At 47.9% G+C, this 71,905-nt stretch overlaps 3 protein-coding genes and 3 pseudogenes across 3 annotated transcripts; 1 reads left to right on the forward strand and 5 right to left on the reverse strand.

Annotated features, from left to right (window-relative positions):
* Positions 1-17,560: 17,560 nt before the first annotated feature.
* Positions 17,561-19,262, reverse strand: LOC125506627 (EP1-like glycoprotein 4). Its single transcript, XM_048671414.2, has 2 exons — positions 18,086-19,262; positions 17,561-18,036 (listed from the first exon to the last, which is right to left on the reverse strand). The coding sequence occupies exons 1-2, from the start codon at positions 19,260-19,262 to the stop codon at positions 17,561-17,563; spliced, it is 1,653 nt and encodes a 550-aa protein (XP_048527371.2).
* Positions 19,263-20,816: 1,554 nt separating this feature from the next.
* On the reverse strand, positions 20,817-21,452 carry LOC147967488 (uncharacterized; annotated as a pseudogene).
* A 1,812-nt stretch (positions 21,453-23,264) lies between these two features.
* On the reverse strand, positions 23,265-24,381 carry LOC147967489 (uncharacterized; annotated as a pseudogene).
* Positions 24,382-29,460: 5,079 nt separating this feature from the next.
* On the reverse strand, positions 29,461-30,246 carry LOC125529461 (auxin-responsive protein SAUR36 pseudogene; annotated as a pseudogene).
* A 9,696-nt stretch (positions 30,247-39,942) lies between these two features.
* Positions 39,943-40,614, reverse strand: LOC147967490 (uncharacterized). Its single transcript, XM_087523160.1, has one exon. The coding sequence runs from the start codon at positions 40,612-40,614 to the stop codon at positions 39,943-39,945; it is 672 nt and encodes a 223-aa protein (XP_087379286.1).
* Positions 40,615-52,640: 12,026 nt separating this feature from the next.
* On the forward strand, positions 52,641-54,141 carry LOC125513948 (uncharacterized). Its single transcript, XM_048679219.2, has one exon. The coding sequence runs from the start codon at positions 52,717-52,719 to the stop codon at positions 53,851-53,853; it is 1,137 nt and encodes a 378-aa protein (XP_048535176.2). The 5' UTR covers positions 52,641-52,716; the 3' UTR covers positions 53,854-54,141.
* Positions 54,142-71,905: the final 17,764 nt, after the last annotated feature.

Consider the following 71,905-nt stretch of genomic DNA (forward strand, 5'->3'; position numbering starts at 1 on the left):
TGGATTCGGACGACGAGGATGCCGACGGGGGCGGAGAGGATCCAGGGGGTTCACCGACGTCGCCTACTCCATCGGATTTGATTTTAGATTTATTGTTGGAAATATGCCCTAGAGGCAATAATAAATTAGTTATTATTATATTTCATTGTTCATGATAATCGTTTATTATCCATGCTAGAATTGTATTGATAGGAAACTCAGATACATGTGTGGATACATAGACAACACCATGTCCCTAGTAAGTCTCTAGTTGACTAGCTCGTTGATCAATAGATGGTTACAGTTTCCTGACCATGGACATTGGATGTCGCTGATAACGGGATCACATCATTAGGAGAATGATGTGATGGACAAGACCAATCCTAAGCCTAGCACAAGATCGTGTAGTTCGTATGCTAAAGCTTTTCTAATGTCAAGTATCATTTCCTTAGACCATGAGATTGTGCAACTCCCGGATACCGTAGGAGTGCTTTGGGTGTACCAAACGTCACAACGTAACTGGGTGGCTATAAAGGTGCACTACGGGTATCCCCGAAAGTGTCTGTTGGGTTGGCACGAATCGAGACTGGGATTTGTCACTCCGTGTAAACAGAGAGGTATCTCTGGGCCCATTCGGTAGGACATCATCATAATGTGCACAATGTGACCAAGGAGTTGATCACGGGATGATGTGTTACGGAACGAGTAAAGAGACTTGCCGGTAACGAGATTGAACAAGGTATCGGGATACCGACGATCGAATCTCGGGCAAGTATCGTACCGCTAGACAAAGGGAATTGTATACGGGATTGATTGAATCCTTGACATCGTGGTTCATCCGATGAGATCATCGTGGAGCATGTGGGAGCCAACATGGGTATCCAGATCCTGCTGTTGGTTATTGACCAGAGAGTTGTCTCAGCCATGTCTGCATGACTCCCGAACCCGTAGGGTCTACACACTCAAGGTTCGATGACGCTAGGGTTATAGGGAAAGTATGTACGCAGTTACCGAATGTTGTTCAGAGTCCCGGATGTGATCCCGGACGTCACAAGGAGTTCTGGAATAGTCCGGAGGTAAAGATTGATATATAGGAAGTATTGTTTTGGCCACCGGAAGTGTTCCGGGCATCACCGGTAGTGTACCGGGACCACCGGAGGGGTCCGGGGGGTCCACCGGGAGGGGCCACGGGCCCCGGAGGCCTACATGGGCCAATAGTGGGAAGGGACCAGCCCCTAGGTGGGCTGGGGCGCCTCCCACCTAGGCCCAGGCGCCTCCTAGAGGGGAGGGGGGCAAACCCTAGGGCAGATGGGCCCTAAGGCCCACCCCAGGTGCGCCTCCCCTTCTCCCCCCGTTAGCCGCAACCCTAGATGGGTTTTGGGGCTGCCGCCACCCATAGGGAGGGAACCCTAGATGGGGGCGCAGCCCCTCCCCTTCCCCTATATATACTTGAGGTATTGGGGCTGCAATAGACACGATCCGATCTCCCTCTTGGCGCAGCCCTACCTCTCTCCCTCCTCGTCTCTCGTAGTGCTTGGCGAAGCCCTGCTGGAGTTCCGCGCTCCTCCACCACCACCACGCCGTCGTGATGCTGTTGGACGGAGTCTTCCCCAACCTCTCCTTCTCTCCTTGCTGGATCAAGGCGTAGGAGACGTCACCGGGCTGCATGTGTGTTGAACGCAGAGGCCCCGTGGTTCAGCGCTTAGATCGGAATCAACCGCGATCTGAATCGCTATGAGTACGACTCCTTCATCCGCGTTCTTGCAACGCTTCCGCTTAGCGATCTACAAGGGTATGTAGATCCACTCCCCTTCCCCTCGTTGCTAGATTACTCCATAGATTGATCTTGGTGATGCGTAGAAAATTTTAAATTTCTGCTACGATCCCCTACAGTGGTATCAGAGCTAGGTCTATGCGTAGTTTCTATGCACGAGTAGAACACAAGTTGTTGTGGGCGTCGATTTTGTCAATTTACTTGCCGTTACTAGTCTTATCTTGATTTGGCGGCATCATGGGATGAAGCGGCCCGGACCGACCTTACACGTACTCTTACGTGAGACAGGTTCCACCGACTGACATGCACTAGTTGCATAAGGTGGCTAGTGGGTGTCTGTCTCTCCCACTTTAGTCGGATCGGATTTGATGAAAAGGGTCCTTATGAAGGGTAAATAGAAATTGGCATATCACGTTGTGGTTTTGGCGTAGGTAAGAAATGTTCTTGCTAGAAACCTATAGCAGCCACGTAAAAACTTGCAACAACAATTAGAGGACGTCTAACTTGTTTTTGCAGCATGTGCCGTGTGATGTGATATGGCCAAAAGGATGTGATGAATGATATATGTGATGTATGAGATTGATCATGTTCTTGTAATAGGAATCACGACTTGCATGTCGATGAGTATGACAACCGGCAGGAGCCATAGGAGTTGTCTTAATTTATTTAAGACATGCGTGTCAACATAAACGTCATGTAATTACTTTACTTTATTGCTAAAGCGTTAGCCATAGTAGTAGAAGTAATAGATGATGAGACAACTTCAAGAAGACACGATGATGGAGATCATGATGATGGAGATCATGGTGTCATGCCGGTGACGATGATGATCATGGAGCCCCGAAGATGGAGATCAAAAGGAGCAAAATGATATTGGCCATATCATGTCACTATTTGATTGCATGTGATGTTTATCATGTTTTACATATTATTTTCTTAGAACGACGGTAGCTTAAATAAGATGATCCCTCGTAATAATTTCAAGAAAGTGTTCCCCCTAACTGTGCACCGTTGCGAAGGTTCGTTGTTTCGAAGCACCACGTGATGATCGGGTGTGATAGATTCTAACGTTCGAATACAACGGGTGTAAGCCAGATTTACACACGCAATACACTTAGGTTGACTTGACGAGCCTAGCATGTACAGACATGGCCTCGGAACACAGAAGACCGAAAGGTCGAGCATGAGTCGTATAGAAGATACGATCAACATGAAGATGTTCACCGATGTTGACTAGTCCGTCTCACGTGATGATCGGACACGGCCTAGTTGACTCGGATCATGTTTCACTTAGATGACTAGAGGGATGTCTATCTGAGTGGGAGTTCATTAAATAATTTGATTATATGAATTTAATTATCATGAACATAGTCTAAATTATCTTTGCAAATATGTTGTAGATAAATAGCTCACGTTGTAGCTCCCTGTTTCAATACGTTCCTAGAGAAAGACCAAGTTGAAAGATATTGTGAGCAATGATGCGGACTGGGTCCGTAGTCCGAGGAGTGTCCTCACTGCTACACAGAAGGTTTACGTCTTTGATGCACCGCTCGATGTGCAAACCCTTACAACGTCGTCTGTGGATGTTGTGAACACCTGACAGACACATCCTGATGACTACTTGATAGTTTAGTGCACCATACTTCACGGCTTAGAATCGGGATTCCAATGACATTTTGAACGCCATAAGACATATGAGATGTTCCAAGAGTTGAAATTGGGATTTCAGGCTCATGCCCGTGTTGAGAGGTATGAGACCTCTGACAAGTTCTTTTTCCAACAAGATGGAGGAGAATAGCTCAACTAGTGAGCATGTGCTCAGAATGTCTGGGTGCTACAATCACTTAAATCAAGTGGGAGTTAAAATTCCAGATAAGATAGTGATTGATAGAGTTCTCTAGCCACTATCACTAAGCTACTAGATCTTCATGATGAACTATGACATGCTAGGGATGGAGTTGATCCCGGAGCTGTTCGCGGTGCTTAAGACCGCAAAAGGTAGAGATCAAGAAGGAGCATCAAGTGTTGATGGTTTAACAAGACCACTGGTTTCAAGAAGGGCAAGGGCTAGAAGGGAAACTTCATGGATGGCAAACCAGTTGCCGCTCCAGTGAAGGAACCCAAGGTTGAACCCACCCGAGACTAAGTGCTTCTATTGTAAGGGGAACGATCACTGGTAGCAGAATTACCCCAAATGCATGGTAGATAAGAAGGCTGGCAACTTCAACAAAGTATATACGTGTTATTAATGTGTACCTCACTAGTACTCCTGGTAGCACCTGGGTATTGGATACCGGTTCAGTTGCTATTATTGGTGACTTGAAGCAAAAGCTACTGACTAAATGGAGACTGGCTGAGGGCGAGGTGATGATGTGTGTTGGAAGTGTTTCCAAAGTTGATGAGATCACCATCGCACGCTCCATCTGCCTTCGGGATTAGTATTGAACCTAGATAAATGTTATCAGGTGTCTACATTGAGCATGAATATGATTAGATCATGTTCATTGCAATACGGTCATTCATTTAAGTTAGAGAATAATGGTTATTCTATTTACATGAATGATACCTTTCATGGTCATGCACCCTATGTGAATGGTTCATTGAATCTCGGTCGTGGTGATACACATGTTCACGCCAAAAGATGTAGAGTTAATAATGATAGTACCACTTTCTTGTGGCACTGCCGCTTAGGTCATATTGGCGTAAGATGCATGAAGAAACTCCATATCGATGGATGTTTGGAGTCACTTGATTTTGAATCGCTTGACACATGCGAGCCATGCCTCATGGGCAGGATGACTAAGACCCCGTTTTCAGGTACAATGAAACGGGAAAGTGACTTGTTGGAAATCATACATGCAGATGTGTGTGATCCAATGAGAATTGGAGCGTGCGGTGGATATCGCTATTTTCTCATCTTCACTGACGATTTGAGTAGATATAGGTATATTTACTTAATGAAGCACAAGTCTGAAACGTTTGAAAAGTTCAAGCGATTTCAGAGTGAAGTTAAGAATTATCATAACAAGAAGATCAAATTCCTATGATCTGATCAATGAGAATTTCTGAGTTATGAGTTTGGCAAACACTTAAGACATTGTGGAATTGTTTCACAGTTGAAGCCACCTGGAACACCACAAGGTAATGGTGTGTCCGGACGTCATAATTGAACCCTATGAGATATGGTGCGATCTATGATGTCTCTTACCAATCTATCGTTTTCATTTTGAGGTTATGCGTTAGAGACAACTACATTCACTTCAGATAGGACACCATTTAAGTAACATTGGTTTGGCAAGAAACCAAAGTTGTCACTTCTTAATGTTTGGGGCTGCGATGTTTAAGGCTTCAGCCGGAGAAGCTCGAACCCAAAGTGGACAAACACATCTTCATAGGATACCCAAAGGTGACAGTTGGGTACACCTTCTATCTCAGATCCAAGGGCAAATTGTTTGTCGCCAAGAACGGGTCCTTTCTCGAGAAGGAGTTTCTCTTGAAAGAATTGAGTGGGAGGAAGATAGAACTTGATGAGGTTGTCGAACCTTTATTTCAACCAGAGAGTGATGCAACACAGAAAGATGTTTTCTGTGGCGCCTACGTCTATTGAATAGGAAGTTAATGATAGTGATCATGAAGCTTCAGATCAAGTTGCTATCGAACCTCGTAGGTCGACAAGGATATGTACTACTCCTGAGTGGTACGGTAATCCTGTCTTAGATATCATGTTGTTAGACAACAATGAACCTACGAGCTATGGAGAAGCGATGGTGGGCCCGTATTTCGACAAATGGTTAGAGCCATGAAATCCGAGATAGGATCCATGTATCAGAACAAAGTATGGACTTTGGTGGACTTGCCCGATGATCAGCGAGCCATTGAGATAAATGGATCTTTAAGAAGAAGACGGATGTGGGCGGTAATGTTACCGTCTATGAAGCTCGACTTATGGGAAAGAGTCTTTTCACAAGTTCAAGGAGTTGACTACGATGAGAATTTCTCACCCGTAGCGATGCTTAAGTCCGTCGGAATCATGTTAGCATTAGCTGTATTTTTCGATTATGAAATCTGAAAGATGGATGTCAAAACAAGTTTTCTTACCAGTTTTCGTAAGAAAGAGTTGTATGTGATACAATCAAAGTTTTGTCGATCCTAAGGATGCTAAAAGGTATGCTGGCTCCAGCGATCCTTCTATGGACTAGAGCAAGCATCTCGGAGTCAGAATATATGCTTTGATGGAGTGATCAAAGCTTTTAGGTTTATACAATGTTTTCTAGAAACTTGTATTTACAAGAAAGTGAGTGGGAGCACTACAACATTTCTGATAAGTATATGTGGATGACATATTGTTGATTCGAAATGATGTAGAATTTCTGGAAAGCATAAACGGTTGTTTTAAGAGTGATTTTCAAAGGAAGACCTGGATAAAGCTGCTTACATATTGGGCATCAGGATCTATAGAAATAGATCAAGACGCCTGATGATACTTTCAAAGAACGCACACCTTGACATGTTTTTGAAGGAGTTCAAAATAGATCAGTCAAAGAAGGGGTTATTACCTGAGTTGTAAGGTGTGAAGTTGAGTAAGACTCAAAGATTGACCACGGCAGAAGAAAGAGGAAGGACGAAGGTCGTCCCCTATGCTTTTGTCATAGGCTCTATACGGTATGCCATGCTGAATACTGCACCTGATGTGTGCCTTGCCACATGTCTGGCAACAGGGTACAAAGGTGATCTAGGAGTAGATCACCAGATAGCGGTCAAAATTGTCCTTAGAGGAATAAGGAAATGTTTCTTGGTTATGGAGGTGATAAAGAGTTCGACGTAAAGAGTTATGTCGATGCAAGGTTAACACCTATCCGGATAGCTCTGAGTAGAGATACCGGATACATATAATGGAGCAACAATTTTGAATAGCTCCAAGTGGAACGTGGTAGCAGCATCTACGATATGACATAAAGTTTTGCGAAATACATAGGGATCTGAATATGGCAAGACCCGTTGACTACAACCTCTCTCACAAGCATAACATGATCAAACCCAGAACTCATTCAGTGTTAATCACATAGTGATGTGAACTAGATTATTGAGTCTAGTAAACTCTTTGGATGTTGGTCACATGGCGATGTGACCTGTAAGTGTTAATCACATGGCGATGTGAACTAGATTATTGACTCTAGTGCAAGTCGGAGACTGTTGGAAATATGCCCTAGAGGCGAAAATAAATTAGTTATTATTATATTTCATTGTTCATGATAATCGTTTATTATCCATGCTAGAATTGTATTGATAGGAAACTCAGATACATGTGTGGATACATAGACAACACCATGTCCCTAGTAAGCCTCTAGTTGACTAGCTCGTTGATCAATAGATGGTTATAGTTTCCTGACCATGGACATTGAATGTCGTTGATAACGGGATCACATCATTAGGAGAATGATGTGATGGGCAAGACCAATCCTAAGCCTAGCACAAGATCGTGTAGTTCGTATGCTAAAGCTTTTCTAATGTCAAGTATCATTTCCTTAGACCATGAGATTGTGCAACTCCCGGATACCGTAGGAGTGCTTTGGGTGTACCAAACGTCACAACATAACTGGGTGGCTATAAAGGTGCACTATGGGTATCTCCAAAAGTGTCTGTTGGGTTGGCACGAATCAAGACTGGGATTTGTCACTCCGTGTAAACGGAGAGGTATCTCTGGGCCCACTCGGTAGGACATCATCATAATGTGCACAATGTGACCAAGGAGTTGATCACGAGATGATGTGTTACGGAACGAGTAAAGAGACTTGCCGGTAACGAGATTGAACAAGGTATCGGGATACCGACGATCGAATCTCGGGCAAGTATCGACCGCTAGACAAAGGGAATTGTATACGGGATTGATTGAATCCTTGACATCGTGGTTCATCCGATGAGATCATCGTGGAGCATGTGGGAGCCAACATGGGTATCCAGATCCCGCTGTTGGTTATTGACCGGAGAGTTGTCTCGGCCATGTCTGCATGACTCCTGAACCCGTAGGGTCTACACACTTAAGGTTCGATGACGCTAGGTTTATAGGGAAAGTATGTACGCGGTTACCGAATGTTGTACGGAGTCCCGTATGAGATCCCGGACGTCATGAGGAGTTCCGGAATAGTCCGGAGGTAAAGATTGATATATAGGAAGTATGGTTTTGGCCACCGGAAGTGTTCCGGGCATCACCGGTAGTGTACCGGGACCACCGGAGGGGTCCGGGGGGTCCACCGGGAGGGGCCACAGCCCCCGGAGGCCTACATGGGCCAATAGTGGGAAGGGACCAGCCCCTAGGTGGGATGGGGCACCTCCCACCTAGGCCCAAGGCGCCTCCTAGAGGGGAGGGGGGCAAACCCTAGGGCTGATGGGCCCTAAGGCCCACCCCAGGTGTGCCTCCCCTTCTCCCCCCCTTGGCCGCAACCCTAGATGGGTTTTGGGGCTGCCGCCACCCCTAGGGAGGGAACCCTAGATGGGGGCGCATCCCCTCCCCTTCCCCTATATATACTTGAGGTATTGGGGCTGCAATAGACACGATTCGATTTCCCTCTTGGTGCAACCCTACCTCTCTCCCTCCTCGTCTCTCGTAGTGCTTGGCGAAGCCCTGCTAGAGTTCCGCGCTCCTCCACCACCACCATGCCGTCGTGCTGCTGCTGGAGGGAGTCTTCCCCAACCTCTCCTTCTCTCCTTGCTGGATCAAGGCGTAGGAGGCGTCACTGGGCTGCATGTGTGTTGAACGCGGAGGCGCCATGGTTCGGCATTTAGATCGGAATCAACCACGATCTGAATCGCTATGAGTACGACTCCTTCATCCGCATTCTTGCAACGCTTCCGCTTAGCGATCTACAAGGGTATGTAGATCCACTCCCCTTCCCCTCGTTGCTATATTACTCCATAGATTGATCTTGGTGATGCGTAGAAAATTTTAAATTTCTGCTACGATCCCCTACATTTATTTCACGCAGGTTACGACAAAGATGATGTGGCCACAACCGTAGACTTGGTATTGCCGGTGGAGGATCCGGCGCGGATCGGGCTACATCCGGACGAGAGGAAGGAGATGGTGCCGCGTGTCGTTCACCGGAGAACGGTGGCGACGGCGGTCAGGCCTTGGAAGGGCCCTATACCTAAGGTACAACTTCCAAACCTCACGATTTTGACTTGATTCATCCGGATTCGTGGACGGTGGTGAAGAAGAAGAGTCCGGTGCGCCGGTTGAGGGCCGGATCGCCCCGCCGGCGGAGGCTGCTGTGCCTTCGCGAACGTCGGTCGGGATCAGCGCCGCTCGTCGCGATCGTTTGAACCACCTGCTGGGCCGAGTTGGGCCGGCTGCGTCGGTTTCTCACGCGCGCCTACATGGGCCGGAAATAGCTGGGTATGAGGCCCAGGCTATACCGGGCACCACATGTATTGATGCGGTAGCTGCATGCACGGGTGAGATCGAGAATCGCCGTGCGAACGTGATCGTGCTGCGTCCTAGGGTTTGCCAGAACGGGACGCCCGTGGTTCCTCCGTGCGGCCCTGGCCGAGCTCGTCGGATCCCTCCCCTTGGTGCTATGACGGGCAGAGGGACGGGAGGGCCGCCGCCGCCAGCGTCGAAGCCCCAGGCGGCAATAGCCAGAGACAGGGCCGGAGCGGTCGTGCCGCCGCCGGGGGGTGCTGGACGGGGGGCCGCTGGCGTTGGGCCTGGCGCGGCAGGTGCTGCAGCCGGTGCCGGGCGTGGCGCCGCCGTTTCTGCTATGGGGCGGCCAGGCGGCAACCTCGGGCCACGGCCGCCTGTGCCTGCGGCGGCCAGGCCGCCCGCGCGGCCGACGGGAAGAGGTGGCCCTGCTGGGGGCGTCGTTGCAGCTGGCACCGGCCGTGGTGCACCGACCAACGTGGCCAACGACTACAGTAGCTCCTGCTACGGGTCGGGGCGACGGGTCTAGCCCGACTACTGTGGTGCTGGTTCCTGTTAGTGGTCCGCCTCGGGGCGCTCCTCCGCCGCACTCTGTAGCGAGACCGGCTCAGAACCGTTCGGGACCATCGCAGACGAGGCATACTTCGACAGCTAGAGATTCCTTCGAGCCGCTCCGAGGTCAGTGGGGGGATGATGGTGTTGATGCGTATGGAGACGGGAAGCACCATGGTTCCTCGTCTACGGGTGGCGGTCGAGGCTACGCCCGGCAGGGTGACGGGTCGACTGAGCGACCTTTTCTCGGGCCTCCTGGTGGCTTTGTCGAGGGGACATCCGGTCCGGATCACCGCCAGAGAGGTGGTTACCGTGGACATCGAGGTGGTCGGGGTGGTGGCCGTGGGAGGTTTCGTAGACAGCCTCCGCCCCTAGCTGCTGTTGACCATGCGGCGACAGCTGTTGAGACAGATAACGCTTAGTCTACTGATCTTACTAGTCAGGCGATGGATGTGGTAACGGCCCTGGCTTATGTTGAGGTTCCTGTGCCTGGGGCTGTGGCTGAGGCGTCTGACATGTCTGATTCTGAGAGGGCGGCCAAGTGGGCGCGTAAGAAGGAAAGGATGCTCTGTTACCGGTGTGGTGAGAAGGGCCATTTTATTGCAGAGTGCGTGGCAGAGCTGTGTGACTCGTGTGGCAAGCCAGCACATGCTTCGGGAGAGTGCCCGTTATTGCGTGACCAGGCTCCTGCTCTGACTATGTATGGACTATATTGTGCGGAGCTTTTATTCTTCGAGTCCCCGGTCGCGAGGGAGATTCCAGAGGAGACACAAGGCTTGACTACCGGGATTGTGAAAGCAACCCAGGGCGAGGTGACCGAGGCTCAGATTATCCGGAGGCTTCAGGAGTTGGCACCGGGTGACTTCCAGTGGGAGCTGGTCAGCCTTAAAGCTAATGTCTTCAAGGTGGATTTCCCTTCTGTGGAGGATTTGCAGAAACTGCTGAGCTTTGGCTTGTGTAGAGTTCCTGGTACTAAGTGTATTCTGGAGTTTTACGAGTGGACGAAGGTGGAGCCTAAAGGAAAGCTGCTTACACAGGTATGGTTGAGGTTTTCTGGGGCCCCATCTAAGCCTTTGCAGGATGTTCGAGTTGTGGCCAGTATGGGTATCATGGTTGGGAAGACGGAGAGAGTGGATATGGCTTTCACTCGTGCTCATGGAGTGGCACGGATCTTGGTGAGTGTTCTGAATGTTGATTTCGTGCCTGATGTGGTCCACTGGACATATAGGGGAGAGGTATTCCCGCTCGACATAGAGTCCGAGGACACTGAGATGTTTGCTGAGGAGGTTAATGGGGATGATGTTGATATGCACGAGAGTGACGGCGGTGCAGGAGCCAAGGGGGCACTGGCCGAGTCCGCTCGAGAGGGGTCGACCGGGTCTCGCCCAGATGCTCAGTTGCCTGGGGAGGGGACCAGGGTTGAGCCGGCACCCTCACCTTTGGTGCCTATGACGTCGCTGCGATTTGGGTCTTTTGAGCCTGCTTCTGCGCCTCCCAGACTTTGGAGTGATCGGGTGGAGACTGATGATATGTTTGAACACACGCTTCCTTTGTTGGACTTTGAGGGGGCTGCAGTTCAGGAAGGGGAGCCGGAGGTCGCTTCTATTTCCCTTGCTTCACCGGTGGTCGTGGCTCCGGTGATGTCTTCTACGTTCGAGGTGGGCCTTGGGGGAGGGGGGTCAGGGCAGGTGGCCTTGACCTCTCCATTCCCTGTACCGACGCCGGTGACGCCGCTCGCGTCGGGGTCGCCCAGCGCTGGGAGAGGGAGACCGAGGCACGCGGCCTCGGCTCTTCCTCCTCAGGTCTTGGCGGTGGCACCCGCATCTCCTGAGGCGCTGGGAGAGGGGGGGTTGGGCCAGGTGGCCCTAGTCCTCCCTTCCTCCTCTACGGTCAGGAGGATTGCGCCTCCTGCGACTTCGACGCTTCGCTCTGAGCCGGTGGGTGGGGCAGGGGGAGGGAGCGGGCAGGTGGCCCTAGCTGTCCCGTCTCTTGTCCTACCCGCGGGGAACTTGTCCGAGGGCCCTGGGAGCCCGCAGCCGCCTCCTCTGTTCACTAGAGAGGAGGTTGTTGCCTTTGGCGGGATCCCGGACCTGGTCTCGACGGGGAGACGGATGAGTGCTCGCGTTCAGGACCTTCCGGAGGTGGATGATATGCATCAACGGTGCGCTATGAGGGCGGCTAAGCTTCACGATGCTGCGATATCTTCTGGTATGTCCGTCAACATATCTAATTCTTTATTGCATTTTTCTCATGAGGACATTATTAATAATGCAAACCAATTAGGAGTTTCACTAGGTGCTACTGATAATGAGATATCTAATTCGGTGAATGATATGTTAGATTTGGAGGCGGAGCGTGCCTTAGAGACTATTCGTAATCTTGCAGCGGTTAAACCCATGAATGATGAGGAGATTGATGCGTTAGGGGTTAGAGTGCTAGATAATCTGTGTGCGGATCTAGCACCTTCTAATCAGGAGTCTGAGGACGATGATGTGCCTTTAGATGTTCCAGCTGTTAGTTCCGTTCAGCCCGGTTATGAGGACCGGGCGACAGAGCCCACTAAGCCAAAGCGTAAGTGGAAACGGAAGATTTATCCCTATTCTGCAGTTCGTAGGAGTGCTAGGATACGGACTACTAAAAAATTCCATGATGAACTATGAAAGGAATCTTTTGGAATAGCAGTGGTCTGAAAGACTTGGCTAAAAGAAGGTTTCTTGCTGAGGCTTCTCTGGAACATCGGTTAGATTTTATTGCTCTATCGGAAACTGGTCGAGATAATTTTGCGCCGCAGTTTCTATCCTCTCTTGTGGGTGGTATTGATTTCGATTGGCATTGCCTCCCTCCGCGAGGAAGATCGGGAGGTATCTTACTGGGTGTGAGATGCGACTCCCTTGAAGTCCGGAGTGTAGTAATGGGCGACTTCGCGGTAAAGTTTCGAGTTAGGTCTAAAGTTGATGGGTTCAACTGGGCTTTGGTGGCGGTTTATGGTGCCGCACATCCCGAACTTAAACCGGAGTTTCTGGCGGACCTGGTTCGGATCTGTGGATCCGAGCAGCTTCTGATGTTGGTCGGGGGTGATTTCAATATCATTAGGAGGAGAGAGGAGAAAAATAATGATAATTTCGACGGCAGGTGGTCGTTTATGTTCAATACCATTATTGAAAGTTTGGATATAAGGGAGATAGAGCTTTCTGGTAGAAAGTTTACCTGGGCTAATGCTCTGCCAAACCCGACATATGAAAAGCTTGATCGAGTTCTCGCGAGCGTGGAGTGGGAACAGAAGTTCCCTCTTGTTATGGTGCAAGATCTCACGCGGAGAATTTCCGATCACACACCATTGTTCGTCGACTCAGGCGAGCCGAACCATTTAGGAAACAAAAACACCTTTTCATTTGAGATGGCCTGGTTCGAACGCGAGGGGTTCTTCGACCTCATAGCCAGGGAATGGGCTAAGGGGGTAGGAGGAAGGACGGCGGTCGAGCGTTGGCAGAATAAGATTAGGCATTTGAGAAGTTTCTTACGGGGTTGGGCTAAGCACCTCAGTGGGGTGTATAAGATCGAGAAGGATAGGCTCCTTTCTCTTGTACAGGCCCTGGACATAAAAGCCGAATCCGCGATTTTGCTGCCTCCTGAGCTCCTGGTCAAAAATGAGGCGGAGAAGAGGCTGAAAGAACTTCTCCGCGAAGAAGAATTGAAGTTGGCTTCGCGAGCTAAGGTCCGCAAAGTGGTCCAAGGGGACGCGAATACTCAATTCTTTCACCTCATTGCTAATGGTAAGCACAGAAAGAAGCGGGTCTTTCAGCTTGAACAGGATGAGGGTACGATTTTAGGTCAAGATAATCTCAAAACCTATATTACCGAGTATTATAGACAGTTAGTTGGACCTCCGGAGGATAATTGTGTGTCCCTCGATGAGTCTAGGACTGAGGATGTGCCTCAATTGTCTGCTGCTGATAATGATATCATGGTTGCCCCGTTCTCAGAGAAGGAGGTGTTTGATGCTATTGCACAAATGAAAAACAATAAGGCTCCTGGAACGGATGGGTTCCCGGCCGAGTTCTATAAAAAGTGCTGGCACATTATTAAGGGGGATTTACTACCTATGTTTCATGATCTATTCTCTGGACAACTTCAATTATTTCACCTGAATTTTGGAACTATCACATTGCTCCCTAAGAAAACGGATGCTGTGAGAATTGAGCAGTTCAGACCGATCTGCCTCCTCAATGTTAGTTTCAAAATCTTCACCAAGGTCGGGACAAATAGGCTCACACAGATTGCACATTCTGTGGTGTAACAATCCCAAACTGCTTTCATGCCGGACAGGAACATCCTTGAAGGGGTGGTTGTTCTTCATGAAACGCTCAATGAAATCCATTCCAAAAAATTAGATGGAGTAATTTTTAAGGTGGATTTCGAAAAAGCATACGATAAGGTCAAATGGCCATTCCTCCAACAGGCATTGCGTATGAAGGGTTTTGATGAAGCCTGGCGCCGACAGGTCGAATCCTTTACGCAAAAAGAGAGTGTGGGAATTAAAGTGAATGACGATATAGGTCATTACTTCCAGACACATAAAGGCCTCAGACAAGGAGATCCGATGTCCCCTATCTTGTTTAACATTGTGGTGGATATGTTAGCAATTTTGATAGGGAGGGCTAAGGAGAATGGTCAAGTGGGTGGTTTGGTACCTCATCTTGTTGATGGAGGTGCTTCCATCCTTCAATACGCAGATGATACAATCATCTTTATGGAGCATGATTTGGCCAAGGCGAGAAATATGAAGCTGGTGTTATGCCTTTTTGAACAATTGACCGGGTTAAAGATTAACTTTCATAAGAGCGAGTTGTTCTGCTTTGGTAGAGCCAAAGACGACCAGGAGTCTTATAGGCAATTGTTTGGGTGCGAGTTGGGGAGTTTATCTTTCTCATACCTTGGTATTCCGATACACCATCGTAGGCTGACAAACAGAGAATGGAAGTGCATCGAGGATCGATTTGAGAAAAAAACTGAGCCGCTGGAAGGGTAAGCTCATGTCATACGGAGGCCGTTTGATATTGATTAATTCGGTGCTCACGAGTATGCCTATGTTCCTCTTATTGTTTTTTGAGGTCCCAGTTGGTGTTAGGAAAAGACTGGACTTCTATCGGTCGCGTTTCTTCTGGCAGGGTGATGATCTTAAAAGAAAATACCGGCTTGCTAAATGGGACATCATCTGTCGACCGAAAGACCAATGGGGTCTTGGTATTGAAAATCTTGAAGTTAAGAACAGATGCCTTCTTAGTAAGTGGTTGTGGAAGCTTTCTTCCGGGACTGAGGCCATGTGGGCGCAGATCCTCCGCAACAAGTACCTCCAGACTAAAACATTGTCCCAGGTCGCAGACAGACCGACTGATTCGCCTTTCTGGAAAGGACTAATGAAAGTCAAACAATCAATGTTCAATAGGACAAGATTTGTTATTGGAAACGGTGCAAGTACACGTTTCTGGGAGGATACTTGGCTTGGCGACTCACCTTTAGCCATTCAATATCCGTCTTTATATCGGATTGCTCAATGACGTGAGGTATTTGTGGCAACGGTATTTCAATATATCCCCCTTAATATTCAGTTTAGACGGTCGCTAGCGGGCAATCGTTGGGAAGAATGGCTCCATCTAGTTAGGAGACTGGTGGAGGTTCAACTTTCTCACCAACCCGATGGATTACGCTGGAAGTTGACTAGGTCTGGAGTATTTACAGTTAAATCAATGTATATTTATGTTATTAATTCGAACTCCATTCCAACTTCCAAGTATGTTTGGGCTGTCAAACTTCCTTTAAAAATTAAAGTGTTTATGTGGTTTGTCCATAAACAAGTTATTTTAACAAAGGACAACTTGATAAAGCATAATTGGACAGGACCTACTAGGTGTAGTTTCTGTGATCGGGATGAGACGATTAAGCATTTATTCTTTGATTGCCCGTTGGCCAAAGTCCTTTGGCGGACGGTCCATATTGCTTTTAATATTACTCCACCGACTTCTGTCAATGCATTATTTGGGACATGGCTTAATGAGGTTGAGCCTGACTTAGCAAGACATATTCGGGTTAGTTTGCGCTTTGTTGTGGACTATCTGGAATTGCAGAAATGATTTGGTTTTTAACAGAACATCACAGATTCATTTTTTGCAGGTTATTTTTCGAGCTACGGCAGTGATCCGTTCGTGGTCGCTACTCACTCCGATGGAGGCCAGGGAGCATTTGGTTACTGGATCTATCCGTTGGGAGATGGTAGCTCGGGATATCTTCAACCGGTTTGGATGACGGTCATGTAATAGGATAGGCAATTAGTTTATCTATCTATTTTTAGCCAGCCGGTTGTGGCATCTTTTCCTGGTTAGTTTGTGTATCTAGCCTTTTTAAGCTATGTGTGAGCTGCATTTTCCTTTTATCAACTGGAGACTTTGAAACCTTGTTGACACTTTTTGTTTTTTAGTTAATAAGATGGCCATATGCATCACTCTAATGCAGAGGCCGGGGAGCCCCCTTTTCGAAAAAAAAAGTTGGTGCGAGGAGTAGGGTTTGGTCAGGCCGCGTGGCAGGCAACCACGGTGGGGAATTTGACCGGCAACCGACCTCTCTCAGATGCCAATGCTCCCGGTGATCTTTAGTTCGGCCCAAAATTGCATCAAACCTAACGGCCTTAATGCACTGCACACAGACAGAACACACCCTGCCTAAAATGCTATCGATTCGCCATGCTTGGCTCCCCCTGATATGACGACAGAGCAGACAAGGTATTGTTCCTTTTCGGTGTAAACATAAGGGTCTGGATAGCAAGATTGGAATTATAAATTGTTTGTCAGTCGTCACAGAGACAATATACTCTAGATCTCCGAGTCAGGCTTTCAGTGGCCATTGTGTAAGCGTGCGTGTGCGTGTATCCATGAGTTATAGTATATATCGTGTTTCTTAGAGATATATTCTAGAGGAACTGCAAAACAGTGAATGAATTTTCAATACGACTATATGGTTCTCCATGGTTTAGAAGAGAGAATGGCAGCCTCATTCATGACTGACTTAGACAAACTCATAAACACAAATTTGTTTATTAGTCACATCTTGAAAAGTTCACCATTCACCAATTAGAACATGTATACTGTCATTTATTCATTGATTTGAACTATTAAATCTTTTAGTATGCATTAACGGTCAGAAAGTCGTCACCTCAGTCTTCAGCACATAATAATTATGTAAAGGAAATAAAAAATATGTTCTATTGTTGAAAGAAGAGTAGGGTAAGACTACAGGCCATCAATTTGGGCCCAAGACATTACCAGGCTCAACACCATGTTGCTGCCCCCCACCCCTCAGTGTTGTGCACTGAGGATTGAGGAGGAGGTGAGAAGTAAACAGCACCACATCGGAGGAACATTCCGAGCCCAGGCTAGTAGAGTAGGTGAGCCAGCCTAGGATGTAGGGAGTGATAGAAGGCCATGTGTTCTGAAAACAACCAAAAGCATTGATGAAAATATTTTTTGCATACTTTACTCATACAAGTTCTCCAAAAGCATTGTCATACTTTTTGCATACCCATGGGTAGTTTGTGCGTTGGAAACAAATTAGGGCTCAATATACCTTTATTTACTGATGAAAATATTTGAAGGTTTCTCTGCTCAATACATCACTGACATGATGAAGAATTTCGTACATTGATCTCTGTTACCTTTTTGTGGTACGGTGTTGCTATACTTGAAACATTTAAGTATATATATGCCCATTCAAAATAATTAGTTTAGATAACAGAAACAGAAGATGACACAGATAAATTATGGTATGACAGGTTTCTCTGTCTGATTTCACCTGGGGGCAGAGAGCACTGATGCATTTGGCAGGGCGGAGAAGTTGGGTTGACCAACTGGCACAACGATTGCAGGGCTTAGATCGAAGAAGTTGTAGTTCAAGTCGGATTCCACATTTCTTTCTCCTTCCATGACCTTCACCACCACTGACATGATGTGAAGCCTTCTGTTGCTGTCACTCTGCAAGCACCACATTGCAAGCTTCATGATCTCAATCACTTCCTCCTTGTTGCATGATCGTATATCTTGGTTGTTCCTGTCGATCATATCTTCCAGTTGAGAATTCATTGCCTTTTCTCGTAGTACCATAATGAGCTGAGCACCCTCATCAGGCTGAGAGTAGTCGATGTCCTTTCTTCCACTTAAGATTTCCATGACCACGATACCAAAACTGTAAACATCGACCTTCTCAGTGATTTTCGATGTCAGCCATTCGGGTGCCATGTATCCAGGTGTTCCTCTCATTCGTGTCACTTTTGTCTCATTTATTTCTCGTTATTATCTAACAAGATCCACCGGAACCATTCTGGAAAGTATGAAATGCGGCCTTGCAAGAGCAATTGCTCAAGCAGGCTTGCTTGCAATTCTCTTCGTCATTTGGTATTGCAGCATCGGGATCATTGTAATTGAAGTAGGAAACATTGGGGAGAGCTACTAGCTGGTTATCTTTCGCAGCTGCAACAGACTGGCAAGAAGAAATTGGATCTACTGCAATGCAGCCAAGGTTATGATTCCAGGTATCAGCCTGCCTGAAGTACGAGGTATCATTTGCAGAAATTGGGCAGAAGCACTGCCCATTCCTGCAGATCCCGTACTTTCCACAGACAGTTGGGTAGTTGCAGCAATCTAGCTGGAAGATGTCATACACGAATAACCACCGGGTGTTATTTTGATCCCACTCATACAGCCTGAGATATCCGTCAGACTCGAACCTCATGTGCCGGAACGAGCGCGCATGAGGCAGGTCGATCCTAACATTTGTGATCGAGTCTGAAGGTGGAGAGGAGGCAGCGAAGATGGACAGGCTCCCATTGACGAGCGCGATGTATGTGGGTTCATCATACGCGTCGCCTGCATAGTATACCGAGCTTTGGTAGTAGATCTGGTGTGTTGACCCTTCAGATGCTTGCAGGCTAGCATGATGAGCTGCTAGATAGAACTGATTGCTGGCAGCGAAGCTGGCATTGTCGATGCTGGGCGTCAGCTTCATCCCTTCCATTAATGGCTGCCGGGGAAGCATAGCGTCAGTTGGGTGATCGAACGACTGCCAGACTGGCAAGTTCTTTTGGTTGAAGAGAACCAGATTGCCGGATTCGGTGATGTTCATTCCGATGACAGATTGGCCGGAGGTGTTGCTGGACCAGACAAGGCTGCCATCAGAATCCCGAAGAACCAAGTCCCCGTCGGCGGTGAAGTTGAGGGTGGAACCACACTGGAGTGGGCGGTCACGGTTGGCCGACCAAACGACCACATCATTGACACATATTGCAAAGAAGTACTCCTGGAAGTAGGAGTAGAATGTTGCAGAAAAGAAGTACTCCTGGCCGGAACGGAAGAGCATATACGAACCGTCGGTGCTCCAAACAGTGGACAATTCCGCGGTCGCGTTGGAGGCTTGACAAGATGGATGTGCGGCGAAGATTAGGAGCAAGAGCAGCGATGCAAAACAGCTCCTGAAGCATGGAAGGAAGGCGCCCATATTCATGCAGCAACAAAGTGGCAAGCAAGTGATAACTAACAAAGCAGGGAGCTGGCCGGACTAGTAGTTGCTGCTTATCAGCAAAACTAGCAGAAGAGTCCGTGCGTTGCAACAGGGGAGAAAACATAACACATGCTCTTAACTCAACAACCATCACTCAAGACCACAATAGGTCCGTCTCCTTTATTTTTGTGAGGCATCATATTTGTGTTGCCGCTTATCCTCCTTCTCACCCTCGCCGGCGATGATTTCGGTATTCACACAAAACAACAAAAAACGTGTGTTGAATATGGTTAATCCTAAGCCGTCTCTCTCTCTCTCTCTCTCTCCCCTCTCCCTCTCTCTCTCCCTCTCTCTCTCTCGCTCGCTTTCTCTCACTCTCTCGATGAGAAATCTGTTGTTTTCCCCTGCGACATTTTTCAAAGGTATGCATGTGTAGTTATCGATATTTTCTTTTCCGTATATGGTTATAGTAGGGTGTTTATTTGCAATCCGGATCGCCGCCGGTATGAAAAAAAAAACGAATCTTGCGCTATAAATTATAAGTTTGCTTCCATAACAATATTTTCGCGTCGGCGGCGTACTCGGGGAGGGCGAGCTGGGCGTCAGTGAGGGAGGCGCGCACGACGTCGACCTCGTCGGCGAAGTAGCCCGGTTTCGCCACGGCGTCGGGCAACGGGGGAATGGGCACTCCCCCATTGCTGAGTCGATCTCCACCTCGTTGGCCCGGCGCGCATGTCCGGCGGCGCCGGGATGTTCGCCTGGAACAGGAGCCAAGACTCCTGTTCACGGAGCGATCAGCGGCCGAAGCCGTTGGCCGCGGCCTCATCGCCGGGGAATCGCTTGGCCATCGGGAGAGGGAGGGAGGGAGAGGGAGGGCTCGGCGGCGGCGCTCGGGAGAGGTAGAGGGCGGGCTAGGGCTGGTATGGCTGGTGTAGCCAGAGGCGAGGGAGGCCACCGGCTTATATAGCGGCGCCGCTCCGTGTGTACGCGTGCGAGGGAGGGGAGGCATGGGCGCGCCGCCCCGTGAACGCGCCGCCCGTGAGGAATCACTGGTAAGGCTGACCGGCGGCAGCCTTGCCACTGATTCCCCGCGGGAAACCGAGGTGTTCGGGGAAGAAGACGCGCGGTGTCGCTGACGCGGCGGGCCCGCGGCTCTTTCGCGCCAAAACCGCTCGCCCCAGTGCCCCCGAGCGCCCCCCAGCGCGCCGAGTTCGGCCTGGGTCCGCCGACGCTAAATTCGGCCCAGGCCAGTGAAAATCGGGCTCCTGGAGGCGCGACTGGGCCGATTTTTTTAGTGCCGACGCTATTTTCTGTTTGAGCTAGTGGTGCATGTTTTTGTTCAGTTAGATGTCAGTTGTCAGGGCAATAGGAAATGCAACAAAGATACCTGTTTTCTCATCTTAGCAGACCAGTGTGAATTTTCTGAAAATGTCAGCCTCCTGTGATTATTTTTTCGAGAAAACGCAAAAGAGCTTGCGTTTCATTATATTGAAAAGACGGGGTTTAATAGTTACAATCCTCCTGGGAGGTGGTTACAGCTCGGGATGAAAGTCAATGGACGTCCCAGGTTTGCGGGATAATGTCTCTTAGCCCTAACGCGCCGGCGGCAGCCCAAAGGGCGGCCTCCTCCTTGATTTTTACGAGCAGGTCGGCAAGCAGGGGGCGGCCACAGTTGAAGACGCAGTCATTGCGGTGCTTCCAAAGCATCCAAGGGACTAGCAGGACCACGGAAGCCAGGCCTTTACGCATGGGCTTGGGCGCGAGCTGCCTAGCGGATTGCCACCAGTCATTGAGAGATGGCTCATGATCGGGCATGGGGCATGGGACTCGGAGCCAACTGAACACCTCGTGCCAGGCCTGCCGGGCGAAGGGGCAGACAAGGAGGAGGTGGTTCATGGTCTCGGGCGCCTGGTCGCAATGTGGGCAGCGCGCGGCGCGGGGTGCGGCAAGCCACGGCGGGCAAGGCGGTCAGCGGTCCAGCAGCGGTCTAGGTGAGCTAGCCAGTGGAAGAACCTGACACGCGGTGGCGCCCAACACTTCCAGGTGAGCTTCCATGCGTCACAGGTGATGGAGCCGTGGAATGTGGCGAGGTAGGCAGATCTGGCGGAGTAGGTGCCGTTCGTGCTCCACTTCCAGGTTAGGCGGTCTGGCTCCGCGGAGAGGGTAGTATGCGTGATCTTGTGCCATAGCTGTAGGTACTGCCCAATCTCCTAGATTCCCATGACGCCCTGGATATCCTGCGCCCACCGGTTGGCAAGGAGACCGTCCGCCACGGTTCGGAGCTTACAGCGGCGTTTGGGGATGCACACGTGGAGGTGAGGCGCAATCTCGCGGACGGAGCGGCCATCAATCCATCGGTCCTCCCAAAAAAGGGCTTGTGTGCCGTTCCCAATAGACATGGTGGTGCAGGCGAAGAAGAACACACGCTCGTCGGCACTGAACTGCAGGTCTAGCCCAGCCCAGGCCCTGCCCTGGTCAGTGCGGCTGAACCACAGCCACCGTGTGCGGAGCACGAGGCATGTACGCGCCAGGTCGCGGACGCCCAGCCCGCCAAGAGAGTTCGGCCTGGCGACGCGCTACCAGTTGACGTGGCAATTGCCGCCGTTAGCCTCCGTGTGCCCAGCCCAAAGAAAGCCTCGCTGGATCTTCTCAAGTGCCTTCAGGGTCTTCTTAGGGGGGCAAGCACGAGCAGCTGATGGATAGGGATCGCTGCCAGGATCGCCTTGACAAACGCGAGGCGTCCTGCCTTGTTCATGAGGCGCGCCTTCCAGTAAGGTAGCATGCCAGCGGCCTTGTCGACGACGGGCTGGATCTGGGCGGCAGTGGGTCGCCGCAGCGTGAGCGGGATGCCCAAGTATGTGATCGGCATCGCGACAATCGGGCATCCCAACAGGTCAAGGGCTGGCGCGGCCTCTGCATCGCCTCGGATCAGGGTGGCGGAGCTCTTCGAGAAGTTGACGTGAAGGCCGGAGGCGCGCCCAAAGAGCTGCAGAATGCTTCTGACTGCAGATGTGTCAACCACCGTGGGATGACAAAACATGACCACATCGTCCGCGTACAGCGAGACAGATGGGATCGCACATCGGGGGTGGAGCTGTTGCATGATGCACAACTCGGTGGCGTGACGGAGCAGGCGGCCTAGTGTGTCCACCGCGAGAACGAAGAGCTAGGGCGACATGGGGTCGCCTTGCCGCAGTCCTTGGCGGTGCCAAATGGGCGGGCCTGGTTCGCCGTTCAAGGCCACCTTGGTGCTGGCCGACGATAGCAGGATTGCGAGCCAGCCTAGGAACCTGGCACCAAACCCATATTGGCGCAGGACGTCGAAGAGGAACAGCCAGCTGATCGAGTCGAAGGCACGAGTCAGGTCCAGCTTCGGCAAAACGCGCGGCGCGCCTAGCTGGTGTAGCAGACGCGCGGACTGCCGCACGAGGACGAAATTGTCATGCAAGCTTCTTTCCGGGATGAACGCATTTTGGCACGTGCTGACGAGGTCGTTGAGCTTGGGCGCAAGGTAGAGCGAGAGGACCTTGGCGAAGATCTTGGCGACGAGGTGGATGAGGCTTATGGGCCTGTAGTCGCCGAGGCCTCTGGCATCCGCGTGCTTCGGGAGCAGCGTGAGGAGCGCCTTGTTGAGGCAGCTGAATCCGCGCCCTCGCAGCTCATAAAGCTCCTGGAAGACAACAATGAAATCATGCTGGACAGTGGGCCAACAAGCCGGAGGAACTCGGCGGTGAATCCGTCGGGGCCAGGGGCCTTGCGCGCAGGTAGGTGCACCACAGCGTTCCATATCTCCTCGGCGTTGAATGGGGCCTCGAGGTCATCCAAGTTGATTGGCGTGATCAGCGCCTCAAGCTCCAGAGCGCACTCGCGGGGTGGCGCGCAGCACTGGATCCCGTCGAAATATGCATGCGCCGCGGCGGCCATGTCACAGGGGTCCGTAACCGCGTGCCCGTCGACCACAAGGCTGTGGATTCTGCTCTTTTGTCATCGATACATGCACTATCGGTGGAAGAAGGACGTGTTGGCGTCCCCGTCCTTGAGCGAGGCGAGACGGGAGTGCTGCCGGGCAATAGTTCGCTCGAGCGAGGCGAGTCCGAGATAGGAGGCCTTGATTTGTCGGCGCAGCCAGTCCTCGTGGGGAGACAAGACTCTGTGATCTTGCGCGGTGTCGAACTTGAGGAGGAGCTCCCGAGAGATCGCAAGCTTTAGGCGCACATTTCCCATGGTTTTGGCGCTCCAGCTCGTGAGTCCACGCGCGGTAGCTTGCATGCGCAACATGAGGCGGCGAAAGGGGTCGGCGTCACTCACGGATTGCCAAGCCGCCTCCACGGTGTTATGGAACCCGTCCATGCGCGTCCAGAAGTCCTCGAAACGGAAGCGGAGATGCGCCGGCGGCACCGGCGAGCAATCGAGCAGCAAGGGGCTGTGGTCGGAGACGACCGAGGCGAGGCAACGGAGGTGGAATTCACCATGCAAACTCCTCCCAGTCGCCGGTGCAAAGGACACGGTCGAGGTGGACCAGCGTCGGGGGTGACTGCTCGTTTGACCATGTGTAGCGGCGGCCATTGAGATAAACCTCCTTGAGCACCAAGTCGTTGAGGGTGTGCCGGAAGCGGCCCATCATGCGTCGGTTTACATTCCCGTTGCTCTTATCTTCGTCGCGTTAGATGAGGTTGAAATCCCCGCAAATCATCCAAGGCCCGTGGCAGTTCATGCGTATGTCGCGGAGCTCCTGCAGGAAGGCGATCTTGGCCTCGTCCGGCTATGGTCCGTAGACCATGGTGATCCACCACGATGTGTGAGCGCCGAAGGGAGTGGAGACGTGGGCGGTCAAGGCGTTGGCGGTGAGTAGGGGGTCGGAGATGACAATCTCCCTACTCTTCCAGGCCAACAGGATGCCGCCACGGGTTCCTTGCGCGGGTAGGTACACGTAGTCATCGAATTCCGAGCCTAGGGCTTCGAGGACAGTCGACGAGCAGATCAAAGCCATCTTAGTTTCTTGCAAACAGACGAGGGATGTGTTGGCGGTTACAACGAGCGATCTGACAGCAGTACGACGTGCGCGCGTGTTGAGGCCGCGCACGTTCCAAACCAGGATCCTAGGGTTGTGCTACATGGGGGCGAGGTCGACGAGGGGCGCGAGGGCGCAACTATGCCTCGATCGGGCTGCCCGCGATCACCGTGGTGATTGGCGCGACGGTAGGATCCAGGGGGAGCTCGCGATCCACCAAAGCGGCCATGGCCGATAGGACGGACAGGGGGATGGGCACTGCAAAGAGGCCGTCGTACGCCTTCATCTCAGCGGCTGAGATCCTCTGGTTGACACCAATGACACCGAGGGTGCGCAGAATGTGGACTTGGGCGCGTCGCTCGACCGTGGGTGGAGCGACGGACTTGTGAGCTGCGGTCGAGGCCGATCGCCCGCGATGTGGGGAGAAGTTGGGCGGGCATCTTCGAGGCCACTTGCGTCGATCCGCTTGGTTGCCGCAGCGAGGAAGTCTCCAAGGGTCCACGTCGTCGTCGCAGCCGCAGCTCACAAGTCCGTCGCTCCACCCACGGTCGAGCGACGCGCCCAAGTCCACATTCTGCGCACCCTCGGTGTCATTGGTGTCAACCAGAGGATCTCAGCCGCTGAGATGAAGGCGTACGACGGCCTCTTTGCAGCGCCCAACTTCTCCCCACATCGTGGGCGATCGGCCTCGACCGCAGCTCAGTGGGACCAGGGCATCGTGATGGGAGGCGAGGCGAAGCGCGTGGCCGAGCTTGGAGTAGTGGTGCACGCCGCGCGGGCGACATCATCTGCAAGCGCGCCATGTTGGGCCTCAAGCCCCACCTCGACAGCCGCATGCTGGGCCTCATGCTGGGCTGAGGGGGACTGGGCCGCGAGGGGGCCCGAGGCGGGGTCCTTGTCCGGCACGCCACAGGCGGGATCCTCCTCCAGAGGGGCTTGGTCGCGGGCGGCGTGCAAGGTGGGCACCAGTGGGAGGGAACGCTCCATGGACCAGTCGGCAAGTGACGCGGGGCGGGCAGGAGGGAGCGGAGGCGGGGCCCTGCTTTGCCCCGACAGCGGATCAGGCACGGGGCCCGAGGCTTGTGAATCTGGGACCTCCCTGTCCAGCTACAAGCGGTCCGTGGAGCCATCTCGATCCATGTGCGCGCTGGGATTGGCTGCTTCTGGCGCAGCCGCAGCATAGGCGAGGTCATCCACGCAGCGCGATGGGGATGGCCTGGCTGACGCTGTAGCTAGTGTCGGGGCGCAGCCAATGTGCCAGAGCCAGCAGTCGTCGTGACACGTGTGTCGGGGCACGCGGGGGGGGGGGGGGGGGGGGGGGGGGGGGGAGGGGGGCACACGGTGGGATGTCAAAGGGGGTGCAGTTCTGGTAGTACTGGACATCCCTGTCTCCTTCCGGCGCTTTCCGCCCCGCTTTCCCCTTTTGGAAAAGCGACGAGGGCGGCTTTGCCTGTTGGCATAAGGCCAGGGGCCTATGGTACGGCCTGCAGGGCGCCTCGACGATGGCGCCGCGTCAACCGTACGGCGACGGTAGGCGGCCCACCATCATCAACGGCGACGCCATCAGCCCGGCGTCGGGGGGCGGCGGCGCGCCAGCCAGTGGAGTCAACGGCCATGCCATCGGCGTGGCCACTGTGGTTGACGGAGGTCTGTCGTCGCTTGCGGCCGTGGCGGCGGCCGCGGCTGCGACACGCATCGTGCCCACGTCCAGCATCCTCATCGTGCTCACCCGTTGCGTCGTCGCTCGGGCCGCGGCCGCGGCGGGCAGGGGGCGCAGCCACTTGGCCGGCCGGAGTGTTGACGATCGAGATAGACACGGGGTAGACGAGGGTGCGGATGGTGGGCGGGCCATGGTCACGGGTAGGAACAGGCTCCACGATCTCGAGGGTGGCCGCCCGGCGGATCGAGGCCGGGTCGCGGGTGCGCGCCGTCAACCGAAAGGTGGCAAGATCAGCGCGGGAGTGCGTGCTCGGGTGGAGCCGCTCGATCCAGCAGCTGCTGCCGAGGAGGTGTTCCGCCGTGGACAGGTGCCAAGCCTGCGCAGGGATGCCGTGGAGCTCCAGCTGGACGCAGAGGTCAAGGGAGTCGACGATGGCGTGCGCAAGCTTGTTGCAAGGGCGGATCGACAGGGTGAAGCCGGGCCCGTTGATGAAGTGGTCGCTGGCGAGGCAGTCCATGAGCTCGCGGGAGGAGAGGATGACGAGGAAATCCTCGGGGTGATACGCGTGGATGGTGAAGTCGCCGGGCTGCAGGCGGAGGGAGGAGTACAGAACCTCCTCGACATCCCCAGGAGCGACCACCGGTCCATCGCCGGTGATAGAGACGACCATCCCACGGCGAAGAACCACCTCGGCCTCCTCCATCTCCACAGAACTCGACAGGATGACGCGTACCGGGTCGACGGGTGGGGCGGAAGGCACTGGCGGAGTCGGCGAGTTGCGGCACGGCGCCTCCGGGGCCGGCACGGAGGGGGCAGCCACGACAGCGAGGGCAGCGCGCAGAACACCATACTTCTTGCAGTCACGCGAGCCATGGCCGGAGTAGAGGCAGCGATGGCAGCGGATGTCGTTGGTGCAGTCGCGCACAGGGTGTCCCGGGTCGAGGCAGCGGAAGCAGAGGCCGGCGGTCGCCTCCGGGGACGGGCTGCGGCGGCCCAGCGGCTGGAAGCTCGGGGCGGCGGCGCGCCGCGCGCCACGGTGTCGATTCCTGCGGCGCGGGAGCTGGAAGCCGTCTGCATCCACCAGCGAGGCGTCATGGACGCGGTGGACCTTGGAACGGGGTCCCAGGTGGGACCGCAGCAGGCGCGCCGTGGCCGGTCCGCGCGTCGCCGGCAGCGTGGCCGCAGCGGGGGGCGGGCTCGGCAAGAGCGTGCGCGGGGGGGGGGGGGGGGGGGGGGGGGGGGTCCGGGCCACGTCACTGTAGGACCGCGTCGAGGCGTCACTGTCGGAGTCCATCCAACGCTGCGGGCTCACGGAGCCGAGGTCGAGGTCACTGGAGCTGCCACTCGGGGGCGCCATGGCAGGGGAGAGGGGGCGGCGAGGGAGGGCTACCTGGGAGCTCACCGGCGGGGGGGTTGGTGAGGGGTGCAACGCTAGGCTAGGAGGAGCACGGGTGCGGGGCACCAGTTTGGCATATTTCTCTTGTGCCACTCCTCCTGTGATTATTCACATCTGCATCTTTTGCGTTGCTACTCGCTAAATGTTCTTGATAAGATTAGCAAGCTTTCTTGTAAAAAATAAGTCTGCCTGCTAGTCAGTCAATTGGTTTCGTTGATGAATTTTGGAAGATGTTTGCAAAAATTGAAAAATAGTCAACGAAGAATTTGAAGCTACACTTATGTTTGCCAAATTGTCAAGCACTGATGAAAGAAGAAAAAACAGAGGGCTTAAACCTCGATTACATAATAGTGTCAAAAAGATGAACTTGCAACCGGAACCAACCACGATATGAACCTCCTTTCTTTTGTTCCATTTGCTTGTCTTCCGTCTGATCTTGTTGTAAATTCCTGCTCTGAGTAATGAACTTGGCAGCTCTCCTGCTATATTTGAAAAAGAGATACGATTGCCTTGAGTCTCAACTGAGAAATTTGGTCTACAGCTGCAATGCTAGCTAGGTGTTGTTTTGTTAAGCATTACTTTGGTTGTTGCACGTCTAGCACCTTGCTAGACAGTTCATACGGGTCTGCATGATTTCTTAGTCCCAACTACACTCCTCATAGGATCCTAGTGAAAAGCACAATTTTGTACTGGAACGGGGCATTATATTAGTTTTTTTTAAGAAAAGGAGGATGACCCCGGCCTCTACATCTGGACGATACATACGGCCACTTTATTAATTATTCACACAAGACCTTACAAAGTCATACAATAGTAAGACTAAAGCCACCGTCTAGGCAACATCTGTCGCTACTCCTATCCAGTTGATGAAGGGGTGCTGAAAATCTGGGCCTAATGCCAAACAGACCTCGCAGCCAAACCTATCATCTAAGACTTGAGGTCCCAATCAGGACGCCTACTAGGTATGTGGCACCCACCAGTCTGGCGCACTCCTCAACTAGGACGCCTGCCGGGTATGAGGCCGCCGCAACCACCTGCCACCAATCCATCTTTAGTGTTGTACTGCTGCATCAACCTTGCCCGGTCTAGCTGCCGTCGACACCACCACGACCCCAGACAACTCAACCATCCTGCGCTCGTCCATCATCACACGCCCACTGGCGAGACCCCGCTGCTCCATGCCGCTGAGACCCGCCGTTGTCGATGTGTCAGATGCCATGCCGCTCCTCCTTTTGTCCCCTCCAGCCAGCACTTGCTCCAAAACGATGCCCCCAGGAGGGAGAACGACATCAAAAACGTTGCCATCGTCCGATCTGGTAGACCCAGATCTAGGGTTTCCCTCGGAACCTCCCGATCAGGTTGACGTGACCTGCAACGACGATGCCCCGAGAAGGGAACGACGTCCGAGACGCCGCCATCGTCCGCCATGACCGCAGTCAGGCGCGATTTTCACCGGAAGTCATGTCGTCCCGATCTCGCGGCTGGCTGGAACCGAACAGAGCCTTGCCACGAAGACGAACACCGTCGTCGGTAATCCGGCGGAGATCCTTCATCTCCTCACTGGTCCCTCCACGCGTCGCCGGTCGGCGGAAGGCCACCCCGCGGCGGATCCGATCGGGGCGTTGGATCCGCAGTCGTCGCTGTCACCATCTCCGCACAGATCAGCCACCCTGCCGGATGGGGCGCTGCCACCGCCGCCGTCCACAGGGCCGTCGCTCCACCGGCTTATGGCGCACTGGCCACCGCCGCACGGCATGGGATCGCCGCCCCAGCCGCCGCCTTCGGATCTCACAAGAGGGGCCGCCCCTGCCGCCTCAGATGAGATCGCGCTGCATCCACCCGCCCAGGTGCCTTCGGCACCGGGCCCGCCGCCACCGCGGCCCACGCCGGCGGCAGAAGGAGGGGGAGGGGGAGGCCTGCGGTGCTAGGGTTGAGGGACCCCTGGCGTCGCCCAGTGGGAGGCGACGCCAGGGGAGGGGAGGGGAGGAGCATTTTATTAGTAAATCCCATTTGGACGGATTTATCAAATTGGGGGATATTATTGCTTGGCAGTTTTTTAAGCTCATTCATGAACATTTCTCCTACCCACTAAACATTTCTTTGTAAATTTCTGAGTCTGAGGCCATGTAACTGTGCAGAAGAATATGTTGACCTTTTCTGTTCAAGTCCTAAAAGCGACCGGTCATTTATCTCCATAGAAATATATACTCTGGAGGAACGATGTTTGTAAACATTTTCCGATAATCGGTTGCAAAACTAAAAGTCTCTGCATAGAACATCCTCTTTCCTGTTTCCTACATCAAACTACTTTACATACAAAAGTACAAAACATAATGACAATTAGCAACTACAGACAATAACATGCTGGCTAACTCCCACAGGTGGAGCTGCATAGTAGCATGGCATCACCATGGAGCTAAGGAACGCGGCCTCCATCTCAGCAGAGGCCCTTCTCCTGAGCAAGGACATGGCGTACTCCATCACCATGGCGTCACAGGGCAGCTTGATCCCTCCTTTGCTGCCCGTGAAACCAAACACCTCTTCGGACATCCGCAGGAGCTCACTGAAGACCACCGTGCTAAGGTATGCCAATGGCACCTCGAACCGTCTCCCATCAGTGGTGTACATGACACAGTGGCCCTTTCCTGCCACTGCTGTTGAGCACCATTCGATTTCTGTTGTTGCCGTTGTGGTAAGCCGCTTCCTCCCGAGAGCTGCTACCCTCTGCCACTTCTTTGCTAGTTGAGCAATTCTCTTGGCGTTGATCATGGTTGGTTCTTTTTGGCTGGGAGTTGGAAACTCTAGTTGAGTTGCAAATGCTTTGTTTGTGGATGAAGCGATGCTGTTTTGAGGCTACTGGACCAATAATTTATAGCTCGGGATATGATCCCTGTCAAGTGCCATTGATGATTGAGCAAGGGGACAAGGCCACGAGGTTTATTTGTGCAATGCTGCAAGAGGATCAATGAAATATTATCGGGATTATGTATTTCTATGGGCCAAATGTTTGGTGCATGATGGGTACTGCCATAGTGGCACGTCTGGTGGATAAGTGGCACGAGGACCCCATGCAAACAGGGAATCATTGTGCAATGAGATATTGGCAGACAAGCCTTGTGCATGCATCTTGGGTCCATCCTTTTTATGGATGGGCTACATCTTATTTGGAATCTTCTGTTATGAGAGTGAAACTGTCAAGGATTTGCTATTTATGTTTAGTTGCAAGAGTAATGATTTCATAATGATCAGGGGATCCTAGTCTTGTACTTTGCAATTCATCAACACTGAGATTGCAATCAGTTGGAGGGCCAGTGTCATGGGGCTAGCTAGCTAGCATGGTTTGCGATTTAATGCAAATCATTAAGGCCTCTTTTGGTTCATAGGATAAGAATGTTATAGGAATAGGAAAATCATAGGAAGTGAGATGACATGTATCTTACTTTCTATAGAGAAAGAGATGTCATTTGATGCATAGGATAGGAATTTTTTCATTGAGTCTTAGCTAATGTTTTTTTCACTCCAAAATGTGAAGGATTGATTCCTATCCTACATAGGAATAGGAATCCATTCCTACAAACCAAAGGGCTTCAAAGGAAATTTTCCTATGTAAATCCTATCCTATAGAAATTCTATGAGATTCCTACAAACCAAAGGAGGCCTATCGCATTTTGATTAGGTTTGGCCTATCGCATTTTGATTAGGTTTGATGGGGACTACATTAACTGATGCAACAAGAGCAAGTTGCTGAACAGTTTCATAACTCATAATTAATGGCCTACCTGACTTCTCAGCGCCTTCTCCGCACTTTCCTGTGGGTCTACAACCAGCTGCAAGCTTGCAAAACATGATATCAATTGAGAAAGGAACTGCTAGCTTGTGTTGGATATCCATTATCATATCTGTCATGTTCAAACCTTTTTTCTTCTTTTGGACAGGTCAGGTTCCAACCTTGTGCTAAACCAAGGCAAAAAGCGTCCAACAAAGTGTGGCAAAAGCGCAGGATTCAGAGAGGTGATCCCTGATTCCTGTTCAATTTAGGTTGCTCATCACACAAAGAGTAGAGGCTGCTAAGAACAGGCGCCTTCTTTTTGAGTGGGAAAAAAGGAGGCGCCTGTTGTTAGTAGCCTCTACTCTTTGTGTGATGGGCATCCTAAACTGAACACTTGTTTTTGCTGGCAGCAACTTCTCCATCCGTGAGCAGAGGCTGGTGCGGAGACCTACGTATGGCCCTGCTGCTGCAATATTGGATTGCTTGAAGCATTCCATGTAGCCATTCACAAACACTATTATCTAAACAAAAGCACACAGGTCTCCTATGAAAAATCACACAGGTTTCTGAAGTTTCGCCGCATCGAAGGCTTTGACTAGAGGTCTTGTTCAGAGTATGGTTACTATAGACCCCATCAAATTATGTGGCTTATCTGCACTGTCATTTAAGATTTCCCCACTCGATTTCATGTTGTTAGCATTGATCTTGATCTTGGCTTTGGTAGACAATTATTAAGCGTCACCCCTTATGTGCAACAGTCCTATATTTGATTACACCAAAGTGAGATACCGCAATAAAGCGCACTTATATTCTTTTGTTAAGATAAACACTAAAAGAGTATCCTCCTGTAAATTAAAGAAAAGGGTAGTATGTACATGTAACAGAAAAAAACAAAAGATTACAAGTTGTTGTGTATCCACTGTTAATTTGAGGCCTGGATGTGATTTCCTTCTATACAGTTCGCCCTTGAACTTCCTTTTGCATTGATAGGTACTCGGCCTGAAAATGAGGTCATTTATAACTGTCTATACAGCTTTGCCAAGATGATCGAGAAAAGGGATTGCTTGCTAGCTTGTTTTGGATGCCCATTATCATATAGGTCAAGCTCAAACTTCTTGTTGTACCGAGGCAGAAAGCGTCCCAACAAAGCGCAGCAAAAGGACAGGACCTGGATAGGTGATCCCTGGTTTCTGTACAATTTAGGCTGTGCATCACGCACGTGTACTGTCTAGTAACAAGTGTCCTCTAAAAATCATATCTCTAATTTTTTATTTATGAAATCTCGAAACTATATTTCGGATTTCAGAAATTTCATTATATGACCCGTCAGTCCTGCGCTGAATGAAGAGGTACCCTACGTCCGCCCCATGGCCAAGTCAGTCTTCGTCCGTGCCGGGCCCGGGCCAAAGATCAACTTATCGTTTCCATCCCGGATGAAGACTCACTCTTTGGTCGACGCGCGGACGAAGAGAGTATCTCTCCGTGTAAACGGACAAGCGAAGGTGCATGTCATTCCAGAAAGAGTCACTCTTCGTTTCCGGCGCAGACGAAAAGTTATTTATTTATTTTTGTAATTTGCAGTGGCACCCTGAGGAGGCGGAATTGTTGAACAAGGAGATCTATCCCCGCAAAAAAAAAAAAGAAGAAAAGAACAAGGAGATCTATAACTCACAATGACATGTCTTGGTTAACTGACGAGGAATTTGCCGTGGCACACCTGATGTAAGTCATACCATGTCTTGGTTAACGTCACAATGACATGTATAGCTGAGTTCCATGTGATTCGTCTCATCCATGAAAAGTTTAACATGAGCTTTCTTCAACACCGAAGCTGTGAATGGTCTATAATCTATTTTTTTGTAGAGAAAAGGCTGATGCCCGACATTACAAATAAAGCCAATAGATAAGACTCAGTAACAAACACCAGCGCACGACAAACGACCAAAGGCCCAAATATTAAGAAGTACGGTTACAAGGCACAATAGCCTGGAACGGCACGCAGGCCGTCTACCTACGCCCCAAGGGCAGCAGTACCAAAAAAGGCTAACTCAGCTGGTAGAGGCAGGATTGGATCGAAGGAAGGAAGACGCCGTTGAGGCTTTAGTCGCTCCAGGGTCCTGCTCCTTAATCAATGGTTTCCACTGTTGTAGAAAAAAGATCAATTTGAACATGCAGTCAGCGGGTTTGGCCGGAAAAATATTTTCGATAGTAAACTTGTTCCTGATAGTCCACAGGACTCAGGACATGTCCGAAAAGCCGAACCAGAACAGCCGTCTAGTTTGACTTGAGAGCAAACTAGAGGAGGAACCGAAGATCAGAGAAGGAGGAAGGAGCCCACACTACTAGGAAAAACCTTATACGTAGAGGCTTAGCAGTAGCGCTGGTTAAATGGAGACGCTACAGCTACTTAACAGTAGCGTGTTTCAATAATGTGCGCTACTGATACCACCTTAGCAGTAGTGCGTCCAAGGAAAACACGCTACGGATATTACGACCATAGCTTAGCCGACAGCCTAAGTAGTAGTAGCGCGCTTTTTATGGAACACGCTATAACTATTTTTGCACCATGACACATGGCAGGCCCCACTTAGTAGCATCACGTCTTGCAGAAACACGCTACTACTACATTTTTAGCAGCAGCGCGTTTTCCCAACACGCGTTGCTGCTAAGCCGCAGCACCCACCACCTTTTCCTCCCCTCCCCCTCCCACATCAAGTCTTCATTCACTTTTCCCTCCCACCTCCTCTCTCCCTCACTTTGCTTCTTCCTCACTAATTCTTCTCCCCTCATTACTCTCTGACGATTTCTTCCTCCCACTCCTCGTGAACCATCGCGGTTTTGCTTCTTGGGCCTGGCCAGCTTCACATATACCTTATTTTTATTTTATTTTTTGCAAAATGTACCATCTTGTATTTAAGGCAAAAAATAAACCTTGTCGCATTTATTTTTCAAAATAAAAAATGCCGACATGATGGAGTACAAAATTCTTCAAGTGGAAAACACCGCACTGGCTTATATAAATAGTGGAGGATAACGAATACTCTTGAGTGAGGATTTTTTATTGCTCTTGGGATCCAGGAGCGCGGAATTTTGAAATATAAAATAAAAATCATATTTCAAAACTAAAATTGCAAAACCAAATACACACATATGTAGGGATCTATAATGCATTACTGTAAATTTTCATGCTGAAACTGAAATATATTTTACTTAAGCTAAAAAACAAAAATAATGAACTTTGATAGTGAACAGTGTGTGCACTAGAAATACATGATTTCCTGTTTTTTATATATCAGATGAAAACAGTAGTTCACCATGTGACTTTAAAAATATTTAGTATACATCCTTTTCTGATATTTTTTTAACTTGGAAGTTTTTTTATTCTTCCAAAATTCGAGCTCCGTAGAGCCCAGGATTTATTAGCCATTTCTAAAATACTCCCTCTGCTCTATAATATAAGAGTTATTACATTCAATATGGCACGGAGAGATTTCAGTTTCTTTCAGCAACTAATTTGTTGTACGTATTAGTGATCAGGCCTTTGATAAAAAAAGAACTTTGTACAAAAAAAAGAGAGTAGTGATCAAATTCATATATTGGCCAAATGATTAAGACTGCTTATTAGCTTCAACAAGGGTGGGCAGCTAATCCTCCGCGCGCGAGCTATTTCTCGCTTTACGAAAAGTCTAGCTCCGCCTTACTGAAGCGAATCTCCCACGCTGTAGCCAGTGGGCTGGCCCGTTCGTGTACGTTTAAAAGAAAAGGAAGAATAAAAATTGGAGAAACCTGGATTACATCCCGGGTCTGCTAGACCACGCGCAACACTGCTACCCACCAGGCCAGCTTCGCCCTTGTGCATAATGCTAGGACGCATCCTACTTGGGGCTATTCGAGTCATTTTTGTCTGTTTTCTTTTGTCTCTTTCATTTTTTTCATTCTTGCTTGCATTTTGTTTCTTCGTTTTTTGTTTTCTTGCATTTTTGTTTCTTCTTCATTTTTTGTTTGGTTTTCTTTTTTATTCTCCATTTCATGTTTTTCTTTTCTTTTTTCTTATGTTTGTTCGTTTTAACTCTACATTCTTGTATGTGTCAAAATACGTGTTCAACATTTTTAAATATTTTTAATACTTATTCAACATTTTTCAAATACTTGTTCAATATTTATAAAAATGTGTTTTCGAAGAATTTTTTGTACATATATGTAAAAAATTGAAAACATAAATAAAAGTATAAAGCAAAAAAGAGAACAGAAAACAAATAAAAAACAGGCTTTGCCTCCCGCGCGGCTGGGTCAACAAGGGTCTGCTAGCGAACGCAAAAAAGGCCAAACGCATAGATGGCCCAGGCCACCTACTACTTGTCCTCTTAGAGTTTTTTCCGCCAAAAAAAAGCGAAAAGGGAGAGAAAAAGAACAAAATGCGCCGGCTGAGGACGGGAGGAGGTCTCCGGCGCGCGAGCAGAAACCATGGATCGGAGCAGCGGCAACCGAGGCCGTCGTTCTCCTCTTGGACACAGATCCTCCGACGTAGCTAACCCTGCCTTTCCATGCCTTTCAATCGCTGACGGGTGGGCCCCGCGCTTGGTGGGACACATGGTCAGTGTCTCAATGGCAAGATGGGCCACGTCAGGGGATCCTCGTCCTCTCCTCTCCAGTTTCTTCTACCGTGTCCGCAAGCACGAGGCCGATACCCCACAGCGGCCGCCCCATCACGGCCTCTGGTAATCCATTCAGTTTTTGTTCACGGGTGCCATAGTCGGTGCAAGGAGTAGGGTTTGGTCAGGCCGTGTGGTAGGTGTACACAACTTATATAAATACAAGCTGTCCATGTTTTTTCTACGCACAGACAGAACACACCCCAAAATGCTATCCATTCGCCATGCTTGGCTCCCGCCTCCCGGTGATATGAGGTCAGGACAAACAAGGCTTTGGTGAGTTATTCGAAGCGAGGTGCTTATATAGATAGCACTGATTTTTTTCTCAACCAATGGCTTTTTTATTATGGATAGGGTATAAATGCACGATTAGCAACTTATGTTGTTACTTTCCCTCTTTTCCATATATCTATTGCAGTCCATATTGTGCTCCCAACCGTGAGTGGCGGGCGGGAGTGCCAAGGGTGGTGGGAGACCTTGCATCTACCTAGGTTAGTACATGCTACGGTCTCCCTCTATGTGTGTGTGTGTGTGTGTGTGTGTGTGTGTGTGTGTGTGCCCGTGTGTGTGCGCTGCTCGATCCATAGATCAGATACTTTGTGTCATGAGCTTGCAACATCAATAGTGTATTTTGCAGCTCATGCATGTCCTAGCCAGCAATTATCCAAACTGTTAAGAACCATGCATTTTGAGCTCATGCAGATCTACGTTTACTCGAAAAAGTTTGGTATACTAACTAGCTAACTTGTGCTCTCAGTCTCATGATTTATCCTGTAGCTGAGTCTCTTTCATGTACATATCCCTCGTTGCCCGATCCTTTATAAAAAAAGTAATAAGGGTGAGTTTCAAAGAAGACATTATTATAGGTGGCTAAACGAGACATAGATGCAAGGTTTTTGTCGGCTTGTGGAACATGAAAAACATCTTTTAGGACTAGATCACGTTTAAGAGTGAAATGTGTCGAATATCCATACCTCCACCACTCGCAGTATGAATCTGATCATTGCCAAGGTACTTCTCCCGGAGAGCAAGTTGCTCTAGTTCACCAGTAACATGATACGTTGCGCCAGAGTCAACGTACCATACTCCATCGCCCCCTTGCTCACGCATAGCTACAACAACATGGCATGCATCGGGGACATAGTCTTCATCATACCGGTGCTAGCAGTCCATGACTTCATGGCCTGTCTTTCTGCAGAGTTGGCATCGAGGACGCCCCTGGGAGGAAGAAGGGCAACGAGTGTTGTTGTTGTTGAAGCCGCCGCCTCCTGGTTTGTTGGTGTAGTTGCTTGTGTTGTTGTAGCCGCCGCTGCCAGGGTTGGTGTAGCCGCCATCTCCCTGGGTGTTGCCACGCCCGTGCCCGCCGCTACGGTACTGCCCTTGGTGACCGCACCCACGGCCGCGACCACGGGAGACATAATTGGTGGAGGACTAGCGGAGGTTGGTGTCGTGGAGGAGGCTGAGACAGGCGTCAAAGCTCAGGAGCTGGCTATAGAGCTCCTGAGCAGCAAGCGCCGAGACGACAAGGTTATATTCCATGTCCAGTTCAGCAAGGATCTTGGATATAATCGCCGGATCGGAGAGCGCGGCGGCAATACAGGCAACTTCATCTGTCAGACTTTTAATCTTGCCAAGATATATACTCGGCCATGATCATGTAACTTTCTGAAGATTGGCAAGCTCAATGCAGGTGTTGATCGCTTGGGCTTGACTCTGAGCAGCAAACATGGCATGGATTGTGCGCCAAACCTCGGCTGGCGTCTGTAACGTGGCGACCTGTGCAAGAATATCGTGGGAAAGAGAGCCCATCAAATATCCTTGAAGCTGTTGCTGCTATGCATACCAGAGGGATCTTGCAAAGTTGGCCACTTGCTCTTCTTTGCCATCCTTGGTGATAGTTAGGGTGGCCGGCAGTGCCGGGCTCTTCTCATCAAGGTGGTGCTCCATCTGCGCGCCTTTGATCTGCGGCAACACGACGGCCTTCCAGAGAAGGAAGTTCCGACTCGTTAGCTTCTCCTGTGGTGGCGATCCGAGAGAGGTGGTGGTGGTGGATGATGAGGCAAAGGTGGAGGAGGAGGTGGTGGAAAGCGCACCCATGGTGCTAGGCATCATGGCGGTGGAGGTAGTAGACATATTCTCGGTCGAGGAAGATAGCTATATGCGCTCTAATGAGGAAGAGGCTCTATTACCATGTTGAATTCATGCTCCAACCAACTCATCCAAAAGTCCAAACTGATGGAGAGAGGCGGGCAATATATTTCAACATGAACTTGTGCAGAAAATTCTTTCTGTCTGTGACCATGTCTGTCCAAAAGCTTTATTGCAACCCTTTCCTCGCCAAGCTGTCCATCATAAATTCACCCAGATCCTCCTTCCCCTAGCTTTGGGTGCAGGCGAGAGACAACTCTCAACTGTTCTTCTACTCTTCTTGAGTTGACCGGCAGAGCTGTGCCCTCTTTTTCCGTTTTAATAAGTCATCTAACAAAAACAGGTTTTTGCTCTCTTTTTCTGTTTAAGTCTTACATTTTTTTTAAGTTTCCACAGTCAAATTCATTTGTACTACTGTTCCATGGTGCACCCAACACATTGACTAATATTGTATACCTTCAAATCTGATCAAACTATGCGGCTTATCTTTTTTTTTTTTTGAACCGGGCATTACCCCTTTCCATTAATCGAATAACGGAAATACAGCAGTCATTAGGACACTAGAGAAGGAGACGGGAAAGGGGAAAGCGAGTTCAAAGCATCGCCGGGAAACCCACTACAGGAACTCGCCTACGAGACACCTGCTGTGGGGTGAAAACCCGACGACACCTACATTCTCAACAGCCAACGCACACTGGCAGAATACTATGCAAAATACACGACCCATCAGGGCCATATCTTCGCGCAGGAGTAAAGCACAAAAGCAGCCCTGTCCTCCTGGACCAGGGGAGAAAAGCAGGGAGTTGGAGACGCGATTCATCAAGTTGTCGCCGAATCTTCTGTCGCAGCGGCGCAGATCATCATCATATTGCTTGTACTGCTCCTCAGCATCTGCAACCCACGCTCCATCGCCTCACGGTCTGCCCCCTTCAAAAGACCTGCCCAGTAGGTGATGAAGACACAAGCAGAGAACACAATCTCAAAAGGAGTTTTAGGAAGCTTAAACTCAAAGGTTGCTCTGTTTCGACAGTTCCACATTGCCCAGCAGATGGCAGCAAGGCCGAAGGTATAGAATTTAGCACCATCAGGGAGATATATATATAGCACCAAGTGTAATATTGCCAAATGTTATTGGGGCATAATTCAGTGCCCAGGACTGCTCCCACCGGTCGCCAGATCACCCTGGCAACTGGGCAAAGGAAGAAGAGATGTTGCGCCGTCTCACGGGCAGCACAAAACGAACACTTCTCATTACCAGGCCAATTTCGACGTTTCATAACATCCCTCGTCAGGACCGCGTCCTGAAACAGCTGCCACATAAAAATTTTGATCTTAAGGGGGAACTATGCGGCTTATCTGTAGTGTCAATTATATATTTTCATTGACTAATATTGTATACCTTCAGTTCTGATCAAATTATGCTGCTTACGTGCAGTGTCAATTATATATTCCATTGACTAATATGGTATACCTTCAAATCTGATCAAATTGTGTGGCTTAATTATCTGCAGTGTAAATCACGTAGTTCATTGACTCCACCTTCGGTGGATATGCAATGCTTCTAACCGAATAATTATTATGCCATATCTTGAATCAAATCTGTTTCATATCATTGCCAAGTACTTGACCTCATCGCAGAAAAGTTTACAAAATTGTACTAACACCTCGAGCGCATTATGTCTTTTTCTATTTTACTCAGTCATCTAACAAAGCAGATTTGTGTTCATCTTTCGTCACTGCCAAATTGTCATCTAACAAAATTTGGGTAAGCTTCTACATGCTCTAGGTGTTTGTTCTAACTTCTTATGTCCTTCTGTAGGTGTTAGTAGGCTACTTTTGCATCAATGAAGATTACCTACAAAACATGACACTTTAAGTTTTTTTTTTTGAGATCAGAGTAGTACAGACTACTCAGAAGGAGCACTTAATTCGGCCAACAACAGGGATCGAAGACTCTACGGAACATCTGCAATCACCAGTTGGTCGCCTATACTCCTGGTTAGAGCCGCCAAACCATGTGCCAACTCATTACACTTCCTCTTCACATACTGGAGCAAGCGGTAAATCTCTTCATCACATCTTTTATGTCCATGATGAGTCCATAGCGGTCCGAGCGGGGCGGAAGCTTTGAGTTTAACTCAGCAATGACGTTTTGATTGTCCATCTCGAGCACCACCTCCCCATTATAATATTTGCTCATTGTCATGAGCCCGACCAGGGCGGCTCTAGCTTCTGCCTCTTCTACACTACTACAGACCGGCAGCTTTTTGCAGACTGAAAGAAATACCAGTCCTCTGTGGTCCCTAGCAATCACGCCGGCTGCGCTCTCTCCAGTAACAGCTTCGAAAGCGGCATCACAATTGATTTTGGCCGTTCCCCGGTTCGGCGCGGACCACTTGTCACCTTGGAGTGTTGGTCCCTCAAGGCGGGCTCCTCCATCCACTCCCGCCTTCTTGGAAACGCCATGACTGTCATTGGTCCCAGCAGCTAACCTCATGTCCTCCTCGTACTTCTGCAGAAACAACACAGATCCCCTGATAGATTCTTTTCCATCATGGCGCATGCAGTCTTCCCTATGATGCCAGCAACGCCATAGGAGTAACAGTAACTTGGCGCGCACCTCTTCATTTTCCGCATCGAGGGCCACTTGTAGCCAGTCTGTTCCGGTATTTCTTAGCTTTTGCTCAGCCGGTAACACCCAGATCTTCCTCATCTCTGCTCTCAAGGCCCGGCTTTTGGTGCAAGTTATGACTGCATGGTGTTCATCCTCCTCACCGTTTCCACAAATGCTGCATGTGGCATCCACTTCCAAAGTTCTCTTCCATTTATTTTTCTTGGTAGCTAGAGTATTTGTCGCAATCCTCCATGCAAAGATACGGACCTTACCGGGGACCTTTGCCTTCCAAATAAGATCCCAAATGCTTCATCATCACCTTGGCTGTGATGACCTCATTGCTTATTGCTATTGGAACACGTGTTTAGAGCGCAACAATGGGATCTGTATAATAATTGTTTCACAGTGCATATGGTGATTAGAAGGTCCGTTGCGGATATAAGGCAGTGTAAGCTTTCCTTAGGAGGCTTGTGATTTACGACAATGGCAAGTCTCTTCTAATGCCTTATTCCTGTAAATATTTGTAGCATGTACTTTGCTTCCTTATTCTGACAAAATGGGCACTGGTCCCACCAATGATACAAAGAAATTGTTGTATCAACATCAACTTCTTTCAAACTCCTCGTAAACAAGTTTCCTGTAGTCCAGGCTGCAAGATTTTTTTTTGTGATGATACTGACCATTAGGCATACTCTTTACAGAATATAAACATAATTTTCCTTTTCCTCTATACCTCCATTTTTATCTTATCAGTTTTGATACTTTTGTGAACACAAAATCAATTAGCTACGTAATTCAACTCTGACGTGTCTATGAGTACTTATAAGTTGCCCCATGTGATATGAGGGTGCAAACCTACAAGTTCATACACAATGTGTAATTATCAAATTTCAAATCACAGGGATCTAGTGTGACGCCCCGGAACCGATGTGCCAGGTGTCCTCCAGTTATTCGCTGTTGTTGCCTTGTCATTTGCTTGCGTGTTGCATCTTATCATGTCATCATATGCATTGCATTATCATGTTTTAAAACTTGCATTTGTCCAGATTCCCTCAGTCTCTCTCCGTTGTCCGTCCTGAGCCCAGACACAATTGCACACGCCTGCGACATGTCCGAAATATTATTTTATAAGTGGCCGGAAAATGTTCTCGGAATGGGATGAGAGTTGGCGTGTGGTCTTATTATAGTGTAGATAGACCGCCTGTCAAGTTTCATCGCATTCAGAGTTCGTTTGACGCCCCAACGATTAACTATAGCGGCATTATAGCCGGTCTAACGTCGGACGTTTTCGGTCTCCGGAAACAGATGCCGGGCCCTCTCTCTCTCTTCTCCCCCTCGCAGTCTTGCCACAGCCCACCTAGTCCACCCTCCTTCCCCTCTTCGCTTCCGAAGTTGTCCGATGCGACCGCATGGTCCGAAACCCTCTCTGCACAGTGCATCGAACCCCTCACGTGTGCGTCCGAAATTGTCCCGGACCCGACCCGGGAAATCGTCACCGTTGGATCCGGATCATCCCTAAATATCTACAAAGCATCTCCGTTTTGTTAATTGGCCCCCCTAGCTATTTTATCCGCAATCGTCCGATTGCGATCGTAGGGACGAGGTAGCCCCTAACCTAGTCTGTGAGGTATATATATACTCCACTCCTAGTCTTTTGGGACAAACCCTAACAATTAGGACCCTTGTCCCATCCTTCCCCTTGCCGCCGCCACACTCAATTCACCTCAGGATCCTCCCAGATCGGATCGATCCAATCGACCAGCACCACATCGCCTCCTCCTCCATCCTCTGCTGCTCCCTCGCTCGACCCCCCCTGCATCCCGTGCCTTCCCGCGCCGGCAACCGAGTCCCCCACACAGAGCGATGGATCCAGAGACCCTGCCTCGTGCAGCCGCGCAAGGAGCACGAGCTCCCATGGCCGTCGCCGAGCCGCTCGAGCACCTCCTCCTTCCTCCGGTCGCCTCGCCGCTCCGGCAACCAGGTCATGCCACCGCTCCCCGTCTCCTCCTCCTCCTCCTCCTCTCCTTTTCCTGCTCTCTCTCCCGAGCTCATCTCTCTCTCTCCCTCCCGTTCTGCAGGAAGCCACTAGGACGGTGCCGCCATGAACGGGAGCCACCTCCTGCCGCCGTTCACCTCGACTGCGCCCAAGTCTTCCCCTGCCCGAGCCATGCCTCGTCCCTGGCACCCTCCTCGCCTCGCCATCCGACAACGAGCGCCGCCGCTGAAGCTCCTCCGCCATGGACGCCAAGTCCCAAGGTCCCCGCGCTCGTCCTTATGGCGCCCCGCATCCTCTTCGTGGCCCCGGAGCTCCTCTGTTGCCGTTCCCGACCTGCCTCGGTCCATAGGGAACCCATTCCCGTCCTCCTCCGCGCCGGATACGGCAAGCACCGGCTGGATTTTGCGCCGCCGCAAGCCCCGCTGCCGGCCACCAAGTCCCCTGCGCCTCCTCTGCATCCAGGTCACCTCGCCTCCTCTCGCTCACACTCCGGCCCTCTCTCTGTCCCTGCCTCTTGTCTGAATCCTCCCTGCCATGGCCCTGCAGTTCCTCCCCGCCTCCAGGGCTCCACGCTGCGCCACCAGAGACCAGCTGCCGCCGCGCCTGTCCCCTGCCGGGCTGCCTCGACCTATGGCTGCAGTTTTCTTCAGAAACACGCGGAGTGCACGCAGTCAACGCCTCCGCTGCGCCTCGCGTTGACCCAGCGGCCTCGATCTCAACCGGGCCTGGCCCATGGTGCAAAATCCCCCCAGCTCCCATGCTCTGTTTTGGCCCAGTGCATGGATTCGGCCTTGTTATGTTTTTTTCTTGCCAGGACGTTTTTCTTCTTCTTTTAATTAGAGTACTGCAGTTTTTAGAAAACCCCTTAATGTTCATGCATATAATAACTTAATAACCGTGCATCATATTAAAATGATTTATATATGAAACTTGCTTAGAATTTTGTGTAGATTAATAATTTGCCACTTTCATCTATGTTTAAAATGTTTAAAATGTTGTTTGTTCAAATTTGCCTAATGCCATGCTAAAATGGTTTATTCCATAACTAAATAACCGTAACTCGGTATTTAATAAACTTTATATGTAAATGGGGTGGAAAAATGCCTAGTTTAACATGGTGGCCTTACTTTGCATGTTTAACAACTCTAAAATTGTGTTTAGGGCAGATCATTACCAAACCTAAAATATGCATATGAGGATTTTTCCGGACTTGTTGTTTGTTGTTCCGGCCTCATTTAAACTTGCCTAGATAGGTAGTTTTCATTTGCTTCACCCTCTTGCCATGTTTAACAACATTGAATATTGTTGGGTACATAAACAAGATCGAACTAAATAAGTCACGTGGTGCTTCGTCAATATGCAACTCCGTTGCATATTGTGCTCCACTTAATTTGTAGGATTGTTTGTGCACTTTGCCATGCCATGCTTCATTAAACCGGAGATGCATCATACTTGATTGTGCATCATGCCATGATTATGTGGTGGTTGTTTACCATGATTGTTTGCTTCTTTCGAGTGTTGCTTCTTCGGGTTGGTTCCGATAACGTCGCGTTTGTGAGGACCCGTTCGTCTACGTCCGTTTGTCTTCTTCATGGACTCGTTCTTCTTCCTTGTGGGATCTCAGGCAAGATGACCATACCCTCAAAATCACTTCTATCTTTGCTTGCTAGTTGCTCGCTCTTTTGCTATGCCTATGCTGCGATACCTACCACTTGCTTATCATGCCTCCCATATTGTTGAACCAAGCCTCTAACCCACCTTGTCCTAGCAAACCGTTGTTTGGCTATGTTACCGCTTTGCTCAGCCCCTCTTATAGCATTGTTAGTTGCAGGTGAAGATTGAAGTTTGTTCCTTGTTGGAACATGTTTACTTGTTGGGATATCACAATATATCTTATTTAATTAATGCATCTATATACTTGGTAAAGGGTGGAAGGCTCGGCCTTATGCCTGGTGTTTTGTTCCACTCTTGCCGCCCTAGTTTCCGTCATATCAGTGTTATGTTCCCGGATTTTGCGTTCCTTACGCGGTTGGGTTATAATGGGAACCCCTTGACAGTTCGCCTTGAATAAAACTCCTCCAGCAATGCCCAACATTGGTTTTACCATTTGCCACCTAGCCTTTTCTTTCCCTTGGGTTTTACAGACTCAAGGGTCATCATTATTTTAACCCCCCTGGGCCAGTGCTCCTCTGAGTGTTGGTCCAAACTAGAGCCCCTTGCAGCGCCACCTCAGGGAAACTCGAGGGCTGGTTTTAGTTGTACGGACTGCTCATCTGAGTGTGCCCTGAGAACGAGATATGTGCAGCTCCTATCGGGATTTGTCAGCACATTCGGGTGGTGTTGCTGGACTTGTTTTACCATTGTCGAAATGTCTTGTAACCTGGATGCCGAGTCTGATCGGAATGTCTTGGGAGAAGGAATATCCTTCGTTGACCGTAAGAGCTTGTGATGGGCTAAGTTGGGACACCCCTGCAGGGATTTGAACTTTCGAAAGCCGTGCCCGCGGTTATGGGAAGATGGGAATTTGTTAATGTCCGGTTGTAGAAAACCTGAAGTTGATCTTAATTAAAATACATCAACCGCGTGTGTTACCGTGATGGTCTCTTCTCGGCGGGGTCCGGGAAGTGAACACGGTGTTGGAGTTATGCTTGACGTAGGTTGTTCTAGGATCACTTCTTGATCATAGTTTCTCGATCGTGCTTTGCCTTCTCTTCTCGCTCTCTTTTGCGTATGTTTGCCACCAAACATGCTAGTCGCTTGCTGCAGCTCCACCTCATACCTTTTACCTTACCCATGAGCTTAAATAGTCTTGATCGCGAGGGTGTGAGATTGCTGAGTCCCCGTGACTCACAGTTACTTCCAAAACCAGCTTGCAGGTGCCGTTGGACCGTGCAGATGACGCAACCGAGCTCGAGGAGGAGCTCGATGAAGATCTTGTCCTTTGTGTTGTTTCGTTCTAGTTGATCAGTAGTGGAGCCCAGTTGGGGTCGATCGGGAATCTGTGTAGCATTTGGGGTAGTCTTCTTTTATTTTGGGTTCCGTAGTCGGATCTTGATTGTATCTGGTTGATGTAATGTTTTATTCATGTATTTGTGTGAAGTGGTGATTGTAAGCCAACTATGTAACTCTTTTCCCTTATGTATTACATGGGTTGTGTGAAGATTACCTCACTTGCGACATTGCTTTCAATGCGGTTATGCCTCTAAGTCGTGCTTCGACACGTGGGAGATATAGCCGCATCGAGGGCGTTACATCTAGAAGGAAGAGTATTCCTAGTTTTCTTTGCTAGCTTTAATTCCCTGGAATTTGCCATAATTTCAACTTGAAATGCGCATCAATGGACGTACTTCTTTCCTGATATACGTCAAACACATGGTAAACAAGTTTCATCTAGTTCATTGTGCTAGATTTTTGTTGTTATTGATACTGAGAAGCAAGCACACTTTTGACCCAAGCTAACATCGAAGCTTATGTTCCTCCATATATCCACATTTGTTCTGACTAATTTTGATGCTTTCATGAACACTAAATCTACTAGCTAGGTGTTGCAACTTTAGTTGTCAACAATTGTGCCTTGTGTCATGTCAGATTAGAGGCAAACCTAGAAGTTGATAGAAATCATAATATAATGAAGTTTTTAACTCACAAGGATCTAGAGAAAATAGTATTCAATTATTCTTCTCTGATTTCAATGCCTTTCAATTTTCCAGAAGTAATCCGACCATAAGTACAAATTACAACCATAGAGTTTGCAATGGTAAACATCTGTCAAGGTAGTCCGGTCAACTCACAAGCGCCAACACATTTTGTCCACCCGCGTCCGTCTGGGTCCACAAAGAAAAAACACAACCCAACACGCGGACCCAAATGGCCCGGTGTCCGTTTTGCTATCGCTTGGACCCATATCCAGCCCAAATTTGGGCTGGATTTGCATCCTTGTGAACATGCAGTGGACGCCCATGGAGTCTTCGCGTTGTCCTCCCCTGGCCCGACACACATGCCATTCTTCCCACTCCCCAACATCCTAGCCTCTTCACCATCGCCACCGCCACCCAGCTTCCGGCCTCTTTGCCATCGCCCTAGCCCCCGCTGCTGCATCCACCGACGGTCGCACCGCCACCACACCCAGCGGTGCCCACACTGTCGATGTCGTGGCCACCTTTTTCCGTCGATGAAGTAGTACAAGGACCGCCTACCTAGGATCTTCGGCAGCCTCGGCATACCACCGCTACTTCCATGGTCACCATCGCAGGACGCAAGTTTTTATAGCCCCGCTGCCTGAATGTGACAAGGAAGAGGCCACTCACCGACTGCGGCTCATCCACTCCCATGTTCATCGCGGCCCACAAGGTGTTCAGCGGTTTCTTTGGCCAGGTCGAGGCTCGTCCATGCCCGACGCTGTCTAGTAAGGTATCGATTCATCACTCCGAAGGATCATGACGGATAGCTCAGATGAGTTTTTTACAATAACACCACATGTTCATCATGGTCCAACGATGATGACGCTGTGGTTTCTCCTGTCATTGTCAATGAGCACATTTCAAGGAAACGACCATTGTTTAGGGGATTGATCCCGGGCCATGCTCCTGGGTTGAATCGTATCAGAGAAAACGACCATGTCCTACTCTATAAGATTATTTCGATTTCACAGACCCACCATTCGCTAACAAACTTTTTTGACGATACTTCTAGAGGGCGAGACCATTGTTCAGCCGTATTAAGGAGGGATTGATTTATTTGTTTATTAATGTGCAATTTGATTTATTTTTTATTTTTTAATGAAAATTCGAACAAAAAAAGACATGCGGACAAAATGGGTCACCCTGTTGGGTTTGTTGCCTAGGAAACCGTGGATAGGGGCGGACGCCTGCCTTTCTGGCGACCGAAACACACAAAAAGCGGACAAGATCTGCGTCCGTTTATCCGTTTGGGTCGGAGTGTTGGTGTTGCCCTAAGAAAGATGTGTTCATGTAGAAGTGTACCTAGAGCTTGGGACGTACCCTTAAATGACCAAAATAAATTCTTGTGGCGCATTGCTGGCCTGAAAGTGGGAAATGGCCAACTTATTTCAAGAGAGCTGGGTTGGGCTTCTGGGTGCTCTATAACCAAACAATTAGTTGGCGATGCTCCAATATCTCTGACCAAACAATTGTTCAAATTAATTATCTCCAATCAAAACAATTAGTTCCAACCAAACAATTAGTTCGTGATGCTCCAATATCTCTAACTCATGGGAGATTTACCACTTGATTCCTTTGTATATTTTGCCCACTTCTATTTAAAAGGTTTACTTGTCCTTTTTCTGATCCTTACAGAATTTCTAGAGACTTTACCTTCTAATGAACCAGATGAACAAGGATTATGGATGTGAAAGCACTGAAATGAGAAATGCGATGTCCTTTGATATGTTCTTTTTCATTACCAAATGACAAATTCATCTATAAGAAAATTGAGAACTATATGTACATGGCAAAAAATATCTTTTACCCCTTTACAGAAAACATTTCCATGCTGCAAGTAAGTTTTCAAAAATATCCATTGTATCCAAACTGTACATACACTCTACACACAATTCACCTCAACTTCGCCTTTCTTTCACAGGTTTTTCAAATAAGGTTGCTGCAATTTGAGTAAACTTCTACCTTCTCTAGGAGACATGACACTTTAATTTTCTGCACATTGCAGCTAGCTTCTGCATCATCACCTTTGTTGTGATGACCTCATTGCTTATAGGTCTTGGAATATTTGTTTAGAGCTCAAGGACCTGTAAATAATTGTTTCAAGGTGCATATTGTGATTTGAAGGACCCTTGTTGGTATAAGGAAGTATAAGCTTGCCTTTAGGAGGCTAGTGATTGATGACAATGGCCAATCTCTTCTGGTGCCTTATTCCTATAAATATTTGTAGCATGTACTTTGCTTCCTTCTTCCAAAAAAAGTGGGCACTGTTACCGCTAATATCTTCTGATGACTTGTTCCTACAAATTGTTCTATCGATAGGTGAACTTCTTTCAAACTCCTAGTAAACAAGTTTCCTCTAGTTCAGGGTGCAAGATTTTTCTTGTGATGATAATGACCATTAGGCGTACTCTTTACTGAAGACAACATGTAATTATTCTGTTCATGTATATCTCCATTTTTTTATCTTACCAGTTCTCATAATTTCGAGAACACAAAATCTAGCTAGATATTTCAACTCTTAGTTGTCTATGCGCATTTACGAGTTGCATCATGTGATATGGGAGTGCAAACCTAGAAGATGCAGAACATGTAATGATGAAATTTTAACTCAGAAGGATCTAGAGGGAAGAGTATTCCTAGTTTTCTTCAGTAGCTTTATGATGAGGGTCAAGATGCTCTGTCTAAAACAATTCATTATAAGTCCCAACCCCTCCCATGTTATTAAAATGGTGGGAGGTAGACTCTTAACTCCCATAACAATATCCCTGAAAAAGCATACCAAATCTCTAATAAATTCTCGTTGCCTCCAACCAAATACGTGGCTTTATATATCACAAGTAATTAATTCATATTCTTCTTATTAGTTACCTCCAACCAAACAATTAGTTAGTGATGCTCAAATATCTATAACTCATGGGAGATATACCACTTGTTTCCACTGTACATTTTGCACACTTATATTTAAAACATGCACGTGCCCTATAAGAAATTTGAGAAATATGTACATTTCAAAAATATCACGACCCCCTTTATAAAAAATATTTTTTGTTCTGCATGTAAGTTGTCAAAAATACATTTGTAACCAAACTGTACATATACTTCGTATGCAATTAACCTCAACTTCTTTCTTTCACATCGTTTCATAGAAGGTCGCTGCATTTGAGTAAACTTCTACTTGCTCCAGGTGTTTGTTCTAACTTCTTATGTTCTTTTATCGGTGTTAGCAGGGTAGTTTTGCAACAATGAAGATTACTTAGAAAACATGACACTTTAAATTTTCTGCACTTTGCAGCTAGCTTCTGCATCATCGCCTTGGTTGCGAGGCCTCGTTGCTTATGGTTGTTGGAATATCTGTTTTGAGGGCAACAATGGGATCTGTAATGAAAACCATGTCCCGGTGTATATGGTGATTAGAAGGTCCCTTGTGGACATAAGGTAGAGTAAGCTTGCCTTTAGGAGACTTATGGATTGTGGTTGATGACAGTGGCAAATCTCTTCTGATGCATTGTTCTTGTAAATATTTGTAACATGTACTTTGCTTCCTTCTTCTAACAAAATTGGCACTAGTCCCTCCAATGATACAAAACAAATTGTTATATCAAGTGCTGAATTTGGTTCAAACTCCTCATAAACAAATTTCCTATAGCTCAGGGTTCAAGATTTTTTTGTGTGATCATACTGACCATTAGGCGCATTCTTATTGAAGATAAAATGTCATTTTTCTGTTCCTCTATATCTCCATCCTTTTAGCTTATTAATTTTGATAATTTCATGAACACAACATCAATTAGCTAGGTGTTTCAATTCTTAAATGTCTATGATCATTTACAAGTTGCATCATGTGATGTATGAGGGTGAAAAACCTAGAAGTTGATACATAACATGTAATGACGAAGTTTTAACTCACAAGGATCTAGAGGGAAGAGTATTATTCGCTGGCTTCAATGCCCTGGAATTTGCCAGAAATAAGTTGGACTTGAATTGCCGTACCAACTGATGAACTTCTTTCCTCATATATATCAAACTCATGGTGAACAAGTTTCCTCTAACTCATGGTGCTCGATTTTTGTTGTTGTTGGTACTGAGAAGGAAGGCTTTTTGCCCAAGCTGACATCAAAGCTTATGTTCCTTCATATCTCCATCTTTGTTCTGATTAATTTTGAAGCTTTAATGAACTCCAGATCTACTAGTTAGTTGTTGCAACTTTAGGTGTCCATCAACAATGATGTGTTTGCATCATGTGAGAATAAGGGCAAACCTACAAGTTGACAGAAAACATGAAATGATGAAAAATTTAACTCACAAGGATGGAGCTAGAGACAAGAGTATTCAAAGTATTCTTCTCCAGCTTCAACGCCTTTGAATTTGCCAGAAGTAATCCTAGGATAAGTAGAAATTATAACCATAGAGTTTACAGTGTTCAAAATCTATCAAGCTAGTAAGAAAGATGTGGTGATGTAGAACTGGATCTAGGGCTTGGGGCTTACCTAAATGACCAAACTAAATGCTTGTTGCATGTTGTTGGCTCGAGCGCCGGAAATAACCGACTTGTTTCAAGAGAGCTATGTTGGGCTTCCGAGGCATTATGTAGCCGCGCCAATTAATTTGGGCGAGTACTAGGTGCCGCCGCACCGGCCCAAAATTTCAGCCCGTCGCGCGTGATCCGTCAGATGCGATCCGCGTGGGCCATTGGATCTGGCTGAAAACTGGTTGCCCCCGAGCTTCTCCTTCCTCACGCTTGTCCCGCATCTCGCACATCTCCTCGGATGCACGGCGCCACACTTTGTCGCCTCCAGTCGCAGCACCGTGCCTCCTGCCGCTCCATGCTAGACAGCCGTCCTGCTAATCGCTGCGCTCGTCGCCACTGCTGTGGCTCTCGGCAACCCAGCACCAACATCTCACCACACGTGAAGCACTGTGGGGGTTTCATGAATGGATGTAGCAAAAATGTCGCTGGTAGTAGGAGAAAATCGGTATGGTTGCAGAAAAAACGTCCGTCGTCATCACCGGTTGTAGCTCGCCATGCAGGGTCGCTACAAATTGCGTCGCCGGTTGTACCAAATGACATCGCCGGTTGTAACTTTCTATCCTCCTGTTGCAACTTTTTGTATTGCAGATTCAAGCAAAAAATGGCGGCAACAACGCGGCCTGCTATCCACCATCAGAACAAAGGCCGTGGCCGGGTCAAAATTTTTACGTTGCTGGTTCCATCTTTTTACGTCGTGGTTTGTAGCACTGCCCCGTGCCAGTTTGCAGCTCGCTGGCCGCCGGTTGTAGCGCCGTGCCGTTCCAGCTGCAGCCTTTTGTGCCGCTGGTTACAGTTTTTTCATTGCTGGTTCGAACATTGATGGCGACGGCACGGTTGCAGCCCGTCGACCACCGGTTGTAGCACCACCCCGTGCATGTTGCAGCTCGCCAAGCCACTGGATGTAGCACCACCTGATGCCGGTTGTAACTCGTTGGCCGTCGGTTGTAGCACCATGGCCTCGCAATGGCGCTCTCCACACCATGGCCTCACACGCCAACGCGCTGGTCCCAGCCCCCCTGCCACTCTCCTGCAGCTCGCCATGGCATCGCAATGGCGCTCTCCACAACACATGGTCGGCAATTGTTGAGCGTCTGCAACATCACTTCGGTCCTTGGTGTGCGGCGGCCTTGAATCCAACGATGGCCTGTGTCCAACATGTGGCCGACAACAGACGAGCGGCATCGGAGAGGCGCATGGATGGGCGTGTGGCTGTGGAGGATGCTACTGGGTCGGAGGGAACTAAGATCAGAAAGTAGTGGCTACTCTCAGGTGTAGTACACCCGAGTTAGAAAAAGATAGAAAAAACGTGATCAAACATTGTCCAAAAAATCTGAACTTTTGGGACATGAAACATTATCAGATGTGTGAGGTTCTTGCAAAATATCATCTAAAAATAACATCTGGCGAGCTCTCACCAAAAACAACAAAATTACTGCTCAAACAGTGCACAAAACTTTCAGCAAAGATTTTGTTTTTTTCGTTGAGAGCTCCTCGGATGTTATTTTTCAATGAAACTTGGCAAGAACCTTAAACATATGATAAAGTTTGATGTAGCAAAATTTCAGATTTTTTGAATTTTGTTTGATAAACTTTTTTCAAACTTTTTTCTAACTCGACTCGGGTGTAATACACCCGAGAGTAGAAAATCCAGTCTCAACTAAAATGGGCGGTGGAGAAGAACCGAGATAGGAGACAAGGAAGAAAAGAAACATGGGCCCAGTACGCAGCATGACGCACGAGCGGGCAACCGGCCGAAAGCTAGTGTTTGGATGTTAGCTTCACATTCTTCTTTTGGAAGCAAAATAGGCACTAGCAAAAACGTGCGTGCAATAAAAGTGATTTACAGGGACCAAACTGCTAGGGTACAATCTTTTCTCGGGATTATCGCAGGCGTGCGTTAAAACAGAACCTACGGGGCGGATCCCCTGCACTCTCACCCCCACCTCACTTTCTGTCCAAACGAGCAGCTTTCCTACCCTAGAATCCCGGTCCCTGCCATGGCGGCGGCGGCGGGCCTCCACCCAGACGTTCTCGCCCGCATCTTGCTCCTCTTGTCGTGCATCGTGGACCGCGTCAGGGCGTCCGCGGTCAACAAGCACTGGCGGCGGGTCTCGCTGCAGAATCCGCCCCCGCTGCCGCGCCTCCTCAGGCCGTCCACGGCCCAGACCGAGACCTACCGGATCTTCGGCGGCTTCGGCGATCCGCGCCCGTCCCTCTCCGAGGAGGGCCGTGGCTCGCGTTTCTGCGGGTCCGCTCCGGGCGGCTGGTTCGTTATCTCGGCCGAGCCATGGCGCGGCCACGCCCTACTTCACCTCCGCACCCACCTCCGCACCGGCGAGCGCGTCGCCCTGCCGGAGAGGGTGCGTATCCCGCTCAACTCCGGCGACATCACGTGCCCTATGATGATCCGCGCCGCCGTCATCTCCGCCGCGCCGCCGTCTGGCGACTGCTTCGTCGCCGCCATCACCTCCAGCCAGACGAACATGGCGTTCTGGCGCCCGGGCATGGACTGCTGGTTGTCGCCGCCGGTGGGGATGGGGCCGGCTCGGCGCAGCGCCGAAGACCTCACTTACTACGACGGATGGTTCTGCGCCGTCGACTCCGAGGATTACCTCGTCTGCTACAAGCCGGAAATCGCCCCTGCTGGAGACGGCGCCTCTTCGCTCACCATTCGAACTAACGCCTACAAATTCCATGTCCATGGTCACCAAACGGCACCCGGGGAGATCGTATCGCACTACCTCTTGCCCTCCGCCTCGGGTGCCGATCTGCTGATGGTGAAAAGGTTCATCTCGCCTGCGAGAGGCGGGACCTGCCGGTTCCAGGTCTTCAGCCTAGAGAAGCAACAGGATGGACTGCCGGCTTCCTGGCGATTGTACCAGCTGAGCGGGCAGGTCCTCTTCGTCGGCCGGGCCTGCTCCAAGGCCTTCGACACGGGGCATGCCGGCAGCCCGGGCTACATCTACTTCCTCGACGACGTCTACACTGGCAGGCCACACAGTGTCGTCCAGCAGAAGGAGTATCCCTGCGCCGACGCCGGCCGGTGGTGTTACTCGGTCCCCGACGAGATGGACCGCTGCCTGCCATGGGCGGCGCCCTCAGACACCTCGCCGTGCATTTGGTACCACCATTAATTACCCAGCATGGTTCAGTTTGAGGTGTCTCATCATAGAGATTTCGACCAGTTTAATAAGAGTTTGGTGCCTAGACTCCTAGAGTGTTGTTTGTGTTTGCTCCTCGTCAGCGTTTCTTTGTTGTTGTAGTTGTCGGTCGTCGTCGTTGTGCTTCTCTGCATATCCAGTTTGTTGTATGCTCCAGGTCGATCAGTATTTGTTGTATGTCGTCGTTGTTGTTGTCAGTTAATTTGCAGGCTGTTTTCAAACTCATTTCATCTATATGAAATTCTCAATTATGTGTATGAATTTCTGGTGTAAATTCTATTTCAGATTTTGATGTTCTCCGCCGTATTTTCAGTACTGCACACATTTTCTGATTGTATCGTGTGCTTGCATCGGTCAGTGGCAGAGGTGTTTTTCATGTCTCCACTGTTTGCGTTACACGTAAGAACCAGCACAGTTGATGAGAGGAGCTGCAACTGAGTATTTGATCATATATCAAATAGTACTGATTGTATGTTGAAGACCGAGCCAAACCAAACGGGACAGGCTTGTTCACTTAGGAGAATATTTTCAATGTTCCTGTTCATCTACATATCTATATTTATTTATTTTCGAAACAGAGGCAAAAGATTTGCCTCATACATTAATTAAGAAGAAGTTAAGAGTTGCTTTTACAAACAAAGGCAATAAGATTATTATAAAGCCACTACTCTCGCGGCATGATGTGACCCAAAGTGTAGCCTTGCTCTTGATGTTGGAGAGGATAATGGATGGGAGCGTGGACTTGTGCCTAAAAACTCTAGCATTCCGTTCACACCAAATCGTCCAACAAGTTAGCATGGTCAGGGACGCCATCACCTTCTGGTTGCTTGTATTCTTCTCGGACATATTGATTCACCAATCCTTGGTGGAACGTTCATCAATCCAGTGAGAAGTGTCAATGTGCATGAGGTTTAGCCAAGCCTCGATCATGCCCCAAAGCCTCAAGGTGAACCGACACTTGAAGAATAGATGGCTCACTGATTCCTTGGTTTGTCTGCAGAGGGGACACACATAACCCACAATTTGGCCAACCAAGCCTCTCGAGTCTGTCCACAGTCCAAATCCGGTTCTGAATAACAAGTCAGGTAAAAAAATTGACCTTGGGAGGAGCCCAAGGCTTCCAGACCGCATAGGTCATGGGTGACCGAGTGGTTCCATGGAATTGAGCTTTGTAAGCGGAGGTGGCGGAGTAGTGGCCACTAGCCGTATGCTTCCAAATGATGTCGTCATCAGTGTCTTCCTGAAGGTGGATCGCACTTGAACGAGCACATAAGATCACAATTTGTCGAATGTGGCTCATCGTCCAATTAATAGGGAGCTTGATCTTAGACAGCCAAGCGTCACCTTGCATGGCTTCCCTAACCTTCCATTTCTTTCTGGTGGATGCCTAAAAAATGAGCGGCGCCATGTGAATAGGCCTCTCTCCATTTATCCAAGGTCAGTCCCAAAAAGGTGCGCGAGCCCCATTACCCAACACAATGTGCGTGGATGCATAGAGGAGATGTCGGTCAAGTTCGTCGCAAGGGTTTTCTAACCAAACCCACATCTTTGTTGGCTCCTTCCATTCGAATCACAACCATCTAAGTCTCAGCGCCCTTGCGAATTTTGTGAGGTCGATGATGCCCAATCCTCCAAAATCCGTAGGACGGCACAACAATCACCAATTGACCTTGCACTTCGCACCGGAAGTTTTCTCAGTGCCCGACCACAGAAAGGGCCTTTCGATCTTGTTGAAGTTATTTAGGGTGCTTTGAGTCGGCTTGAGAGCAATGATGTGGTAGATCACTTGTGAAGTTAGCACTGACTTGATGAGCGCACATCGGCCCGAGGAAGTGATATTTCGACCATCCCATGGCACAAGTCTCTTAGCTGCCTTGTCGTCAAGAAACTGAAAATCACTTGTCCGAAGTTGCCACACTGATAGTGGTAGGCCCAAATATTTGATGGGGAAGGAGGCCCACGTGGCCGGCAAACTAGCAACGATAGCATCCAGATCTAGGTGTCCACATCGGATTGGGACTACAGAACTTTTTTCCAAAATTTGTGTATAGGCCCATCACGTCACCGAAGTGGTTAAGTATCGTCGGAAGGTTCTCAATGTCTCTCCTAAAAGGGGCCATGAAGACTGGTGCATTGTCGACATAGAGAGAAGTGCATATAATTGCCCTCCGTCCTCTGATCTTGTGAAAGAGGCCATGAGTAGTCGCAAGGTTGAGAATTTGTTGAAGCGGATCAATCACAATGACGAACAAAAGCGGCGAAATAGGATTGCCCCGTCGGAGACCACAATAGTGCGACACTGAGGGGCCGGCCACCCCATTGAGCATGATCCGTGAGGAGGAAGTATGAAGCTAAGTGGTGATCCACTCGTGGAATCTAGGAGTCCCCCCCCTTGTAGGAGCTCGAGAATGTACTCCCACCTGATCGAGTCAAAGACTTTTCTTATGTCAAGCTTGAAGAGAAACACTAGGCCGGGTTTTTACTTTTGTGAAGCTTGCAGGCAATCCCATGCACATACATAAAATTGTCGTGGATACATCTTCTCTTGATGAACACGCTTTGGGCATTGGAAATGAGCAAATGCATGTGTGGCCCAAGCCGGTTGGCAAGCACGTTAGCAACTATTTTTGGCACTGCATGTATGAGACTTATAGGTCGATAGTCGGTGATCCCATCCACCCCCTCCTTCTTTGGTAGGAGCACAATGTTTGCCGAATTGAGCCACGTAAAATTGGCCAAAGGGAGGCTATCAAAACAGCGGATGACACACATGAAATCTTCCCTAATGATGGGCCAACAACGCTTGAAGAAGGCGCTGGTCAATCCATCCAGACCGGCCAGGGCTTGTCACTATGCATTTGATTGGTCGCATCTTTAACCTCTTGCTCGGTAATGTGGGAGTCAAGGTCGGAAAGGTCATGCTCCCCAAAATCAAGCTCATCCTTAAAATCAACGGATCTCCTACACCCCTTTCCCAAAGCTTTGGAGAAGTGCTCATGGATCAAATTTTCCTTTTTCTCATGATCAGTGATCCAATCGTTGTTGTGTTGGATTCTATGATTGTGGTTTTTTCTCCGTCTCGCATTCACCCTACATATCTATCTAAAGGCATGGTGCAACTCAATGAAGGAAATCTAAATGGTTCATATCCTCTGTAAACCTAGTTATGTACAATGGTACCTTCAGGTGTAGAGATCACAGAGATTTCCATCAGTTTAATTGAGTCTTTGTTGTTTGTGTTTGTTCCTGGTCAATGTTTCTTTGTTGTTGTAATATGGGAAACTGAAAGTGACATATCCAGTTGCTGTATGTGTGCTAAATTTGAAGGCTGTTTTCGAACTCGTTTCGTCTACTGCATGCTACCAGCTATATATGTTGTTTAAATTACGCGTATGAATTTCTGGTGTAAATTCTACATTGGATTTTGATGTTTTCTGCCGTATTTTTAGTAGTGCACAAATTCTGATTGTATCATATGATTGCATCTGTTAGTGGTAGAGGTGTTTTCCATGTCCCCTACCGTGGACCCGTAGTAGAGCTGGACGGAGATTATTCGCGCGCGCGGGGGGGGGGGGGGGGGGGGGGGGGGTCGGACCTGCAGCGTTATACATGCCTCCGCTAGTGCTCCCCTATTTGCATTACACATAAGAACCTGCAGCACAATTGATGAGATGATTTGCAACTGAATATTTGATGTCTGTTCAGGTGTAGAGATCAACTAGTACTGATTGTATGTTGAAGACTCCAGTCTTTATTAGATGACCCTTCTTCCCTTCTCAGCTGATTGTTTGATGTGTTTTAGAAGCATATACTTATTACATCATCGATGTGGTTGTCATTGAAACTGAAAGTTCCATATCCAGTTTGTTGCATGTGCTTAATTAAATTGAAGATTGAAGGCTTTTCTCGAACTCATCTCTATGAAACTCTGAAGTATTTGGACTGCTACTAGCCTAACTCTATAGGTTGTTTGATTTCTATATATGCATTTTAAGGCTTGGTATTTGAATTATGTACGTTTGATTTTCTGCTGTAAATTCTAATTTCAGGTCTTGATATTTTCCGCCGTAATTTCAGTAGCACACACAATTTCTGACGGTATGGTATGATCGCATCTGTCAATGGAAGAGGTGTTTTTCATGTCTCCCTTGTTTGCATTGAGATGAGATGATCTGCAACTGAATATTTGATGTGGGTTCAGGTATACAGCAACTAGTACTGTATGGTGAAGACTAGTGTTTGCATGACCCTTCTTACTTCTGAGCTGAATGTTTGATGTGTTTTTGCAGCATATACTTCTAATGGGCACGCTGCAGCCTGTTTAACGATGTGAGCCGGACAACGCAAATACAAGTTATGACATTACATTGGAGTTCATTATCAAGCTGTTGCATCTTAGATATACGTGGTATGTTTACTATGCCCTCGTCACTGTACATAGTATCTAGGAAGAGCATATATACATAGCCAGAGCAGACTGAGCCAGACAAAATGGGACAGGCTGTGGCTCACTTAGGAGAATATTTCACATGTTCCTATATAACAAATTACCTTTTTATTTATAACATGGAAATGTAATTTTTTTCATTGATTGTGATCCAGAAGGAGGAGGGTTGTGATAGCCGGTCCCAAGCCCGGGTAAAGGAGGATGGTTGTGATAGGCTTGGCGAGCCAACGTAAAAACTCAGCCACTCTTATGGAGATGAAACCCAAAAGATTTTCGTTGTGGCGTAACCCTCTCAGCGGCGCGCCACATCGGAACCCGGGTGTGGTGGAAAATGGGCAAGGGCCGGTGAGGGAGTCCTGGACTAAGGGTCCTCGGGCGTCCGACCTGTTATCTATGGGCCGAACTGATGGGCTGTGAAGATATGAAGACCGAAGACTATACCCCTATCCGGATAAGACTCTGCTTGGCGTGGAAGGCAAGTTTGGCGAACAACTATGAAGATTCCATCCTATTTAACCGACTCTATGTAACCCTAGATCCCCCGGTGTTTATATAAACCGGAGGGTGTAGTCCGGAAACGGGATACTCAATACCGTAGTCATACAGGCTAGACTTCTAGGGTTTAGCCATTACGATCTCGTGGTAGATCAACTCTTGTAATACTCATATTCATCAAGATCAATCAAGCAGGAAGTAGGGTATTACCTCCATAAAGAGGGCCCGAACCTGGGTAAACATCGTGTCCCCTGTCTCCTGTTACCATCAACCTTAGACGCACAGTTCGGGACCCCTACCCGAGATCCACCGGTTTTGACACCGACATTGGTGCTTTCATTGATAATTCCTCTGTGCTGTCGCTGAAAGGTTCGATGGCCCCTTCAATCGTCAATAATAACGCCGTCTGCGGAGAAACTTTCACTACATGAAATATGTCAACTTGCAACCATCACTATTGGTCACTGAATGGTCATTGTTTTTTATTTGCGACCTTTTTGTGACCAAAAACAGAAGGTCAAAAACTGGCGGTCATAAACTGAAATTAACGACCTTCTCTGTGATATGTAAAAGGTCGTTGGTTCTTCGACCAAAATTTTGGCCACTAGCAGCCTCCCCAAGCCACGTAGGATTCTAGCGTGGCAAGCTGACGTGGATAAGAATCAGCCCGGTCCGATTAGGTGTCTATATGGGCCAAGCCCATTAATTCAGCCTATTTATTGTTTTTTTCCTTTCATTTTTTGTCAGCTACATGGCCAAGCCCAACAGCTATTTTTTTTGGGCCAGTCTTTTACAGTATACATTTTTTGGGCCTCAATGTTTTTCCAGCCCACTTGTCAGTTTTCTTTTATTTCTTTTTCATTTTAAAGTAGGTTGCCAGGATCACTCTTTCTGTACCACACGTTAGTTCTATATTTGTGCATAATATTTGATTCAAAAAGAGCCAATAAGACATAATATTTCATACAACAACCAAGCAAAGAAATTACAATGATACAAATATACAGATAACTAGTCCAGTGAGCTAAAACGCATTGCTGGTAATAGTACAAATCTGGTTTTCAGGTAAAATACGAATCTGGTAACAGTGAGATAATAGTACAAATCTGGTATTTAGCTAAAATACAACTAGATAAACAGATAACTAGTCCAGTGAGCTAAAACGCATTGCTGGGTGTGTGTTTTCTTCAGGATTCTTCTTCCTAGAGCTCCAACTTCTGAAGACTGAAGGCCAGCATGTGCAAATAATAAATTATGATAAGTTAGAAACATAATAAAGTGAATCCATGAATATAAAATTCTCATAACGATGAAAAATTGCTGCAAAACTTTAGATTTAACAGGAAACAATGCATATGACATTCTCATAATAGCAAAAACAGAGATATATTTTGCAAATGATAAGTACCAGTATAGTGCAAGTTAACACAATAGATGGACAATACAAGCTACAAGCAAATGATTTTCCACCTGAGAACAGGGCACATGCATCAATGTTTATAGTCAGGAACAAAGAAGACAATGCTGGAAGAGGCCAAAGAGATGAAATACCCTGGGGCGGCCGAAGATGGTGAAATGATGGTCTGCTTTTTCTTAGACAGCTCAAGGAGCACCTGATATCAAAAAATAGGCGTTTAAAGGGAAAAATAGCCTGATTGTAGGCTCCAAGCAGCCTGCATACAACAAGTAATAAAACTGTTAGGAGAGAGTATACAGTTACCAGCAGCATGCATAAAACAACTTTGATGATGTAATATTTATTAAAAATGACAGGCTAGGTTTCAAGTATAAACGACTAATGGAGCATGCAACAAATGTATTTGATACCAACTTAACTAATTCCACATGAATATTGTACGTTCCAATATACATAATCAATCCAAGATTAAGCTTATTCAGCCAATAAAATAAAGAGGATCACCACCATAATGGACCAATGGGTACAAATCGACCCCAAAAATCCCAGAGAAGCTAAAGCACAAAAATAATCAACACTCCCCAGAAGCATGCTGAATTAATCATTTAATCCCAACATCTAGGTACCACAGTACATAACATCACACAATTAAAGAAGAATGTTCGACAGTTCAAGACATTCAGGAAAATAAATAAGAACGGGATTGCACAGACGAACTTGTACTATGCATAAATGGCTATCTAACTCGAAACAAGGAACAAATTTTCCCCATGCATGTCCCTGTACAGCCTATACAACAATTCTACATATGCTTCAAGAGGGCAGACAACCCCAGCTTGATTTGGTACTCCCTCCGGTCCTTTTTACTCCACACATTAGCTTTGTCTGAAGTCAAAGCTTGCTAAGTTTGACCAAATTTATATTAGAAAATATTAACATCTATAACATCTAATAAATATAATATGAAAATATATTCTGAGATGGATCTAATAATAAATGTGTTGTTATGTGAATGTTAATATTTTTTTGTATAAACTTGGTCAAAGTTGGATGAGATTGACTTCAGACAAACCTAATATGCAAAGTAAAAAGGACCGGAGGGAGTACATCAACCCATATAGACACATATCATGTTGAATAAGAAAAGCATGCATGGTACACTCATCCTAATCAACATGGTAGTAGCACATTCTCATATGAATGGAACAAGCAGTCACACAGCTTGATGAATGGATTAAAACTGAGACATTTAATTATTTGCAGAATTGAAATTGTTCAAAACATGTAGTTGTACTATCGGAAGTGTATCTGCATCAGACCTTAGCAATCACAAATGATAAAATGCAGAAGTAAAACGGAAGTAATATTCTTGGTCAAAATCTTAATTTTAATGAACATCATATTATATTCAGATGAAATCACGTAGATAAAGAAGAAGCAAAGGCATACAACTTCATTTATTAACTAGCACTGCCCTTTCTATTAGAGAAAAGAGAATTCATGAATGAAAGATAACCAACAACAAACAAAAACTCTATAGCTTAAATGACATCAGATGACACATCGCTGAACACTCAATAGTTGGAACTGGTGAAAAATATTGATAGTGCGAGCTCAATAGACTGCAGAATGTAGATGATATGTCAGAACAAGTAAAATTAAATGCTCACTGCACACCAACATCACAAGTCATAACAGATAAGACAACAACACCGAACTTGCCCAAGTTGCAGGCTATATTGATCTTTATGGTGTAGATAAACTAAAGAACTGACAAAGATTTAACCAATCCGGAGTGTCAGATCCCTAATCCAACACCCCTGCTATGCTACGATACACCAGAATGCAGTCGCAAGACCGATCAGGGAATCAAAACTAGCGATCGGGACCAACATACAGATCGGGAGAGGGTGGGGTCGGGGCGCACTCGTTGGATACCTTGGGAGTACTGCTGCTGGTGGTGGTGCTGCGGCGGCTGGTCCTCGTGGGCGTCGGGGGCGACGGCGGCATTGGCCTTGTACTTGGCGGCCTTCTTGCTGGCCCTGCCGACGACAGCGTTGCCCATGACGAGCAGCTGCCCGAGAAGCCGTCCGGCCTGCCGAACCATTGAATCAGACCATCAGCCACGCGATTAATAACAAAGGTCGAGTATGGATCAGATCGAGAAAAGGATCGAGAGGACAGCGCACGTACCATCTCGCTCTGGTCCTTCTACACTCCTCCCCTCTCCGGCGGCGGCGGAAACCCTAGGACGGAGTCCATGGCCAGCGGGGGGGGGGGGGGGGGGGGGGGCAGCCGCAAATCCGGGGCGGACTGAGGAAGCCCATACCCTGCTCGTGGTCCTCGTGTCGGATCCGGCGCGCGGTAGACGTCGCCGGCCTTGGTTCGTGGCGGAGGGCCGCCGAGGCGGTGGCTGTAGGGGGTGGCGACATGGCGAGGCACGCCCACACCGCTGACGTCAGCGCCGGGGCGACCACGTGCGCCCGCAGGGCCGCGCTGGCGCTGAGCAACACCATGGATCCGAGGGGAAAGGGCGTGGCTTGGCTGTCTTGGAGGAGGAAGGGTGTCGATTAGGCTGGTTGGTTTGGTTGGGTGGGGGAAGGGGAGGGGCGAGGGGGGGCATGGACGGCGGCGAGCTCCGCCAGAGGGAGGTGGCGGCGGCGATCTGGAAGGTAGGAGGCGAGCTCTCGCTCTCTCTCCATCGGGCGAGACAGCGAGGAGAAGGAAGGAGATCGATGGGTGGATGTGGGAAAGAAAGAAGGCGGAGGGGGGTGGATGGAAAATGACCTAGGGTTTCGGAGTTAGTGTGGAAGGGTTGAGGAGGATCCGCGAGCATCCGACGGCGTATGATGCACGATCCGCGTGAGACGTCCACGGACCAATCAGAATGCAGTATGATGTTGTGACCATCTAAATAGGTCATAGTTGCCTAAAAATAATGCATTAAAATCATGTCAACTATTTTATGACTTGAGAAATTCAAAAAGAAAATGGAAAACCTTCTCATTGTGTCACCAAAATGTGAATAACTTTTCAGAAAAAATAACAAACATGCAAAAAGATAAATACCTTTAAAAAGGTGTCGTGAGACATGAGTTTTTTTTTGGCAAAAAAAGTCATTTTCCATTTTTCGAATCCCTGAAATGAGTTTTTTTGTGAATGACCTATAATATATTTGTTGAAAAATTGGACCAAATCAATTTTTTAAAATATTAGGCCATATTTAATGCACAATTGGCCAAATGGTTGGGGGTCAGAAGTTTTTGATCCACCTCTGGTGAAAAAGACAAATTTCCACCGATTCAGTAGGAAGGGGGTCAAATTTGAACTGCAGCTACCTTATGGTTTGTTCTTTATTTTTTTCCAAAAATCATTTATAGGTACATAAGTATCTATTTAATCATAGAAACATCAAAAGTTTTCCAAGATTCAACCACTAGCTAGAAACGGTCAAGCCCGCCGTTTTGACCGCATTTTGAAACAGGCATAAAAAATTCAAAAAAATCAAAAAATTGGAAAACCTTCGGATTGTGTCATTATATGTGAACAAGTTTCCAAGAAAAATAATAAACTTGTAATACAACAATTATTTTTAAAAAGTGTTCTCGGAAATGAGCTATCATGCATGAAGATTCATGGCTTTCAAGCCAAATGGTCAATTTATGGCCACATTCATGGCATAGTTTGTTCAAATGATCTCATATTGTGGACAAGGGTGCATATTGGAATGGCAATCAATGTTGCCTAAGTGAGTTTTCATTTTCTTTGGACGAAAAATCAATTTTCCATTTTCCGAGTGCCCAAAATGAGTTTTTTTGTGAAGGGCCTACCATATATTTGTTGCAAAATTGTACCAAATAAATTTTCTAAAATAGTAGGTCATATTTAATGCATAATTGACCAAATGGTTGGGTGTAAAAAGGTTCGATCCACCTCTGGTGAAAAAGACAAATTACCGCCGATTCAGGAGGAAGCGGGTCAAATTTGAACTGCGGTTGCCTCATAGTTTGCTATTTATTTTTTTCAAAAAATCATTTCCAGGTAAAAAAGTATCTATTTAATCAGATAAATAGCAAAAAAATTCCAAGATTCAACCACTAGCTAGGAACGGTCATTCCCACCATTTTGACCGCATTTTGAAACGGGCATAAAAAATTCAAAAAAATCAAAAAATTGGAAAACCTTAGCATTGTCTCATTATATGTGACCAAGTTATCAGGAAAAATAATAAACTTGTAATACGGCAATTCTTTTAAAAAAGTGTTCTCAGAAATGAGCTATCATCTCTGAAGATTCATGACTTTCAAGCCAAATGATCAATCTTACGGCCACATTCATGGCATAGTTTGTTCAAATGATCTCATATTGTGCACAAGGGTGGATATTGGAATGCAAACAATGTTGCCTAAGTGAGTTTTCATTTTCTTTGGACGAAAAATCAATTTTCCATTTTTCGAGTGCCCAAAATGAGTTTTTTTGTGAAGGGCCTACCATATATTTGTTGCAAAATTGTACCAAATCAATTTTCTAAAATACTAGGCCATATTTAATGCACAATTTACCAAATGGTTGGGTGTCAAAAGGTTCGATCAACCTCTGGTGAAAAGGACAAATTCCCGCCGATTCAGGAGGAAGCGTGACAAATTTTAACTGCGGTTGCCTCATAGTTTTCTATTTATTTTTTCAAAAAATCATTTCTAGGTACAAAAGTATCTATTTAATCAGAGAAATAGTAAAAAAATTCCAAGATTCAACCACTAGCTAGGGACGGTCATTCTAGCCGTTTTGACTGCATTTTGAAACGGGCATAAAAAATTCAAATTTTTTTTTGGAAAACCTTCGCATTGTCTCATTATATATGACCAAGTTACGAGGAAAAATAATAAACTTGTAATACGGCAATTGTTTCAAAAAAAGTGTTCTCAGAAATGAGCTATCATCTCTGAATATTCCTGGCTTTCAAGCTAAATGATCAATCTTATGGCCACATTCATGGCATAGTTTGTTCAAATGATCTCATATTGTGCACAAGGGTGCATATTGGAATGGCAAACAATGTTGTCTAAGTGACTTCTCTTTTTCTTTGGACGAAAAATCAATTTTCCATTTTTCGAGTGCCCAAAATGAGTTTTTTCTGTGAAGGACCTACCATATATTTGTTGCAAAATTGGACCTAATCAATTTTCTAAAATACTAGGCCATATTAAATGCACAATTGACCAAATGGTTGGGTGTCAAAAGTTTCGATCCACCTCTCGTGAAAATGACAAATTCCCGCCGATTCAGTAGGAAGCGGGTCAAATTTGAACTGCGGCTGCCTCATAGTTTGCTATTTATTTTTAAAAAAAATCATTTCTTGGTACAAAAGTATCTATTTAATCAGAGAAATAGAAAAAAAAAATCCAAGATTCAACCACTAGATAGGAACGGTCATTCCGGCCATTTTGACCGCATTTTGAAATGGGCATAAAAAATTAAAAAAAATTAAAAAATTGGAAAACCTTCGCATTGTTTCATTATATGTGACCAAGTTACCAGGAAAAATAATAAACTTGTAATATGGCAATTCTTTTAAAAAAGTGTTCTCAGAAATGAGCTATCATCTCTGAAGATTCATGGCTTTCAAGCCAAATGATCAATCTTATGGCCACATTCATGGCATAGTTTGTTCAAGTGATCTCATATTGTGCACAACGGTGCATATTGGACTGGAAAAAAATGTTGCCTAAGTGAGTTTTCATTCTCTTTGAACGAAAAATCAATTTTCCATTTTCCGAGTGCCCAAAGTAAATTTGTTTTGTGAAGGACCTACCATATATTTGTTGCAAAATTGGACCTACTCAATTTTAAAAAATATTAGGTCATATTTAAGGCACAATTGACAAAATGGTTGGGTGTAATTTTTTTTGATCCACCTCTCGTGAAAAAGACAAAAGTTCACCGATTCAATAGGAAATGGGTCAAATTTGAACTGCAGCTGCCTTATAGTTTGCTCTTTATTTTTTCCAAAAATCATTTCTAGTTACATAAGTATCTATTTAATCAGAAATACATGGTTTAGTGGCGATACATCGAGGTTAGCATGGTGGCCGAGGGCCCCAACTCTAGAGCACGTAAACTCGCATGCCCGCCGCGTGGTCACCGCGTGACCGTGGTGTTGCCATGCGTTCTGGGCGGCCTAGGCATGTCTAGTGGGTTGGGCACTCCCCAGGTAGGTGCTAGGAAGAAAATTACAACATAGAATTCTCATGAGGAGACCAAACTATGCTCGAAGATGAATTAGCAGCCAAGTGTTTGATTAGCGGTACGAGAAATGCACATGGCCAATGGGCGTGAGTTTTGGCTGAGGATGATCATCTACTAAGAATAATGTCTTCACAAATTTTCAGCTCAAAAGGAGGATCCTAGGTGGTACTTTCTTTGCAAAGTACCACACTGGACAAAAATATGAATGTTGAAGCTGGGCTCAAAATAGTGAATGGATTGAGCTGAAATTTGGTGGAGGATGGTTATTTGGACATAGGAAATCACTGTACAAAATTGATACCATTTGATCATGCCAAAGTGGTACTTCCTTCACAATGCTCTTCTCTGGACAAAAACTTGGGAAAATTAGTGAGAGAAATTGGATAAATGAAATGATCTCAAATTTGGTGTAGGTAAGTTACATAGGTATGGTCATGCCCTGATAAATTTTCAGATCATTTGGGTAAGCCTAACTAGTACTTACTTCACAAAGCTTCTCTCGAAATAGAAACTTTGGAAATTTTCTGAGAACAATTTACCAGGAAAATGGAGCTGAATATTATCACGTGGCAATGATTTGAGTATGGAAGAGTGCCCAAAAAGTTTGAGGGTAATAGGAGGGGTCTAGAGAACACTTGCTTTGCAACGTGCCAATCTGGCCATAAAATATAAATTGAACCTGGGCTCACATAGATGATTTGACTGAGCTGCAATTTGGAGGAGGGTGATAATTTGGGCATATGAAGGAACTGTATATATTTCATGTCATTTGGATATATAAAAATGGTACTTCCTTCACAATGCTTCTAGGTGGACAAAAACTTTGGAAATTTGCCAAGGGAAGATTTGCTGGGCAAATGGAGCTAAATTTTGTCATGAGGCAATGATTTGGATAAGAAAAAGTGCCCAAAAATTTCGAGGGCAATCAAGAATATATAAATAGCACTTCCTTTATATAGTGTTGTTGTGAACAGAATAGGAAAATGAATATTGTTGAATTATTTTTGAACTAGGCAAGGAAGGACTTTTACATATTTGACGAAGATATGACCCAAAGAAATTATGAGATTTTTTTGGGAATTTTGAGAATGATAGAAATATAGGTTGCTTCACAAACTAGGGCAAAAATTGACACATGGACTTGCCACATAGGCAAAAGCGATGAGGTGGTGCCTAGTCATACCAATGCACCATAATTTACAAGGTTATGACCATTTATATTGGTCATGATCAGCTAGAAATAAGGCAGCGAACCAATGTTGTCTGCTTTATGACCATTTTGTGTAAGGATATTACGACCTTTCTAACCAAAATGGTCAATATAGTTTAGGGTTTGGAGCCCCCCGAACAGCTTTTGTCCAATTGGTCTCAAATGGTCATAGATCTATGACCAATTCTTCCAGGGTCACTGACAGAAGGTCAATAGTTGACATATTTCTTGTAGTGTTTCCTCCCCGAACAGATCTTCGTGTACGGCGGCTTCGCACTGCGGGCCAACTCGTTTGGCCATCTGGAGCAGATTGAAAGCTACGTCCCTGACCATCAGGTCAGATTCAGGAGCTTGAACTACGTCGCGGACATCCATGGAGACATGATCTTCGTCGGATTCGAGACCGCGGTAGCTGCTCCAGGTCACCCCAATGATCAAGACCTAAATCTGTCATCGGGCCGCATCCAGGAGATCGCTCCTGTAAACGCTCTAGCCCTAGATCCCGAGCGAGCGACGCCATCCAAGGACGGGAGGATCAACCCCACCACGGAGGCCGCAGATTCCTCGGCGTCGGAGCCGCACACAGACTTAACCTCTCACGGCGTCTTTGTCATTAGAACTCTGGACTCGTCTCCGGCCATAAGTTCCGAACCACGTGAGCCAGCGGAAGCCGAGCTTGATCGTTTATCGATCTTTGAATTCAGCACCGCAGACATCTTCCAGCACTCACCTTTGGGCGATGTGTTAAATCCCTTAAAAACCTGTCCTCGGCGGAGGACTCACAGCCGAACTATATCTGGCTCGAACCCGGGGTTGACGGTGGAGAATTGTACTCCCCACCCACCACCCACTTCATAGCCACAGTCGAGGATTCGACCGATACACTTGATTACGACTCCGAGAAAATCGACGGCATGGACAATGATGCCGATGACAATGAAGACCCCGTTGATACAACTAATGAACAAGATGAACAGGAAGATGGGCAGGTTAGCCATGCTAAACAGGCCACACACGAAGATTCGGAGGACGACAATAACCTTCCGCTCTCTAAGGATGAGGTGGGCCTCGGCATTGAGGATTTCATCGTGCCTGAGGAACCTGCAAGGAGCCTGAAAAAGAAGCAGCAGCAGCTTCAAGCCGACCAAGATCTCCTCAATGATAGATGGACCAAAGTCCTAGCCGCCAAAGAATACGGCCTTAGTGGACCAGCCAAAAGCTACCCGAAGCATAGATTGCTACCCCAGGGCGACGGTAAGGCACTGGAGCCCGTACCATCATCACACAATGTGGCATGTCGACCACAACTGGGCCCAGGTAAAGCGGCAACTCAAGCCGAACACCAGACCGCCCACCTCGCAGTAAAAGCAATAACAAAACAGCTCGGGGTTATACATACGACCGTCAACAAGACTTGGGTAGCAAAGCAGGACACTCAAGAGCAATCTACAGATCGCAAGGACATACCTCGACACATGACGATGGCCACCTATTCGGACGTGACAAACCTAGCCACACCCAGGCTGAAAACCGTAAATGGACTCTGTCGGAGATACGCCGCAGTGTGGCCCAACATAGAGGCGCCGCACACCCTCTTTGCTTCATAAATAAAGTAATGGAGCATGAATTCCCAGACGGGTTCAAACCCATGAATATCGAATCATACGATGGAACAACGGATCCCGCGGTATGGATCGAGGACTTCCTCCTCCATATCCACATGGCCCACGGAGACGACCTTCATGCCGTCAAATACCTACCACTAAAACTCAAAGGACCAGCTCGGTACTGGTTAAACAGTCTGCTGGAAAATTTTATCGGCAGCTGGGAGGATTTGGAGGACGCCTTTTGCAACAACTTCCAAGGAACATATGTCCGGCCATCGGACGCCGATGACTTAAGTAACATTGTCCAACAGCCCGGAGAGTCAGCCAGCAAGCTCTGGACTAGGTTACTAGTTAAAAAGAACCAAATCGTCGACTATCCAAACGCGGAGGCCCTTGCGGCCTTTAAACATAGCGTTCGGGATGAATGGCTGGCACGCCACCTCGGTCAAGAAGGACCTAGATCCATGACAGCCCTTACCGCTCTAATGACCTGCTTTTGCGTGGGAGAAGACAGCTGGCTCGCTCATAGAAGCAACAGCGCCAGCGACTCGGGCACTTTCGAAATCCGAGACGACAATGGCAAGCCACGACGAAGCATACACAACAGTCGCAACGATAATGAAAGATCACGCGACATAGCGGTCAACGCCAGATTTAGCAATCCCAAGCCCGGTCAACGGAAAAAGCCATTCAAGGCAAACAGAGATGGACCATCTAAACTAGACAGGATATTGGACCGGCCCTGCCAGATTCATGGCCACCCCAATAAACCAACTAATCACACCAACAGAAGCTGTTGGGTCCTCAAACAGGCCGGCAGGCTCAACGCCGGACACAATGGAAAAGGGCCACCAGGAAATAGGGACAGCGGAGTGGCTCACCAGCTAAATACTGGAGGGCGGAAGCAATTTCCCCCTGAAGATTGATCAAATTGGGAACAGAAATAGCAGTTCGGCTTCCGCTGCCCATCTTGTATACCCGTTAAAACTATACCGCGCATACATAATTACGCACTCAAGATACCATGGGCATTGACAGAAGCACAATAAGGACAAGTCTGCACACATTCCGGTAACATTCTTTAACCGCTTTCCTATTTTCTTTTGTTTCATTATCTCTTAAAAGCAGATGGCGCAAAGGGAAACACCTACGATCGACCCCATAGGAGTTCGGATCCGTACACTCACCTACGGGGCTACTCCCTTCAAGGATTCCCTCGTTGAGGACAGGCGGCGCAAACATGCGACAGGAGGTCTAAAATAACTTTTTGTAGACCGCACTCTCTTTTCGAGCCTATAACATGCCTTTTTCCTCTTCCTTCGACCCAGGGCATATCAAATTGCCGGGGTCGTGGCCTTTATGTATATCAAGTAACCATTGGCATATCACTCAGGTCCCAGTTCAAATTATCTAAATTAATCACTCGCGTCTTTTCGCAAAATGAATACGCCTCCTATGGTTGTTTCATAGATATACCCTGGCTTAACTTGCCAGTGGCTCGGTACGGGAACAAATGAGTTGCCAACAAAGTCCGAACAACTTTTACAGCGTACTTCGGCGTTGCGAGTTTGGCCTTATATGCATCAGCTCTGAATCATGTCTTGGGTCAATAGTTGGGTTGCCCAGCTCTTGTTCTTTCTATCCTATGTTCCGCTCTATCGGCTAGGGTAGTAAAGGGAGAACTACTGCGATTCTGCTACCGGTTCACCCAGTGACGCACCTCAGTAGAGAAAGCCAAAAACTGATGTCATGATGTGGCGAGAGCTGGTCAACCACTCGATGACTTGTTGGAATCTCTAGCGATTCCTCCGTGTCACACGAAGGACCTCTTTTCCGGTCAATTATGTAAACACATCGTATGAGTAAGCCGCATACACACTAGGGGCTGTGTTGTAGACCCACCGTAAAACTCCTATGCCTAAGTGAAAGTGTTAACGCCCTATAGTCTGGTTGCTTGGTTCGCCTCATTGACACCTCCTTCACGGACCAAGACATTGGGTCAAGAGTGATCAGATGCTTTTGTCGAACACCCATGTACTTCCTACAAGGGGGCTGAAGCCGACGACTGGAAAACTTTCAGATTATACTAAAACGTCCGCACAGGAGGAGCACAAGCTTTCGAGCAAAATATACAAATAGATTTACTATAAAATTGTCTCGTACAATTCTCATACACTTCACTCGAACATTATGTCTTTCGAGCATTGACCCTCTATCAAGCGGGCGTCTGATACGTCTCCAACGTATCTATAATTTTTGATTGCTCCATGCTATATTATCTACTGTTTTGGACATTATTGGGCTTTATTATCCACTTTTATATTATTTTTGGGACTAACCTATTAACCGAAGGCCCAGCCCAGAATTGCTGTTTTTTTGCCTATTTGAGGGTTTCGAAGAAATGGAATATCAAACGGAGTCCAAATGGAATGAAACCGTCGGGAACGTGATTTTTGGAACGAACAAGATCCAGGAGACTTGGACCCTACGTCAAGCAACCGACAGGGAGGCCACGAGGTAGGGGCACGCCTACCCCCCCCCCCCCCCCCCCCCAAGCGCGCCCTCCACCCTCGTGGGCCCCCTATTTCTCCACCGACGTACTT

This window comes from Triticum urartu, chromosome 5A, assembly GCF_056163025.1.
Source record: "Triticum urartu cultivar PI428250 chromosome 5A, HENAU_Tu73, whole genome shotgun sequence".
Lineage (NCBI taxonomy): Eukaryota > Viridiplantae > Streptophyta > Magnoliopsida > Poales > Poaceae > Triticum > Triticum urartu.

Coding starts and splice junctions, on each gene's coding strand:
- LOC125506627 (XM_048671414.2), bottom strand. CDS start 19,262: ATGGGCGCCTTCCTTCCATGCTTCAGGAGCTGTTTTGCATCGCTGCTC. Junction 18,037..18,085: donor ATTTCATACTTTCCAGAATG/GTTCCGGTGGAT, acceptor ATGAGACAAAAG/TGACACGAATGAGAGGAACA.
- LOC147967490 (XM_087523160.1), bottom strand. CDS start 40,614: ATGAGGAAGATCTGGGTGTTACCGGCTGAGCAAAAGCTAAGAAATACC.
- LOC125513948 (XM_048679219.2), top strand. CDS start 52,717: ATGGCGGCGGCGGCGGGCCTCCACCCAGACGTTCTCGCCCGCATCTTG.